General features: G+C 46.3%; 18 non-coding genes across 18 annotated transcripts; all 18 read left to right on the forward strand.

Moving 5' to 3' along the window:
• Nucleotides 1–7853: 7853 nt before the first annotated feature.
• Nucleotides 7854–7925, forward strand: Trnai-aau (transfer RNA isoleucine (anticodon AAU)). Its single transcript has one exon. It is a non-coding gene; the product is annotated as a tRNA-Ile (tRNA).
• A 6040-nt stretch (nt 7926–13965) lies between these two features.
• On the forward strand, nt 13966–14037 carry Trnai-aau (transfer RNA isoleucine (anticodon AAU)). Its single transcript has one exon. It is a non-coding gene; the product is annotated as a tRNA-Ile (tRNA).
• A 2973-nt stretch (nt 14038–17010) lies between these two features.
• On the forward strand, nt 17011–17082 carry Trnai-aau (transfer RNA isoleucine (anticodon AAU)). The gene has a single exon. It is a non-coding gene; the product is annotated as a tRNA-Ile (tRNA).
• A 1447-nt stretch (nt 17083–18529) lies between these two features.
• On the forward strand, nt 18530–18601 carry Trnai-aau (transfer RNA isoleucine (anticodon AAU)). Its single transcript has one exon. It is a non-coding gene; the product is annotated as a tRNA-Ile (tRNA).
• A 1456-nt stretch (nt 18602–20057) lies between these two features.
• Nucleotides 20058–20129, forward strand: Trnai-aau (transfer RNA isoleucine (anticodon AAU)). The gene has a single exon. It is a non-coding gene; the product is annotated as a tRNA-Ile (tRNA).
• A 1456-nt stretch (nt 20130–21585) lies between these two features.
• Nucleotides 21586–21657, forward strand: Trnai-aau (transfer RNA isoleucine (anticodon AAU)). The gene has a single exon. It is a non-coding gene; the product is annotated as a tRNA-Ile (tRNA).
• Nucleotides 21658–23116: 1459 nt separating this feature from the next.
• Nucleotides 23117–23188, forward strand: Trnai-aau (transfer RNA isoleucine (anticodon AAU)). The gene has a single exon. It is a non-coding gene; the product is annotated as a tRNA-Ile (tRNA).
• Nucleotides 23189–24638: 1450 nt separating this feature from the next.
• Nucleotides 24639–24710, forward strand: Trnai-aau (transfer RNA isoleucine (anticodon AAU)). The gene has a single exon. It is a non-coding gene; the product is annotated as a tRNA-Ile (tRNA).
• A 1447-nt stretch (nt 24711–26157) lies between these two features.
• On the forward strand, nt 26158–26229 carry Trnai-aau (transfer RNA isoleucine (anticodon AAU)). Its single transcript has one exon. It is a non-coding gene; the product is annotated as a tRNA-Ile (tRNA).
• A 1450-nt stretch (nt 26230–27679) lies between these two features.
• Trnai-aau (transfer RNA isoleucine (anticodon AAU)) lies at nt 27680–27751 on the forward strand. The gene has a single exon. It is a non-coding gene; the product is annotated as a tRNA-Ile (tRNA).
• Nucleotides 27752–29198: 1447 nt separating this feature from the next.
• On the forward strand, nt 29199–29270 carry Trnai-aau (transfer RNA isoleucine (anticodon AAU)). The gene has a single exon. It is a non-coding gene; the product is annotated as a tRNA-Ile (tRNA).
• Nucleotides 29271–30720: 1450 nt separating this feature from the next.
• Trnai-aau (transfer RNA isoleucine (anticodon AAU)) lies at nt 30721–30792 on the forward strand. Its single transcript has one exon. It is a non-coding gene; the product is annotated as a tRNA-Ile (tRNA).
• Nucleotides 30793–32248: 1456 nt separating this feature from the next.
• On the forward strand, nt 32249–32320 carry Trnai-aau (transfer RNA isoleucine (anticodon AAU)). Its single transcript has one exon. It is a non-coding gene; the product is annotated as a tRNA-Ile (tRNA).
• A 2969-nt stretch (nt 32321–35289) lies between these two features.
• On the forward strand, nt 35290–35361 carry Trnai-aau (transfer RNA isoleucine (anticodon AAU)). Its single transcript has one exon. It is a non-coding gene; the product is annotated as a tRNA-Ile (tRNA).
• Nucleotides 35362–50503: 15142 nt separating this feature from the next.
• Nucleotides 50504–50575, forward strand: Trnai-aau (transfer RNA isoleucine (anticodon AAU)). The gene has a single exon. It is a non-coding gene; the product is annotated as a tRNA-Ile (tRNA).
• Nucleotides 50576–53538: 2963 nt separating this feature from the next.
• Trnai-aau (transfer RNA isoleucine (anticodon AAU)) lies at nt 53539–53610 on the forward strand. Its single transcript has one exon. It is a non-coding gene; the product is annotated as a tRNA-Ile (tRNA).
• Nucleotides 53611–59611: 6001 nt separating this feature from the next.
• Trnai-aau (transfer RNA isoleucine (anticodon AAU)) lies at nt 59612–59683 on the forward strand. The gene has a single exon. It is a non-coding gene; the product is annotated as a tRNA-Ile (tRNA).
• Nucleotides 59684–62667: 2984 nt separating this feature from the next.
• Trnai-aau (transfer RNA isoleucine (anticodon AAU)) lies at nt 62668–62739 on the forward strand. The gene has a single exon. It is a non-coding gene; the product is annotated as a tRNA-Ile (tRNA).
• Nucleotides 62740–70048: the final 7309 nt, after the last annotated feature.

Raw genomic sequence — 70048 nt, forward strand, 5'->3', positions numbered from 1 at the left:
CTGTATTTGAAGGTGAAGGTGATTTTGTAGACATGTGTGAAAGACATGTTCTGAAATGCAAGTGTTGTTGTTTGGAGAGCACATCGGTTACGTGTCAGATGTGTAGCCAAGCAGTAATTTGTCTTCATAGCTGCAAATATTAGCCGGTAATATGAAGTGTTGTCAGCTAAAGTCTGATGATGCAGACGACCGTAAGGACGAAGTACCCAAGAGTACCGCTAGGCCGCGCCTCTTTAGCTCAGTGGTAGAGCACTGGTCTAATAAACCAGGGGTCGTAAGTTCCATCCTCACAGGAGAAAGATGAATTTTGGAAATCAGTTGCGCGTCGTGGCCGTATAGCAAACAGTACCTGTGATGACGAACAATTAGCGACAGGCGTTTTTTTAAGAATTACTCTCAGATGCGATTAAGGCGAATGGCGCAGATAAAGCATTTGCCAAAGCGGTACAGCATAAGGTGGGACGAGGCAGTCTGAATTACATTTTATAGATGTATTTCTCACATATCTCAGAGCCTCTCGCGATATTCGTCGTCGTCGTCGTCGTCGTCGTCGTCGTCGCCGCCGCCGCCGCTTCTGCAGAAGTAGCAAATGGCAATCGTAGCAAATGCGGCGAGGGTCGCCCTGCCTTCGATTCCGAATGCACGAAGTGTGTGGTCTTGTTTCTCAGTCTATATTTGGTCGGTCTCGTCAGAGGTTGAATGTAACGAATGGGTGGGAAAGAGCAAGGGGCAGCGGCTGTGTAGAACGAAAACACAAATCCTCAGGGGTGTGAGCGTTTCGAGATGAGTCGTATACATGTAAATGTTGGTCGTCAGTGACCGTGTGGCCTAATGGATAAGGCGTCGGACTTCGGATCTGACGATTACAGGTTCGAATGCTGTCACGCTTGTGTTTTTCCAGTTCTGAAAAAGAAACATAACGTTTTAATGTAGCAATTGAGCAGTACGAAACCGTCTGAATGTTGCTGTTGACCATTTTTTGCTTGGAGATGCTCTTGAGCTTGAAACACACACAACAAGACCGGTGTTAACTAGCGAAAAAGTCGGCAGAGTGCCGACACAGCGAGTTTTGACTATCACTTGCACATCTAAAACAACATCGGAAAGTAACTCGTTCGGCTTTTGAGTCACATAAAGTATGTGCGTTAGTTTTGACGCCACTTGCTCTGCATGTTGTCATGCAATTTCTTTACCTCTCAGAAATGATTATGACATAAAAGTGAAGTACGTGACGAGTGTGACGTTAGGAAAACATTAGGCATCATGGAGAGATTCTGTATGGGACCACCCAACCCAAACGAGTACTGTGTGACGTGCTACCCGGCAGGTATTCACCGAGGTAGCCGGCTAGCTCAGTCGGTAGAGCGTCAGACTCTTAATCCCAGGGTCGTGGGTTCGAGCCAGACGCTGGGCGGAACGGAATTTTGTTCCGCTGCAGGTGTAAATTACCGTTTTTCTGATTAACGAGATTTAATGGAAATAGCAACTTTAAACTTTGCCTACGTCTCTGTCAGTCGCAAGGAAGCTGTATTTGAAGGTGAAGGTGATTTTGTAGACATGTGTGAAAGACATGTTCTGAAATGCAAGTGTTGTTGTTTGGAGAGCACATCGGTTACGTGTCAGATGTGTATCCAAGCAGTAATTTGTCGCCATAGCTGCAAATATTAGCCGGTAATATGAAGTGTTGTCAGCTAAAGTCTGATGATGCAGACGACCGTAAGGACGAAGTACCCAAGAGTACCGCTAGGCCGCGCCGCTTTAGCTCGGTGGTAGAGCACTGGTCTAATAAACCAGGGGTCGTAAGTTCCATCCTCACAGGAGAAAGATGAATTTTGGAAATCAGTTGCGCGTCGTGGCCGTATAGCAAACAGTACCTGTGATGACGAACAATTAGCGACAGGCGTTTTTTTAAGAATCACTCTCAGATGCGATTAAGGCGAATGGCGCAGATAAAGCATTTGCCAAAGCGGTACAGCATAAGGTGGGACGAGGCAGTCTGAATTACATTTTATAGATGTATTTCTCACATATCTCAGAGCCTCTCGCGATATTCGTCCTCGTCGTCGTCGTCGCCGCCGCCGCCGCTTCTGCAGAAGTAGCAAATGGCAATCGTAGCAAATGCGGCGAGGGACGCCCTGCCTTCGATTCCGAATGCACAAAGTGTGTGGTCTTGTTTCTCAGTCTATATTTGGTCGGTCACGTCAGAGGTTGAATGTAACGAATGGGTGGGAAAAAGCAAGGGGCAGCGGCTTTGTAGAACGAAAACGCAAATCCTCAGGGGGTGTGAGCGTTTCGAGATGAGTCGTATACATGTAAATGTTGGTCGTCAGTGACCGTGTAGCCTAATGGATAAGGCGTAGGACTTCGGATCTGAAGATTACAGGTTCGAATGCTGTCACGCTTGTGTTTTTCCAGTTCTGAAAAAGAAACATAACGTTTTAATGTAGCAATTGAGCAGTACGAAACCGTCTGAATGTTGCTGTTGACCATTTTTTGCTTGGAGATGCTCTTGAGCTTGAAACACACACAACAAGACCGGTGTTAACTAGCGAAAAAGTCGGCAGAGTGCCGACACAGCGAGTTTTGACTATCACTTGCACATCTAAAACAACGTCGGAAAGTAACTCGTTCGGCTTTTGAGTCACATAAAGTATGTGCGTTAGTTTTGACGCCACTAGCTCTGCATGTTGTCATGCAATTTCTTTACCTCTCAGAAATGATTATGACATAAAAGTGAAGTACGTGACGAGTGTGACGTTAGGAAAACATTAGGCATCATGGAGAGATTCTGTATGGGACCACCCAACCCAAACGAGTACTGTGTGACGTGCTACCCGGCAGGTATTCACCGAGGTAGCCGGCTAGCTCAGTCGGTAGAGCGTCAGACTCTTAATCCCAGGGTCGTGGGTTCGAGCCAGACGCTGGGCGGAACGGAATTTTGTTCCGCTGCAGGTGTAAATTACCGTTTTTCTGATTAACGAGATTTAATGGAAATAGCAACTTTAAACTTTGCCTACGTCTCTGTCAGTCGCAAGGAAGCTGTATTTGAAGGTGAAGGTGATTTTGTAGACATGTGTGAAAGACATGTTCTGAAATGCAAGTGTTGTTGTTTGGAGAGCACATCGGTTACGTGTCAGATGTGTAGCCAAGCAGTAATTTGTCGCCATAGCTGCAAATATTAGCCGGTAATATGAAGTGTTGTCAGCTAAAGTCTGATGATGCAGACGACCGTAAGGACGAAGTACCCAAGAATACCGCTAGGCCGCGCCACTTTAGCTCAGTGGTAGAGCACTGGTCTAATACACCAGGGGTCGTAAGTTCCATCCTCACAGGAGAAAGATGAATTTTGGAAATCAGTTGCGCGTCGTGGCCGTATAGCAAACAGTACCTGTGATGACGAACAATTAGCGACAGGCGTTTTTTTAAGAATCACTCTCAGATGCGATTAAGGCGAATGGCGCAGATAAAGCATTTGCCAAGCGGTACAGCATAAAGTGGGACGAGGCAGTCTGAATTACATTTTATAGATGTATTTCTCACATATCTCAGAGCCTCTCGCGATATTCGTCGTCGTCGTCGTCGTCGTCGTCGTCGTCGTCGCCGCCGCCGCTTCTGCAGAAGTAGCAAATGGCAATCGTAGCAAATGCGGCGAGGGACGCCCTGCCTTCGATTCCGAATGCACAATGTGTGTGCTCTTGTTTCACAGTCTATATTTGGTCGGTCTCGTCAGAGGTTGAATGTAACGAATGGGTGGGAAAGAGCAAGGGGCAGCGGCTGTGTAGAACGAAAACACAAATCCTCAGGTTTGTGAGCGTTTCGAGATGAGTCGTATACATGTAAATGTTGGTCGTCAGTGACCGTGTGGCCTAATGGATAAGGCGTCGGACTTCGGATCTGAAGATTACAGGTTCGAATGCTGTCACGCTTGTGTTTTTCCAGTTCTGAAAAAGAAACATAACGTTTTAATGTAGCAATTGAGCAGTACGAAACCGTCTGAATGTTGCTGTTGACCATTTTTTGCTTGGAGATGCTCTTGAGCTTGAAACACACACAACAAGACCGGTGTTAACTAGCGAAATGGTCGGCAGAGTGCCGACACAGCGAGTTTTGACTGTCACTTGCACATCTAAAACAACGACGGAAAGTAACTCGTTCGGCTTTTGAGTCACATAAAGTATGTGCGTTAATTTTGACGCCACTAGCTCTGCATGTTGTCATGCAATTTCTTTATCTCTCAGAAATGATTATGACATAAAAGTGAAGTACGTGACGAGTGTGACGTTAGGAAAACATTAGGCATCATGGAGAGATTCTGTATGGGACCACCCAACCCAAACGAGTACTGTGTGACGTGCTACCCGGCAGGTATTCACCGAGGTAGCCGGCTAGCTCAGTCGGTAGAGCGTCAGTCTCTTAATCCCAGGGTCGTGGGTTCGAGCCAGACGCTGGGCGGAACGGAATTTTGTTCCGCTGCAGGTGTAAATTACCGTTTTTCTGATTAACGAGATTTAATGGAAATAGCAACTTTAAACTTTGCCTATGTCTCTGTCAGTCGCAAGGAAGCTGTATTTGAAGGTGAAGGTGATTTTGTAGACATGTGTGAAAGACATGTTCTGAAATGCAAGTGTTGTTGTTTGGAGAGCACATCGGTTACGTGTCAGATGTGTAGCCAAGCAGTAATTTGTCGCCATAGCTGCAAATATTAGCCGGTAATATGAAGTGTTGTCAGCTAAAGTCTGATGATGCAGACGACCGTAAGGACGAAGTACCCAAGAGTACCGCTAGGCCGCGCCACTTTAGCTCAGTGGTACAGCACTGGTCTAATAAACCAGGGGTCGTAAGTTCCATCCTCACAGGAGAAAGATGAATTTTGGAAATCAGTTGCGCGTCGTGGCCGTATAGCAAACAGTACCTGTGATGACGAACAATTAGCGACAGGCGTTTTTTTAAGAATCACTCTCAGATGCGATTAAGGCGAATGGCGCAGATAAAGCATTTGCCAAAGCGGTACAGCATAAAGTGGGACGAGGCAGTCTGAATTACATTTTATAGATGTATTTCTCACATATCTCAGAGCCTCTCGCGATATTCGTCGTCGTCGTCGTCGTCGTCGTCGTCGTCGTCGTCGTCGTCGCCGCCGCCGCTTCTGCAGAAGTAGCAAATGGCAATCGTAGCAAATGCGGCGATGGACGCCCTGCCTTCGATTCCGAATGCACAATGTGTGTGGTCTTGTTTCACAGTCTATATTTGGTCGGTCTCGTCAGAGGTTGAATGTAACGAATGGGTGGGAAAGAGCAAGGGGCAGCGGCTGTGTAGAACGAAAACACAAATCCTCAGGGGTGTGAGCGTTTCGAGATGAGTCGTATACATGTAAATGTTGGTCGTCAGTGACCGTGTGGCCTAATGGATAAGGCGTCGGACTTCGGATCTGAAGATTACAGGTTCGAATGCTGTCACGCTTGTGTTTTTCCAGTTCTGAAAAAGAAACATAACGTTTTAATGTAGCAATTGAGCAGTACGAAACCGTCTGAATGTTGCTGTTGACCATTTTTTGCTTGGAGATGCTCTTGAGCTTGAAACACACACAACAAGACCGGTGTTAACTAGCGAAATGGTCGGCAGAGTGCCGACACAGCGAGTTTTGACTGTCACTTGCACATCTAAAACAACGTCGGAAAGTAACTCGTTCGGCTTTTGAGTCACATAAAGTATGTGCGTTAATTTTGACGCCACTAGCTCTGCATGTTGTCATGCAATTTCTTTATCTCTCAGAAATGATTATGACATAAAAGTGAAGTACGTGACGAGTGTGACGTTAGGAAAACATTAGGCATCATGGAGAGATTCTGTATGGGACCACCCAACACAAACGAGTACTGTGTGACGTGCTACCCTGCAAGTATTCACCGAGGTAGCCGGCTAGCTCAGTCGGTAGAGCGTCAGACTCTTAATCCCAGGGTCGTGGGTTCGAGCCAGACGCTGGGCGGAACGGAATTTTGTTCCGCTGCAAGTGTAAATTACCGTTTTTCTGATTAACGAGATTTAATGGAAATAGCAACTTTAAACTTTGCCTGCGTCTCTGTCAGTCGCAAGGAAGCTGTATTTAAAGGTGAAGGTGATTTTGTAGACATGTGTGAAAGACATGTTCTGAAATGCAAGTGTTGTTGTTTGGAGAGCACATCGGTTACGTGTCAGATGTGTAGTCAAGCAGTAATTTGTCGCCATAGCTGCAAATATTAGCTGGTAATATGAAGTGTTGTCAGCTAAAGTCTGATGATGCAGACGACCGTAAGGACGAAGTACCCAAGAGTACCGCTAGGCCGCGCCTCTTTAGCTCAGTGGTAGAGCACTGGTCTAATAAACCAGGGGTCGTAAGTTCCATCCTCACAGGAGAAAGATGAATTTTGGAAATCAGTTGCGCGTCGTGGCCGTATAGCAAACAGTACCTGTGATGACGAACAATTAGCGACAGGCGTTTTTTTAAGAATCACTCTCAGATGCGATTAAGGCGAATGGCGCAGATAAAGCATTTGCCAAAGCGGTACAGCATAAGGTGGGACGAGGCAGTCTGAATTACATTTTATAGATGTATTTCTCACATATCTCAGAGCCTCTCGCGATTTTCGTCGTCGTCGTCGTCGTCGTCGTCGTCGTCGTCGTCGTCGTCGTCGCCGCCGCCGCCGCTTCTGCAGAAGTAGCAAATGGCAATCGTAGCAAATGCGGCGAGGGACGCCCTGCCTTCGATTCCGAATGCACAAAGTGTGTGGTCTTGTTTCACAGTCTATATTTGGTCGGTCTCGTCAGAGGTTGAATGTAACGAATGGGTGGGAAAGAGCAAGGGGCAGCGGCTGTGTAGAACGAAAACACAAATCCTCAGGGGTGTGAGCGTTTCGAGATGAGTCGTCAGTGGTCGTCAGTGACCGTGTGGCCTAATGGATAAGGCGTCGGACTTCGGATCTGAAGATTACAGGTTCGAATGCTGTCACGCTTGTGTTTTTCCAGTTCTGAAAAAGAAACATAACGTTTTAATGTAGCAATTGAGCAGTACGAAACCGTCTGAATGTTGCTGTTGACCATTTTTTGCTTGGAGATGCTCTTGAGCTTGAAACACACACAACAAGACCGGTGTTAACTAGCGAAATGGTCGGCAGAGTGCCGACACAGCGAGTTTTGACTATCACTTGCACATCTAAAACAACGTCGGAAAGTAACTCGTTCGGCTTTTGAGTCACATAAAGTATGTGCGTTAATTTTGACGCCACTAGCTCTGCATGTTGTCATGCAATTTCTTTACCTCTCAGAAATGATTATGACATAAAAGTGAAGTACGTGACGAGTGTGACGTTAGGAAAACATTAGGCATCATGGAGAGATTCTGTATGGGACCACCCAACACAAACGAGTACTGTGTGACGTGCTCCCCTGCAGGTATTCACCGAGGTAGCCGGCTAGCTCAGTCGGTAGAGCGTCAGACTCTTAATCCCAGGGTCGTGGGTTCGAGCCAGACGCTGGGCGGAACGGAATTTTGTTCCGCTGCAGGTGTAAATTACCGTTTTTCTGATTAACGAGATTTAATGGAAATAGCAACTTTAAACTTTGCCTACGTCTCTGTCAGTCGCAAGGAAGCTGTATTTGAAGGTGAAGGTGATTTCGTAGACATGTGTGAAAGACATGTTCTGAAATGCAAGTGTTGTTGTTTGGAGAGCACATCGGTTACGTGTCAGATGTGTAGTCAAGCAGTAATTTGTCGCCATAGCTGCAAATATTAGCTGGTAATATGAAGTGTTGTCAGCTAAAGTCTGATGATGCAGACGACCGTAAGGACGAAGTACCCAAGAGTACCGCTAGGCCACGCCTCTTTAGCTCAGTGGTAGAGCACTGGTCTAATAAACCAGCGGTCGTAAGTTCAATCCTCACAGGAGAAAGATGAATTTTGGAAATCAGTTGCGCGTCGTGGCCGTATAGCAAACAGTACCTGTGATGACGAACAATTAGCGACAGGCGTTTTTTTAAGAATCACTCTCAGATGCGATTAAGGCGAATGGCGCAGATAAAGCATTTGCCAAAGCGGTACAGCATAAGGTGGGACGAGGCAGTCTGAATTACATTTTATGGATGTATTTCTCACATATCTCAGAGCCTCTCGCGATATTCGTCGTCGTCGTCGTCGTCGTCGTCGCCGCCGCCGCCGCTTCTGCAGAAGTAGCAAATGGCAATCGTAGCAAATGCGGCGAGGGACGCCCTGCCTTCGATTCCGAATGCACAAAGTGTGTGGTCTTGTTTCTCAGTCTATATTTGGTCGGTCTCGTCAGAGGTTGAATGTAACGAATGGGTGGGAAAGAGCAAGGGGCAGCGGCTGTGTAGAACGAAAACACAAATCCTCAGGGGTGTGAGCGTTTCGAGATGAGTCGTATACATGTAAATGTTGGTCGTCAGTGACTGTGTGGCCTAATGGATAAGGCGTCGGACTTCGGATCTGAAGATTACAGGTTCGAATGCTGTCACGCTTGTGTTTTTCCAGTTCTGAAAAAGAAACATAACGTTTTAATGTAGCAATTGAGCAGTACGAAACCGTCTGAATGTTGCTGTTGACCATTTTTTGCTTGGAGATGCTCTTGAGCTTGAAACACACACAACAAGACCGGTGTTAACTAGCGAAATGGTCGGCAGAGTGCCGACACAGCGAGTTTTGACTATCACTTGCACATCTAAAACAACGTCGGAAAGTAACTCGTTCGGCTTTTGAGTCACATAAAGTATGTGCGTTAATTTTGACGCCACTAGCTCTGCATGTTGTCATGCAATTTCTTTATCTCTCAGAAATGATTATGACATAAAAGTGAAGTACGTGACGAGTGTGACGTTAGGAAAACATTAGGCATCATGGAGAGATTCTGTATGGGACCACCCAACACAAACGAGTACTGTGTGACGTGCTACCCTGCAAGTATTCACCGAGGTAGCCGGCTAGCTCAGTCGGTAGAGCGTCAGACTCTTAATCCCAGGGTCGTGGGTTCGAGCCAGACGCTGGGCGGAACGGAATTTTGTTCCGCTGCAAGTGTAAATTACCGTTTTTCTGATTAACGAGATTTAATGGAAATAGCAACTTTAAACTTTGCCTGCGTCTCTGTCAGTCGCAAGGAAGCTGTATTTAAAGGTGAAGGTGATTTTGTAGACATGTGTGAAAGACATGTTCTGAAATGCAAGTGTTGTTGTTTGGAGAGCACATCGGTTACGTGTCAGATGTGTAGTCAAGCAGTAATTTGTCGCCATAGCTGCAAATATTAGCTGGTAATATGAAGTGTTGTCAGCTAAAGTCTGATGATGCAGACGACCGTAAGGACGAAGTACCCAAGAGTACCGCTAGGCCGCGCCTCTTTAGCTCAGTGGTAGAGCACTGGTCTAATAAACCAGGGGTCGTAAGTTCCATCCTCACAGGAGAAAGATGAATTTTGGAAATCAGTTGCGCGTCGTGGCCGTATAGCAAACAGTACCTGTGATGACGAACAATTAGCGACAGGCGTTTTTTTAAGAATCACTCTCAGATGCGATTAAGGCGAATGGCGCAGATAAAGCATTTGCCAAAGCGGTACAGCATAAGGTGGGACGAGGCAGTCTGAATTACATTTTATAGATGTATTTCTCACATATCTCAGAGCCTCTCGCGATATTCGTCGTCGTCGTCGTCGTCGTCGTCGCCGCCGCCGCCGCTTCTGCAGAAGTAGCAAATGGCAATCGTAGCAAATGCGGCGAGGGACGCCCTGCCTTCGATTCCGAATGCACAAAGTGTGTGGGGTCTTGTTTCACAGTCTATATTTGGTCGGTCTCGTCAGAGGTTGAATGTAACGAATGGGTGGGAAAGAGCAAGGGGCAGCGGCTGTGTAGAACGAAAACACAAATCCTCAGGTTTGTGAGCGTTTCGAGATGAGTCGTATACATGTAAATGTTGGTCGTCAGTGACCGTGTGGCCTAATGGATAAGGCGTCGGACTTCGGATCTGAAGATTACAGGTTCGAATGCTGTCACGCTTGTGTTTTTCCAGTTCTGAAAAAGAAACATAACGTTTTAATGTAGCAATTGAGCAGTACGAAACCGTCTGAATGTTGCTGTTGACCATTTTTTGCTTGGAGATGCTCTTGAGCTTGAAACACACACAACAAGACCGGTGTTAACTAGCGAAATGGTCGGCAGAGTGCCGACACAGCGAGTTTTGACTGTCACTTGCACATCTAAAACAACGACGGAAAGTAACTCGTTCGGCTTTTGAGTCACATAAAGAATGTGCGTTAATTTTGACGCCACTAGCTCTGCATGTTGTCATGCAATTTCTTTATCTCTCAGAAATGATTATGACATAAAAGTGAAGTACGTGACGAGTGTGACGTTAGGAAAACATTAGGCATCATGGAGAGATTCTGTATGGGACCACCCAACCCAAACGAGTACTGTGTGACGTGCTACCCGGCAAGTATTCACCGAGGTAGCCGGCTAGCTCAGTCGGTAGAGCGTCAGTCTCTTAATCCCAGGGTCGTGGGTTCGAGCCAGACGCTGGGCGGAACGGAATTTTGTTCCGCTGCAGGTGTAAATTACCGTTTTTCTGATTAACGAGATTTAATGGAAATAGCAACTTTAAACTTTGCCTATGTCTCTGTCAGTCGCAAGGAAGCTGTATTTGAAGGTGAAGGTGATTTTGTAGACATGTGTGAAAGACATGTTCTGAAATGCAAGTGTTGTTGTTTGGAGAGCACATCGGTTACGTGTCAGATGTGTAGCCAAGCAGTAATTTGTCGCCATAGCTGCAAATATTAGCCGGTAATATGAAGTGTTGTCAGCTAAAGTCTGATGATGCAGACGACCGTAAGGACGAAGTACCCAAGAGTACCGCTAGGCCGCGCCACTTTAGCTCAGTGGTACAGCACTGGTCTAATAAACCAGGGGTCGTAAGTTCCATCCTCACAGGAGAAAGATGAATTTTGGAAATCAGTTGCGCGTCGTGGCCGTATAGCAAACAGTACCTGTGATGACGAACAATTAGCGACAGGCGTTTTTTTAAGAATCACTCTCAGATGCGATTAAGGCGAATGGCGCAGATAAAGCATTTGCCAAAGCGGTACAGCATAAAATGGGACGAGGCAGTCTGAATTACATTTTATAGATGTATTTCTCACATATCTCAGAGCCTCTCGCGATATTCGTCGTCGTCGTCGTCGTCGTCGTCGTCGTCGTCGTCGTCATCGCCGCCGCCGCCGCTTCTGCAGAAGTAGCAAATGGCAATCGTAGCAAATGCGGCGATGGACGCCCTGCCTTCGATTCCGAATGCACAATGTGTGTGGTCTTGTTTCACAGTCTATATTTGGTCGGTCTCGTCAGAGGTTGAATGTAACGAATGGGTGGGAAAGAGCAAGGGGCAGCGGCTGTGTAGAACGAAAACACAAATCCTCAGGGGTGTGAGCGTTTCGAGATGAGTCGTATACATGTAAATGTTGGTCGTCAGTGACCGTGTGGCCTAATGGATAAGGCGTCGGACTTCGGATCTGAAGATTACAGGTTCGAATGCTGTCACGCTTGTGTTTTTCCAGTTCTGAAAAAGAAACATAACGTTTTAATGTAGCAATTGAGCAGTACGAAACCGTCTGAATGTTGCTGTTGACCATTTTTTGCTTGGAGATGCTCTTGAGCTTGAAACACACACAACAAGACCGGTGTTAACTAGCGAAATGGTCGGCAGAGTGCCGACACAGCGAGTTTTGACTGTCACTTGCACATCTAAAACAACGTCGGAAAGTAACTCGTTCGGCTTTTGAGTCACATAAAGTATGTGCGTTAATTTTGACGCCACTAGCTCTGCATGTTGTCATGCAATTTCTTTATCTCTCAGAAATGATTATGACATAAAAGTGAAGTACGTGACGAGTGTGACGTTAGGAAAACATTAGGCATCATGGAGAGATTCTGTATGGGACCACCCAACACAAACGAGTACTGTGTGACGTGCTACCCTGCAAGTATTCACCGAGGTAGCCGGCTAGCTCAGTCGGTAGAGCGTCAGACTCTTAATCCCAGGGTCGTGGGTTCGAGCCAGACGCTGGGCGGAACGGAATTTTGTTCCGCTGCAAGTGTAAATTACCGTTTTTCTGATTAACGAGATTTAATGGAAATAGCAACTTTAAACTTTGCCTGCGTCTCTGTCAGTCGCAAGGAAGCTGTATTTAAAGGTGAAGGTGATTTTGTAGACATGTGTGAAAGACATGTTCTGAAATGCAAGTGTTGTTGTTTGGAGAGCACATCGGTTACGTGTCAGATGTGTAGTCAAGCAGTAATTTGTCGCCATAGCTGCAAATATTAGCTGGTAATATGAAGTGTTGTCAGCTAAAGTCTGATGATGCAGACGACCGTAAGGACGAAGTACCCAAGAGTACCGCTAGGCCGCGCCTCTTTAGCTCAGTGGTAGAGCACTGGTCTAATAAACCAGGGGTCGTAAGTTCCATCCTCACAGGAGAAAGATGAATTTTGGAAATCAGTTGCGCGTCGTGGCCGTATAGCAAACAGTACCTGTGATGACGAACAATTAGCGACAGGCGTTTTTTTAAGAATCACTCTCAGATGCGATTAAGGCGAATGGCGCAGATAAAGCATTTGCCAAAGCGGTACAGCATAAGGTGGGACGAGGCAGTCTGAATTACATTTTATAGATGTATTTCTCACATATCTCAGAGCCTCTCGCGATTTTCGTCGTCGTCGTCGTCGTCGTCGTCGTCGTCGTCGTCGTCGTCGTCGTCGTCGCCGCCGCCGCCGCTTCTGCAGAAGTAGCAAATGGCAATCGTAGCAAATGCGGCGAGGGACGCCCTGCCTTCGATTCCGAATGCACAAAGTGTGTGGTCTTGTTTCACAGTCTATATTTGGTCGGTCTCGTCAGAGGTTGAATGTAACGAATGGGTGGGAAAGAGCAAGGGGCAGCGGCTGTGTAGAACGAAAACACAAATCCTCAGGGGTGTGAGCGTTTCGAGATGAGTCGTCAGTGGTCGTCAGTGACCGTGTGGCCTAATGGATAAGGCGTCGGACTTCGGATCTGAAGATTACAGGTTCGAATGCTGTCACGCTTGTGTTTTTCCAGTTCTGAAAAAGAAACATAACGTTTTAATGTAGCAATTGACCAGTACGAAACCGTCTGAATGTTGCTGTTGACCATTTTTTGCTTGGAGATGCTCTTGAGCTTGAAACACACACAACAAGACCGGTGTTAACTAGCGAAATGGTCGGCAGAGTGCCGACACAGCGAGTTTTGACTATCACTTGCACATCTAAAACAACGTCGGAAAGTAACTCGTTCGGCTTTTGAGTCACATAAAGTATGTGCGTTAATTTTGACGCCACTAGCTCTGCATGTTGTCATGCAATTTCTTTACCTCTCAGAAATGATTATGACATAAAAGTGAAGTACGTGACGAGTGTGACGTTAGGAAAACATTAGGCATCATGGAGAGATTCTGTATGGGACCACCCAACACAAACGAGTACTGTGTGACGTGCTCCCCTGCAGGTATTCACCGAGGTAGCCGGCTAGCTCAGTCGGTAGAGCGTCAGACTCTTAATCCCAGGGTCGTGGGTTCGAGCCAGACGCTGGGCGGAACGGAATTTTGTTCCGCTGCAGGTGTAAATTACCGTTTTTCTGATTAACGAGATTTAATGGAAATAGCAACTTTAAACTTTGCCTACGTCTCTGTCAGTCGCAAGGAAGCTGTATTTGAAGGTGAAGGTGATTTCGTAGACATGTGTGAAAGACATGTTCTGAAATGCAAGTGTTGTTGTTTGGAGAGCACATCGGTTACGTGTCAGATGTGTAGTCAAGCAGTAATTTGTCGCCATAGCTGCAAATATTAGCTGGTAATATGAAGTGTTGTCAGCTAAAGTCTGATGATGCAGACGACCGTAAGGACGAAGTACCCAAGAGTACCGCTAGGCCACGCCTCTTTAGCTCAGTGGTAGAGCACTGGTCTAATAAACCAGCGGTCGTAAGTTCAATCCTCACAGGAGAAAGATGAATTTTGGAAATCAGTTGCGCGTCGTGGCCGTATAGCAAACAGTACCTGTGATGACGAACAATTAGCGACAGGCGTTTTTTTAAGAATCACTCTCAGATGCGATTAAGGCGAATGGCGCAGATAAAGCATTTGCCAAAGCGGTACAGCATAAGGTGGGACGAGGCAGTCTGAATTACATTTTATGGATGTATTTCTCACATATCTCAGAGCCTCTCGCGATATTCGTCGTCGTCGTCGTCGTCGTCGTCGCCGCCGCCGCCGCTTCTGCAGAAGTAGCAAATGGCAATCGTAGCAAATGCGGCGAGGGACGCCCTGCCTTCGATTCCGAATGCACAAAGTGTGTGGTCTTGTTTCTCAGTCTATATTTGGTCGGTCTCGTCAGAGGTTGAATGTAACGAATGGGTGGGAAAGAGCAAGGGGCAGCGGCTGTGTAGAACGAAAACACAAATCCTCAGGGGTGTGAGCGTTTCGAGATGAGTCGTATACATGTAAATGTTGGTCGTCAGTGACCGTGTGGCCTAATGGATAAGGCGTCGGACTTCGGATCTGAAGATTACAGGTTCGAATGCTGTCACGCTTGTGTTTTTCCAGTTCTGAAAAAGAAACATAACGTTTTAATGTAGCAATTGAGCAGTACGAAACCGTCTGAATGTTGCTGTTGACCATTTTTTGCTTGGAGATGCTCTTGAGCTTGAAACACACACAACAAGACCGGTGTTAACTAGCGAAATGGTCGGCAGAGTGCCGACACAGCGAGTTTTGACTATCACTTGCACATCTAAAACAACGTCGGAAAGTAACTCGTTCGGCTTTTGAGTCACATAAAGTATGTGCGTTAATTTTGACGCCACTAGCTCTGCATGTTGTCATGCAATTTCTTTATCTCTCAGAAATGATTATGACATAAAAGTGAAGTACGTGACGAGTGTGACGTTAGGAAAACATTAGGCATCATGGAGAGATTCTGTATGGGACCACCCAACACAAACGAGTACTGTGTGACGTGCTACCCTGCAAGTATTCACCGAGGTAGCCGGCTAGCTCAGTCGGTAGAGCGTCAGACTCTTAATCCCAGGGTCGTGGGTTCGAGCCAGACGCTGGGCGGAACGGAATTTTGTTCCGCTGCAAGTGTAAATTACCGTTTTTCTGATTAACGAGATTTAATGGAAATAGCAACTTTAAACTTTGCCTGCGTCTCTGTCAGTCGCAAGGAAGCTGTATTTAAAGGTGAAGGTGATTTTGTAGACATGTGTGAAAGACATGTTCTGAAATGCAAGTGTTGTTGTTTGGAGAGCACATCGGTTACGTGTCAGATGTGTAGTCAAGCAGTAATTTGTCGCCATAGCTGCAAATATTAGCTGGTAATATGAAGTGTTGTCAGCTAAAGTCTGATGATGCAGACGACCGTAAGGACGAAGTACCCAAGAGTACCGCTAGGCCGCGCCTCTTTAGCTCAGTGGTAGAGCACTGGTCTAATAAACCAGGGGTCGTAAGTTCCATCCTCACAGGAGAAAGATGAATTTTGGAAATCAGTTGCGCGTCGTGGCCGTATAGCAAACAGTACCTGTGATGACGAACAATTAGCGACAGGCGTTTTTTTAAGAATCACTCTCAGATGCGATTAAGGCGAATGGCGCAGATAAAGCATTTGCCAAAGCGGTACAGCATAAGGTGGGACGAGGCAGTCTGAATTACATTTTATAGATGTATTTCTCACATATCTCAGAGCCTCTCGCGATATTCGTCGTCGTCGTCGTCGTCGTCGTCGTCGTCGTCGTCGTCGTCGCCGCCGCCGCCGCTTCTGCAGAAGTAGCAAATGGCAATCGTAGCAAATGCGGCGAGGGACGCCCTGCCTTCGATTCCGAATGCACAAAGTGTGTGGTCTTGTTTCACAGTTTATATATGGTCGGTCTCGTCAGAGGTTGAATGTAACGAATGGGTGGGAAAGAGCAAGGGGCAGCGGCTGTGTAGAACGAAAACACAAATCCTCAGGGGTGTGAGCGTTTCGAGATGAGTCGTCAGTGGTCGTCAGTGACCGTGTGGCCTAATGGATAAGGCGTCGGACTTCGGATCTGAAGATTACAGGTTCGAATGCTGTCACGCTTGTGTTTTTCCAGTTCTGAAAAAGAAACATAACGTTTTAATGTAGCAATTGAGCAGTACGAAACCGTCTGAATGTTGCTGTTGACCATTTTTTGCTTGGAGATGCTCTTGAGCTTGAAACACACACAACAAGACCGGTGTTAACTAGCGAAATGGTCGGCAGAGTGCCGACACAGCGAGTTTTGACTATCACTTGCACATCTAAAACAACGTCGGAAAGTAACTCGTTCGGCTTTTGAGTCACATAAAGTATGTGCGTTAATTTTGACGCCACTAGCTCTGCATGTTGTCATGCAATTTCTTTACCTCTCAGAAATGATTATGACATAAAAGTGAAGTACGTGACGAGTGTGACGTTAGGAAAACATTAGGCATCATGGAGAGATTCTGTATGGGACCACCCAACACAAACGAGTACTGTGTGACGTGCTACCCGGCAGGTATTCACCGAGGTAGCCGGCTAGCTCAGTCGGTAGAGCGTCAGACTCTTAATCCCAGGGTCGTGGGTTCGAGCCAGACGCTGGGCGGAACGGAATTTTGTTCCGCTGCAGGTGTAAATTACCGTTTTTCTGATTAAAGAGATTTAATGGAAATAGCAACTTTAAACTTTGCCTACGTCTCTGTCAGTCGCAAGGAAGCTGTATTTGAAGGTGAAGGTGATTTTGTAGACATGTGTGAAAGACATGTTCTGAAATGCAAGTGTTGTTGTTTGGAGAGCACATCGGTTACGTGTCAGATGTGTAGTCAAGCAGTAATTTGTCGCCATAGCTGCAAATATTAGCCGGTAATATGAAGTGTTGTCAGCTAAAGTCTGATGATGCAGACGACCGTAAGGACGAAGTACCCAAGAGTACCGCTAGGCCGCGCCTCTTTAGCTCAGTGGTAGAGCACTGGTCTAATAAACCAGCGGTCGTAAGTTCAATCCTCACAGGAGAAAGATGAATTTTGGAAATCAGTTGCGCGTCGTGGCCGTATAGCAAACAGTACCTGTGATGACGAACAATTAGCGACAGGCGTTTTTTTAAGAATCACTCTCAGATGCGATTAAGGCGAATGGCGCAGATAAAGCATATGCCAAAGCGGTACAGCATAAGGTGGGACGAGGCAGTCTGAATTACATTTTATAGATGTATTTCTCACATATCTCAGAGCCTCTCGCGATATTCGTCGTCGTCGTCGTCGTCGTCGTCGCCGCCGCCGCCGCTTCTGCAGAAGTAGCAAATGGCAATCGTAGCAAATGCGGCGAGGGACGCCCTGCCTTCGATTCCGAATGCACAAAGTGTGTGGTCTTGTTTCACAGTCTATATTTGGTCGGGTTCGTCAGAGGTTGAATGTAACGAATGGGTGGGAAAGAGCAAGGGGCAGCGGCTGTGTAGAACGAAAACACAAATCCTCAGGGGTGTGAGCGTTTCGAGATGAGTCGTATACATGTAAATGTTGGTCGTCAGTGACTGTGTGGCCTAATGGATAAGGCGTCGGACTTCGGATCTGAAGATTACAGGTTCGAATGCTGTCACGCTTGTGTTTTTCCAGTTCTGAAAAAGAAACATAACGTTTTAATGTAGCAATTGAGCAGTACGAAACCGTCTGAATGTTGCTGTTGACCATTTTTTGCTTGGAGATGCTCTTGAGCTTGAAACACACACAACAAGACCGGTGTTAACTAGCGAAATGGTCGGCAGAGTGCCGACACAGCGAGTTTTGACTATCACTTGCACATCTAAAACAACGTCGGAAAGTAACTCGTTCGGCTTTTGAGTCACATAAAGTATGTGCGTTAATTTTGACGCCACTAGCTCTGCATGTTGTAATGCAATTTCTTTACCTCTCAGAAATGATTATGACATAAAAGTGAAGTACGTGACGAGTGTGACGTTAGGAAAACATTAGGCATCATGGAGAGATTCTGTATGGGACCACCCAACACAAACGAGTACTGTGTGACGTGCTACCCGGCAGGTATTCACCGAGGTAGCCGGCTAGCTCAGTCGGTAGAGCGTCAGACTCTTAATCCCAGGGTCGTGGGTTCGAGCCAGACGCTGGGCGGAACGGAATTTTGTTCCGCTGCAGGTGTAAATTACCGTTTTTCTGATTAACGAGATTTAATGGAAATAGCAACTTTAAACTTTGCCTACGTCTCTGTCAGTCGCAAGGAAGCTGTATTTGAAGGTGAAGGTGATTTTGTAGACATGTGTGAAAGACATGTTCTGAAATGCAAGTGTTGTTGTTTGGAGAGCACATCGGTTACGTGTCAGATGTGTAGTCAAGCAGTAATTTGTCGCCATAGCTGCAAATATTAGCCGGTAATATGAAGTGTTGTCAGCTAAAGTCTGATGATGCAGACGACCGTAAGGACGAAGTACCCAAGAGTACCGCTAGGCCGCGCCTCTTTAGCTCAGTGGTAGAGCACTGGTCTAATAAACCAGCGGTCGTAAGTTCAATCCTCACAGGAGAAAGATGAATTTTGGAAATCAGTTGCGCGTCGTGGCCGTATAGCAAACAGTACCTGTGATGACGAACAATTAGCGACAGGCGTTTTTTTAAGAATCACTCTCAGATGCGATTAAGGCGAATGGCGCAGATAAAGCATATGCCAAAGCGGTACAGCATAAGGTGGGACGAGGCAGTCTGAATTACATTTTATAGATGTATTTCTCACATATCTCAGAGCCTCTCGCGATATTCGTCGTCGTCGTCGTCGTCGTCGTCGTCGTCGTCGCCGCCGCCGCCGCTTCTGCAGAAGTAGCAAATGGCAATCGTAGCAAATGCGGCGAGGGACGCCCTGCCTTCGATTCCGAATGCACAAAGTGTGTGGTCTTGTTTCACAGTCTATATTTGGTCGGGTTCGTCAGAGGTTGAATGTAACGAATGGGTGGGAAAGAGCAAGGGGCAGCGGCTGTGTAGAACGAAAACACAAATCCTCAGGGGTGTGAGCGTTTCGAGATGAGTCGTATACATGTAAATGTTGGTCGTCAGTGACTGTGTGGCCTAATGGATAAGGCGTCGGACTTCGGATCTGAAGATTACAGGTTCGAATGCTGTCACGCTTGTGTTTTTCCAGTTCTGAAAAAGAAACATAACGTTTTAATGTAGCAATTGAGCAGTACGAAACCGTCTGAATGTTGCTGTTGACCATTTTTTGCTTGGAGATGCTCTTGAGCTTGAAACACACACAACAAGACCGGTGTTAACTAGCGAAATGGTCGGCAGAGTGCCGACACAGCGAGTTTTGACTATCACTTGCACATCTAAAACAACGTCGGAAAGTAACTCGTTCGGCTTTTGAGTCACATAAAGTATGTGCGTTAATTTTGACGCCACTAGCTCTGCATGTTGTCATGCAATTTCTTTACCTCTCAGAAATGATTATGACATAAAAGTGAAGTACGTGACGAGTGTGACGTTAGGAAAACATTAGGCATCATGGAGAGATTCTGTATGGGACCACCCAACACAAACGAGTACTGTGTGACGTGCTACCCGGCAGGTATTCACCGAGGTAGCCGGCTAGCTCAGTCGGTAGAGCGTCAGACTCTTAATCCCAGGGTCGTGGGTTCGAGCCAGACGCTGGGCGGAACGGAATTTTGTTCCGCTGCAGGTGTAAATTACCGTTTTTCTGATTAACGAGATTTAATGGAAATAGCAACTTTAAACTTTGCCTACGTCTCTGTCAGTCGCAAGGAAGCTGTATTTGAAGGTGAAGGTGATTTGGTAGACATGTGTGAAAGACATGTTCTGAAATGCAAGTGTTGTTGTTTGGAGAGCACATCGGTTACGTGTCAGATGTGTAGTCAAGCAGTAATTTGTCGCCATAGCTGCAAATATTAGCCGGTAATATGAAGTGTTGTCAGCTAAAGTCTGATGATGCAGACGACCGTAAGGACGAAGTACCCAAGAGTACCGCTAGGCCGCGCCTCTTTAGCTCAGTGGTAGAGCACTGGTCTAATAAACCAGCGGTCGTAAGTTCAATCCTCACAGGAGAAAGATGAATTTTGGAAATCAGTTGCGCGTCGTGGCCGTATAGCAAACAGTACCTGTGATGACGAACAATTAGCGACAGGCGTTTTTTTAAGAATCACTCTCAGATGCGATTAAGGCGAATGGCGCAGATAAAGCATATGCCAAAGCGGTACAGCATAAGGTGGGACGAGGCAGTCTGAATTACATTTTATAGATGTATTTCTCACATATCTCAGAGCCTCTCGCGATATTCGTCGTCGTCGTCGTCGTCGTCGTCGTCGTCGTCGCCGCCGCCGCCGCTTCTGCAGAAGTAGCAAATGGCAATCGTAGCAAATGCGGCGAGGGACGCCCTGCCTTCGATTCCGAATGCACAAAGTGTGTGGTCTTGTTTCACAGTCTATATTTGGTCGGGTTCGTCAGAGGTTGAATGTAACGAATGGGTGGGAAAGAGCAAGGGGCAGCGGCTGTGTAGAACGAAAACACAAATCCTCAGGGGTGTGAGCGTTTCGAGATGAGTCGTATACATGTAAATGTTGGTCGTCAGTGACTGTGTGGCCTAATGGATAAGGCGTCGGACTTCGGATCTGAAGATTACAGGTTCGAATGCTGTCACGCTTGTGTTTTTCCAGTTCTGAAAAAGAAACATAACGTTTTAATGTAGCAATTGAGCAGTACGAAACCGTCTGAATGTTGCTGTTGACCATTTTTTGCTTGGAGATGCTCTTGAGCTTGAAACACACACAACAAGACCGGTGTTAACTAGCGAAATGGTCGGCAGAGTGCCGACACAGCGAGTTTTGACTATCACTTGCACATCTAAAACAACGTCGGAAAGTAACTCGTTCGGCTTTTGAGTCACATAAAGTATGTGCGTTAATTTTGACGCCACTAGCTCTGCATGTTGTCATGCAATTTCTTTACCTCTCAGAAATGATTATGACATAAAAGTGAAGTACGTGACGAGTGTGACGTTAGGAAAACATTAGGCATCATGGAGAGATTCTGTATGGGACCACCCAACACAAACGAGTACTGTGTGACGTGCTACCCGGCAGGTATTCACCGAGGTAGCCGGCTAGCTCAGTCGGTAGAGCGTCAGACTCTTAATCCCAGGGTCGTGGGTTCGAGCCAGACGCTGGGCGGAACGGAATTTTGTTCCGCTGCAGGTGTAAATTACCGTTTTTCTGATTAACGAGATTTAATGGAAATAGCAACTTTAAACTTTGCCTACGTCTCTGTCAGTCGCAAGGAAGCTGTATTTGAAGGTGAAGGTGATTTGGTAGACATGTGTGAAAGACATGTTCTGAAATGCAAGTGTTGTTGTTTGGAGAGCACATCGGTTACGTGTCAGATGTGTAGTCAAGCAGTAATTTGTCGCCATAGCTGCAAATATTAGCCGGTAATATGAAGTGTTGTCAGCTAAAGTCTGATGATGCAGACGACCGTAAGGACGAAGTACCCAAGAGTACCGCTAGGCCGCGCCTCTTTAGCTCAGTGGTAGAGCACTGGTCTAATAAACCAGCGGTCGTAAGTTCAATCCTCACAGGAGAAAGATGAATTTTGGAAATCAGTTGCGCGTCGTGGCCGTATAGCAAACAGTATCTGTGATGACGAACAATTAGCGACAGGCGTTTTTTTAAGAATCACTCTCAGATGCGATTAAGGCGAATGGCGCAGATAAAGCATTTGCCAAAGCGGTACAGCATAAGGTGGGACGAGGCAGTCTGAATTACATTTTATAGATGTATTTCTCACATATCTCAGAGCCTCTCGCGATATTCGTCGTCGTCGTCGTCGTCGTCGTCGTCGTCGTCGTCGCCGCCGCCGCCGCTTCTGCAGAAGTAGCAAATGGCAATCGTAGCAAATGCGGCGAGGGACGCCCTGCCTTCGATTCCGAATGCACAAAGTGTGTGGTCTTGTTTCACAGTCTATATTTGGTCGGTCTCGTCAGAGGTTGAATGTAACGAATGGGTGGGAAAGAGCAAGGGGCAGCGGCTGTGTAGAACGAAAACACAAATCCTCAGGGGTGTGAGCGTTTCGAGATGAGTCGTATACATGTAAATGTTGGTCGTCAGTGACCGTGTGGCCTAATGGATAAGGCGTCGCACTTCGGATCTGAAGATTACAGGTTCGAATGCTGTCACGCTTGTGTTTTTCCAGTTCTGAAAAAGAAACATAACGTTTTAATGTAGCAATTGAGCAGTACGAAACCGTCTGAATGTTGCTGTTGACCATTTTTTGCTTGGAGATGCTCTTGAGCTTGAAACACACACAACAAGACCGGTGTTAACTAGCGAAATGGTCGGCAGAGTGCCGACACAGCGAGTTTTGACTATCACTTGCACATCTAAAACAACGTCGGAAAGTAACTCGTTCGGCTTTTGAGTCACATAAAGTATGTGCGTTAATTTTGACGCCACTAGCTCTGCATGTTGTCATGCAATTTCTTTACCTCTCAGAAATGATTATGACATAAAAGTGAAGTACGTGACGAGTGTGACGTTAGGAAAACATTAGGCATCATGGAGAGATTCTGTATGGGACCACCCAACACAAACGAGTACTGTGTGACGTGCTACCCGGCAGGTATTCACCGAGGTAGCTGGCTAGCTCAGTAGGTAGAGCGTCAGACTCTTAATCCCAGGGTCGTGGGTTCGAGCCAGACGCTGGGCGGAACGGAATTTTGTTCCGCTGCAGGTGTAAATTACCGTTTTTCTGATTAACGAGATTTAATGGAAATAGCAACTTTAAACTTTGCCTACGTCTCTGTCAGTCGCAAGGAAGCTGTATTTGAAGGTGAAGGTGATTTTGTAGACATGAGTGAAAGACATGTTCTGAAATGCAAGTGTTGTTGTTTGGAGAGCACATCGGTTACGTGTCAGATGTGTAGTCAAGCAGTAATTTGTCGCCATAGCTGCAAATATTAGCCGGTAATATGAAGTGTTGTCAGCTAAAGTCTGATGATGCAGACGACCGTAAGGACGAAGTACCCAAGAGTACCGCTAGGCCGCGCCTCTTTAGCTCAGTGGTAGAGCACTGGTCTAATAAACCAGCGGTCGTAAGTTCAATCCTCACAGGAGAAAGATGAATTTTGGAAATCAGTTGCGCGTCGTGGCCGTATAGCAAACAGTACCTGTGATGACGAACAATTAGCGACAGGCGTTTTTTTAAGAATCACTCTCAGATGCGATTAAGGCGAATGGCGCAGATAAAGCATTTGCCAAAGCGGTACAGCATAAGGTGGGACGAGGCAGTCTGAATTACACTTTATAGATGTATTTCTCACATATCTCAGAGCCTCTCGCGATATTCGTCGTCGTCGTCGTCGTCGTCGTTACACACGCGAGACAGATTCCTGCAGAAGTAGCAAATGGCAATCGTAGCAAATGCGGCGAGGGACGCCCTGCCTTCGATTCCGAATGCACAAAGTGTGTGGTCTTGTTTCACAGTCTATATTTGGTCGGGTTCGTCAGAGGTTGAATGTAACGAATGGGTGGGAAAGAGCAAGGGGCAGCGGCTGTGTAGAACGAAAACACAAATCCTCAGGGGTGTGAGCGTTTCGAGATGAGTCGTATACATGTAAATGTTGGTCGTCAGTGACCGTGTGGCCTAGTGGATAAGGCGTCGCACTTCGGATCTGAAGATTACAGGTTCGAATGCTGTCACGCTTGTGTTTTTCCAGTTCTGAAAAAGAAACATAACGTTTTAATGTAGCAATTGAGCAGTACGAAACCGTCTGAATGTTGCTGTTGACCATTTTTTGCTTGGAGATACTCTTGAGCTTGAAACACACACAACAAGACCGGTGTTAACTAGCGAAATGGTCGGCAGAGTGCCGACACAGCGAGTTTTGACTATCACTTGCACATCTAAAACAACGTCGGAAAGTAACTCGTTCGGCTTTTGAGTCACATAAAGTATGTGCGTTAATTTTGACGCCACTAGCTCTGCATGTTGTCATGCAATTTCTTTACCTCTCAGAAATGATTATGACATAAAAGTGAAGTACGTGACGAGTGTGACGTTAGGAAAACATTAGGCATCATGGAGAGATTCTGTATGGGACCACTCAACACAAACGAGTACTGTGTGACGTGCTACCCGGCAGGTATTCACCGAGGTAGCCGGCTAGCTCAGTCGGTAGAGCGTCAGACTCTTAATCCCAGGGTCGTGGGTTCGAGCCAGACGCTGGGCGGAACGGAATTTTGTTCCGCTGCAGGTGTAAATTACCGTTTTTCTGATTAACGAGATTTAATGGAAATAGCAACTTTAAACTTTGCCTACGTCTCTGTCAGTCGCAAGGAAGCTGTATTTGAAGGTGAAGGTGATTTTGTAGACATGTGTGAAAGACATGTTCTGAAATGCAAGTGTTGTTGTTTGGAGAGCACATCGGTTACGTGTCAGATGTGTAGTCAAGCAGTAATTTGTCGCCATAGCTGCAAATATTAGCCGGTAATATGAAGTGTTGTCAGCTAAAGTCTGATGATGCAGACGACCGTAAGGACGAAGTATCTAAGAGTACCGCTAGGCCGCGCCTCTTTAGCTCAGTGGTAGAGCACTGGTCTAATAAACCAGCGGTCGTAAGTTCAATCCTCACAGGAGAAAGATGAATTTTGGAAATCAGTTGCGCGTCGTGGCCGTATAGCAAACAGTACCTGTGATGACGAAACAATTAGCGACAGGCGTTTTTTTAAGAATCACTCTCATATGCGATTAAGGCGAATGGCGCAGATAAAGCATTTGCCAAAGCGGTACAGCATAAGGTGGGACGAGGCAGTCTGAATTACATTTTATAGATGTATTTCTCACATATCTCAGAGCCTCTCGCGATATTCGTCGTCGTCGTCGTCGTCGTCGTCGCCGCCGCCGCCGCTTCTGCAGAAGTAGCAAATGGCAATCGTAGCAAATGCGGCGAGGGACGCCCTGCCTTCGATTCCGAATGCACAAAGTGTGTGGTCTTGTTTCACAGTCTATATTTGGTCGGGTTCGTCAGAGGTTGAATGTAACGAATGGGTGGGAAAGAGCAAGGGGCAGCGGCTGTGTAGAACGAAAACACAAATCCTCAGGGTGTGAGCGTTTCGAGATGAGTCGTATACATGTAAATGTTGGTCGTCAGTGACCGTGTGGCCTAATGGATAAGGCGTCGCACTTCGGATCTGAAGATTACAGGTTCGAATGCTGTCACGCTTGTGTTTTTCCAGTTCTGAAAAAGAAACATAACGTTTTAATGTAGCAATTGAGCAGTACGAAACCGTCTGAATGTTGCTGTTGACCATTTTTTGCTTGGAGATGCTCTTGAGCTTGAAACACACACAACAAGACCGGTGTTAACTAGCGAAATGGTCGGCAGAGTGCCGACACAGCGAGTTTTGACTATCACTTGCACATCTAAAACAACGTCGGAAAGTAACTCGTTCGGCTTTTGAGTCACATAAAGTATGTGCGTTAATTTTGACGCCACTAGCTCTGCATGTTGTCATGCAATTTCTTTACCTCTCAGAAATGATTATGACATAAAAGTGAAGTACGTGACGAGTGTGACGTTAGGAAAACATTAGGCATCATGGAGAGATTCTGTATGGGACCACCCAACACAAACGAGTACTGTGTGACGTGCTACCCGGCAGGTATTCACCGAGGTAGCCGGCTAGCTCAGTCGGTAGAGCGTCAGACTCTTAATCCCAGGGTCGTGGGTTCGAGCCAGACGCTGGGCGGAACGGAATTTTGTTCCGCTGCAGGTGTAAATTACCGTTTTTCTGATTAACGAGATTTAATGGAAATAGCAACTTTAAACTTTGCCTACGTCTCTGTCAGTCGCAAGGAAGCTGTATTTGAAGGTGAAGGTGATTTTGTAGACATGTGTGAAAGACATGTTCTGAAATGCAAGTGTTGTTGTTTGGAGAGCACATCGGTTACGTGTCAGATGTGTAGTCAAGCAGTAATTTGTCGCCATAGCTGCAAATATTAGCCGGTAATATGAAGTGTTGTCAGCTAAAGTCTGATGATGCAGACGACCGTAAGGACGAAGTACCCAAGAGTACCGCTAGGCCGCGCCTCTTTAGCTCAGTGGTAGAGCACTGGTCTAATAAACCAGCGGTCGTAAGTTCAATCCTCACAGGAGAAAGATGAATTTTGGAAATCAGCTGCGCGTCGTGGCCGTATAGCAAACAGTATCTGTGATGACGAACAATTAGCGACAGGCGTTTTTTTAAGAATCACTCTCAGATGCGATTAAGGCGAATGGCGCAGATAAAGCATTTGCCAAAGCGGTACAGCATAAGGTGGGACGAGGCAGTCTGAATTACATTTTATAGATGTATTTCTGACATATCTCAGAGCCTCTCGCGATATTCGTCGTCGTCGTCGTCGTCGTCGTCGTCGTCGTCGCCGCCGCTTCTGCAGAAGTAGCAAATGGCAATCGTAGCAAATGCGGCGAGGGACGCCCTGCCTTCGATTCCGAATGCACAAAGTGTGTGGTCTTGTTTCACAGTCTATATTTGGTCGGGTTCGTCAGAGGTTGAATGTAACGAATGGGTGGGAAAGAGCAAGGGGCAGCGGCTGTGTAGAACGAAAACACAAATCCTCAGGGGTGTGAGCGTTTCGAGATGAGTCGTATACATGTAAATGTTGGTCGTCAGTGACCGTGTGGCCTAATGGATAAGGCGTCGCACTACGGATCTGAAGATTACAGGTTCGAATGCTGTCACGCTTGTGTTTTTCCAGTTCTGAAAAAGAAACATAACGTTTTAATGTAGCAATTGAGCAGTACGAAACCGTCTGAATGTTGCTGTTGACCATTTTTTGCTTGGAGATGCTCTTGAGCTTGAAACACACACAACAAGACCGGTGTTAACTAGCGAAATGGTCGGCAGAGTGCCGACACAGCGAGTTTTGACTATCACTTGCACATCTAAAACAACATCGGAAAGTAACTCGTTCGGCTTTTGAGTCACATAAAGTATGTGCGTTAATTTTGACGCCACTAGCTCTGCATGTTGTCATGCAATTTCTTTACCTCTCAGAAATGATTATGACATAAAAGTGAAGTACGTGACGAGTGTGACGTTAGGAAAACATTAGGCATCATGGAGAGATTCTGTATGGGACCACCCAACACAAACGAGTACTGTGTGACGTGCTACCCGGCAGGTATTCACCGAGGTAGCCGGCTAGCTCAGTCGGTAGAGCGTCAGACTCTTAATCCCAGGGTCGTGGGTTCGAGCCAGACGCTGGGCGGAACGGAATTTTGTTCCGCTGCAGGTGTAAATTACCGTTTTTCTGATTAACGAGATTTAATGGAAATAGCAACTTTAAACTTTGCCTACGTCTCTGTCAGTCGCAAGGAAGCTGTATTTGAAGGTGAAGGTGATTTTGTAGACATGTGTGAAAGACATGTTCTGAAATGCAAGTGTTGTTGTTTGGAGAGCACATCGGTTACGTGTCAGATGTGTAGTCAAGCAGTAATTTGTCGCCATAGCTGCAAATATTAGCCGGTAATATGAAGTGTTGTCAGCTAAAGTCTGATGATGCAGACGACCGTAAGGACGAAGTACCCAAGAGTACCGCTAGGCCGCGCCTCTTTAGCTCAGTGGTAGAGCACTGGTCTAATAAACCAGCGGTCGTAAGTTCAATCCTCACAGGAGAAAGATGAATTTTGGAAATCAGTTGCGCGTCGTGGCCGTATAGCAAACAGTACCTGTGATGACGAACAATTAGCGACAGGCGTTTTTTTAAGAATCACTCTCATATGCGATTAAGGCGAATGGCGCAGATAAAGCATTTGCCAAAGCGGTACAGCATAAGGTGGGACGAGGCAGTCTGAATTACATTTTATAGATGTATTTCTCACATATCTCAGAGCCTCTCGCGATATTCGTCGTCGTCGTCGTCGTCGTCGTCGCCGCCGCCGCCGCTTCTGCAGAAGTAGCAAATGGCAATCGTAGCAAATGCGGCGAGGGACGCCCTGCCTTCGATTCCGAATGCACAAAGTGTGTGGTCTTGTTTCACAGTCTATATTTGGTCGGGTTCGTCAGAGGTTGAATGTAACGAATGGGTGGGAAAGAGCAAGGGGCAGCGGCTGTGTAGAACGAAAACACAAATCCTCAGGGGTGTGAGCGTTTCGAGATGAGTCGTATACATGTAAATGTTGGTCGTCAGTGACCGTGTGGCCTAATGGATAAGGCGTCGCACTTCGGATCTGAAGATTACAGGTTCGAATGCTGTCACGCTTGTGTTTTTCCAGTTCTGAAAAAGAAACATAACGTTTTAATGTAGCAATTGAGCAGTACGAAACCGTCTGAATGTTGCTGTTGACCATTTTTTGCTTGGAGATGCTCTTGAGCTTGAAACACACACAACAAGACCGGTGTTAACTAGCGAAATGGTCGGCAGAGTGCCGACACAGCGAGTTTTGACTATCACTTGCACATCTAAAACAACGTCGGAAAGTAACTCGTTCGGCTTTTGAGTCACATAAAGTATGTGCGTTAATTTTGACGCCACTAGCTCTGCATGTTGTCATGCAATTTCTTTACCTCTCAGAAATGATTATGACATAAAAGTGAAGTACGTGACGAGTGTGACGTTAGGAAAACATTAGGCATCATGGAGAGATTCTGTATGGGACCACCCAACACAAACGAGTACTGTGTGACGTGCTACGCGGCAGGTATTCACCGAGGTAGCCGGCTAGCTCAGTCGGTAGAGCGTCAGACTCTTAATCCCAGGGTCGTGGGTTCGAGCCAGACGCTGGGCGGAACGGAATTTTGTTCCGCTGCAGGTGTAAATTACCGTTTTTCTGATTAACGAGATTTAATGGAAATAGCAACTTTAAACTTTGCCTACGTCTCTGTCAGTCGCAAGGAAGCTGTATTTGAAGGTGAAGGTGATTTTGTAGACATGTGTGAAAGACATGTTCTGAAATGCAAGTGTTGTTGTTTGGAGAGCACATCGGTTACGTGTCAGATGTGTAGTCAAGCAGTAATTTGTCGCCATAGCTGCAAATATTAGCCGGTAATATGAAGTGTTGTCAGCTAAAGTCTGATGATGCAGACGACCGTAAGGACGAAGTACCCAAGAGTACCGCTAGGCCGCGCCTCTTTAGCTCAGTGGTAGAGCACTGGTCTAATAAACCAGCGGTCGTAAGTTCAATCCTCACAGGAGAAAGATGAATTTTGGAAATCAGTTGCGCGTCGTGGCCGTATAGCAAACAGTACCTGTGATGACGAACAATTAGCGACAGGCGTTTTTTTAAGAATCACTCTCATATGCGATTAAGGCGAATGGCGCAGATAAAGCATTTGCCAAAGCGGTACAGCATAAGGTGGGACGAGGCAGTCTGAATTACATTTTATAGATGTATTTCTCACATATCTCAGAGCCTCTCGCGATATTCGTCGTCGTCGTCGTCGTCGTCGTCGTCGCCGCCGCCGCCGCTTCTGCAGAAGTAGCAAATGGCAATCGTAGGAAATGCGGCGAGGGACGCCCTGCCTTCGATTCCGAATGCACAAAGTGTGTGGTCTTGTTTCACAGTCTATATTTGGTCGGGTTCGTCAGAGGTTGAATGTAACGAATGGGTGGGAAAGAGCAAGGGGCAGCGGCTGTGTAGAACGAAAACACAAATCCTCAGGGGTGTGAGCGTTTCGAGATGAGTCGTATACATGTAAATGTTGGTCGTCAGTGACCGTGTGGCCTAATGGATAAGGCGTCGCACTTCGGATCTGAAGATTACAGGTTCGAATGCTGTCACGCTTGTGTTTTTCCAGTTCTGAAAAAGAAACATAACGTTTTAATGTAGCAATTGAGCAGTACGAAACCGTCTGAATGTTGCTGTTGACCATTTTTTGCTTGGAGATGCTCTTGAGCTTGAAACACACACAACAAGACCGGTGTTAACTAGCGAAATGGTCGGCAGAGTGCCGACACAGCGAGTTTTGACTATCACTTGCACATCTAAAACAACGTCGGAAAGTAACTCGTTCGGCTTTTGAGTCACATAAAGTATGTGCGTTAATTTTGACGCCACTAGCTCTGCATGTTGTCATGCAATTTCTTTACCTCTCAGAAATGATTATGACATAAAAGTGAAGTACGTGACGAGTGTGACGTTAGGAAAACATTAGGCATCATGGAGAGATTCTGTATGGGACCACCCAACACAAACGAGTACTGTGTGACGTGCTACCCGGCAGGTATTCACCGAGGTAGCCGGCTAGCTCAGTCGGTAGAGCGTTAGACTCTTAATCCCAGGGTCGTGGGTTCGAGCCAGACGCTGGGCGGAACGGAATTTTGTTCCGCTGCAGGTGTAAATTACCGTTTTTCTGATTAACGAGATTTAATGGAAATAGCAACTTTAAACTTTGCCTACGTCTCTGTCAGTCGCAAGGAAGCTGTATTTGAAGGTGAAGGTGATTTGGTAGACATGTGTGAAAGACATGTTCTGAAATGCAAGTGTTGTTGTTTGGAGAGCACATCGGTTACGTGTCAGATGTGTAGTCAAGCAGTAATTTGTCGCCATAGCTGCAAATATTAGCCGGTAATATGAAGTGTTGTCAGCTAAAGTCTGATGATGCAGACGACCGTAAGGACGAAGTACCCAAGAGTACCGCTGGGCCGCGCCTCTTTAGCTCAGTGGTAGAGCACTGGTCTAATAAACCAGCGGTCGTAAGTTCAATCCTCACAGGAGAAAGATGAATTTTGGAAATCAGTTGCGCGTCGTGGCCGTATAGCAAACAGTATCTGTGATGACGAACAATTAGCGACAGGCGTTTTTTTAAGAATCACTCTCAGATGCGATTAAGGCGAATGGCGCAGATAAAGCATTTGCCAAAGCGGTACAGCATAAGGTGGGACGAGGCAGTCTGAATTACATTTTATAGATGTATTTCTCACATATCTCAGAGCCTCTCGCGATATTCGTCGTCGTCGTCGTCGTCGTCGTCGTCGTCGTCGTCGTCGTCGCCGCTTCTGCAGAAGTAGCAAATGGCAATCGTAGCAAATGCGGCGAGGGACGCCCTGCCTTCGATTCCGAATGCACAAAGTGTGTGGTCTTGTTTCACAGTCTATATTTGGTCGGGTTCGTCAGAGGTTGAATGTAACGAATGGGTGGGAAAGAGCAAGGGGCAGCGGCTGTGTAGAACGAAAACACAAATCCTCAGGGGTGTGAGCGTTTCGAGATGAGTCGTATACATGTAAATGTTGGTCGTCAGTGACCGTGTGGCCTAATGGATAAGGCGTCGCACTTCGGATCTGAAGATTACAGGTTCGAATGCTGTCACGCTTGTGTTTTTCCAGTTCTGAAAAAGAAACATAACGTTTTAATGTAGCAATTGAGCAGTACGAAACCGTCTGAATGTTGCTGTTGACCATTTTTTGCTTGGAGATGCTCTTGAGCTTGAAACACACACAACAAGACCGGTGTTAACTAGCGAAATGGTCGGCAGAGTGCCGACACAGCGAGTTTTGACTATCACTTGCACATCTAAAACAACGTCGGAAAGTAACTCGTTCGGCTTTTGAGTCACATAAAGTATGTGCGTTAATTTTGACGCCACTAGCTCTGCATGTTGTCATGCAATTTCTTTACCTCTCAGAAATGATTATGACATAAAAGTGAAGTACGTGACGAGTGTGACGTTAGGAAAACATTAGGCATCATGGAGAGATTCTGTATGGGACCACCCAACACAAACGAGTACTGTGTGACGTGCTACGCGGCAGGTATTCACCGAGGTAGCCGGCTAGCTCAGTCGGTAGAGCGTCAGACTCTTAATCCCAGGGTCGTGGGTTCGAGCCAGACGCTGGGCGGAACGGAATTTTGTTCCGCTGCAGGTGTAAATTACCGTTTTTCTGATTAACGAGATTTAATGGAAATAGCAACTTTAAACTTTGCCTACGTCTCTGTCAGTCGCAAGGAAGCTGTATTTGAAGGTGAAGGTGATTTTGTAGACATGTGTGAAAGACATGTTCTGAAATGCAAGTGTTGTTGTTTGGAGAGCACATCGGTTACGTGTCAGATGTGTAGTCAAGCAGTAATTTGTCGCCATAGCTGCAAATATTAGCCGGTAATATGAAGTGTTGTCAGCTAAAGTCTGATGATGCAGACGACCGTAAGGACGAAGTACCCAAGAGTACCGCTAGGCCGCGCCTCTTTAGCTCAGTGGTAGAGCACTGGTCTAATAAACCAGCGGTCGTAAGTTCAATCCTCACAGGAGAAAGATGAATTTTGGAAATCAGTTGCGCGTCGTGGCCGTATAGCAAACAGTATCTGTGATGACGAACAATTAGCGACAGGCGTTTTTTTAAGAATCACTCTCAGATGCGATTAAGGCGAATGGCGCAGATAAAGCATTTGCCAAAGCGGTACAGCATAAGGTGGGACGAGGCAGTCTGAATTACATTTTATAGATGTATTTCTCACATATCTCAGAGCCTCTCGCGATATTCGTCGTCGTCGTCGTCGTCGTCGTCGTCGTCGTCGCCGCCGCTTCTGCAGAAGTAGCAAATGGCAATCGTAGCAAATGCGGCGAGGGACGCCCTGCCTTCGATTCCGAATGCACAAAGTGTGTGGTCTTGTTTCACAGTCTATATTTGGTCGGGTTCGTCAGAGGTTGAATGTAACGAATGGGTGGGAAAGAGCAAGGGGCAGCGGCTGTGTAGAACGAAAACACAAATCCTCAGGGGTGTGAGCGTTTCGAGATGAGTCGTATACATGTAAATGTTGGTCGTCAGTGACCGTGTGGCCTAATGGATAAGGCGTCGCACTTCGGATCTGAAGATTACAGGTTCGAATGCTGTCACGCTTGTGTTTTTCCAGTTCTGAAAAAGAAACATAACGTTTTAATGTAGCAATTGAGCAGTACGAAACCGTCTGAATGTTGCTGTTGACCATTTTTTGCTTGGAGATGCTCTTGAGCTTGAAACACACACAACAAGACCGGTGTTAACTAGCGAAATGGTCGGCAGAGTGCCGACACAGCGAGTTTTGACTATCACTTGCACATCTAAAACAACGTCGGAAAGTAACTCGTTCGGCTTTTGAGTCACATGAAGTATGTGCGTTAATTTTGACGCCACTAGCTCTGCATGTTGTCATGCAATTTCTTTACCTCTCAGAAATGATTATGACATAAAAGTGAAGTACGTGACGAGTGTGACGTTAGGAAAACATTAGGCATCATGGAGAGATTCTGTATGGGACCACCCAACACAAACGAGTACTGTGTGACGTGCTACCCGGCAGGTATTCACCGAGGTAGCCGGCTAGCTCAGTCGGTAGAGCGTCAGACTCTTAATCCCAGGGTCGTGGGTTCGAGCCAGACGCTGGGCGGAACGGAATTTTGTTCCGCTGCAGGTGTAAATTACCGTTTTTCTGATTAACGAGATTTAATGGAAATAGCAACTTTAAACTTTGCCTACGTCTCTGTCAGTCGCAAGGAAGCTGTATTTGAAGGTGAAGGTGATTTTGTAGACATGTGTGAAAGACATGTTCTGAAATACAAGTGTTGTTGTTTGGAGAGCACATCGGTTACGTGTCAGATGTGTAGTCAAGCAGTAATTTGTCGCCATAGCTGCAAATATTAGCCGGTAATATGAAGTGTTGTCAGCTAAAGTCTGATGATGCAGACGACCGTAAGGACGAAGTACCCAAGAGTACCGCTAGGCCGCGCCTCTTTAGCTCAGTGGTAGAGCACTGGTCTAATAAACCAGCGGTCGTAAGTTCAATCCTCACAGAAGAAAGATGAATTTTGGAAATCAGTTGCGCGTCGTGGCCGTATAGCAAACAGTACCTGTGATGACGAACAATTAGCGACAGGCGTTTTTTTAAGAATCACTCTCAGATGCGATTAAGGCGAATGGCGCAGATAAAGCATTTGCCAAAGCGGTACAGCATAAGGTGGGACGAGGCAGTCTGAATTACATTTTATAGATGTATTTCTCACATATCTCAGAGCCTCTCGCGATATTCGTCGTCGTCGTCGTCGTCGTCGTCGTCGCCGCCGCCGCTTCTGCAGAAGTAGCAAATGGCAATCGTAGTAAATGCGGCGAGAGACGCCCTGCCTTCGATTCCGAATGCACAAAGTGTGTGGTCTTGTTTCACAGTCTATATTTGGTCGGGTTCGTCAGAGGTTGAATGTAACGAATGGGTGGGAAAGAGCAAGGGGCAGCGGCTGTGTAGAACGAAAACACAAATCCTCAGGGGTGTGAGCGTTTCGAGATGAGTCGTATACATGTAAATGTTGGTCGTCAGTGACCGTGTGGCCTAATGGATAAGGCGTCGGACTTCGGATCTGAAGATTACAGGTTCGAATGCTGTCACGCTTGTGTTTTTCCAGTTCTGAAAAAGAAACATAACGTTTTAATGTAGCAATTGAGCAGTACGAAACCGTCTGAATGTTGCTGTTGACCATTTTTTGCTTGGAGATGCTCTTGAGCTTGAAACACACACAACAAGACCGGTGTTAACTAGCGAAATGGTCGGCAGAGTGCCGACACAGCGAGTTTTGACTATCACTTGCACATCTAAAACAACGTCGGAAAGTAACTCGTTCGGCTTTTGAGTCACATAAAGTATGTGCGTTAATTTTGACACCACTAGCTCTGCATGTTGTCATGCAATTTCTTTACCTCTCAGAAATGATTATGACATAAAAGTGAAGTACGTGACGAGTGTGACGTTAGGAAAACATTAGGCATCATGGAGAGATTCTGTATGGGACCACCCAACACAAACGAGTACTGTGTGACGTGCTACCCGGCAGGTATTCACCGAGGTAGCCGGCTAGCTCAGTCGGTAGAGCGTCAGACTCTTAATCCCAGGGTCGTGGGTTCGAGCCAGACGCTGGGCGGAACGGAATTTTGTTCCGCTGCAGGTGTAAATTACCGTTTTTCTGATTAACGAGATTTAATGGAAATAGCAACTTTAAACTTTGCCTACGTCTCTGTCAGTCGCAAGGAAGCTGTATTTGAAGGTGAAGGTGATTTTGTAGACATGTGTGAAAGACATGTTCTGAAATGCAAGTGTTGTTGTTTGGAGAGCACATCGGTTACGTGTCAGATGTGTAGTCAAGCAGTAATTTGTCGCCATAGCTGCAAATATTAGCCGGTAATATGAAGTGTTGTCAGCTAAAGTCTGATGATGCAGACGACCGTAAGGACGAAGTACCCAAGAGTACCGCTAGGCCGCGCCTCTTTAGCTCAGTGGTAGAGCACTGGTCTAATAAACCAGCGGTCGTAAGTTCAATCCTCACAGGAGAAAGATGAATTTTGGAAATCAGTTGCGCGTCGTGGCCGTATAGCAAACAGTACCTGTGATGACGAACAATTAGCGACAGGCGTTTTTTTAAGAATCACTCTCAGATGCGATTAAGGCGAATGGCGCAGATAAAGCATTTGCCAAAGCGGTACAGCATAAGGTGGGACGAGGCAGTCTGAATTACATTTTATAGATGTATTTCTCACATATCTCAGAGCCTCTCGCGATATTCGTCGTCGTCGTCGTCGTCGTCGTCGTCGTCGCCGCCGCCGCCGCTTCTGCAGAAGTAGCAAATGGCAATCGTAGCAAATGCGGCGAGGGACGCCCTGCCTTCGATTCCGAATGCACAAAGTGTGTGGTCTTGTTTCACAGTCTATATTTGGTCGGTCTCGTCAGAGGTTGAATGTAACGAATGGGTGGGAAAGAGCAAGGGGCAGCGGCTGTGTAGAACGAAAACACAAATCCTCAGGGGTGTGAGCGTTTCGAGATGAGTCGTATACATGTAAATGTTGGTCGTCAGTGACCGTGTGGCCTAATGGATAAGGCATCGGACTTCGGATCTGAAGATTACAGGTTCGAATGCTGTCACGCTTGTGTTTTTCCAGTTCTGAAAAAGAAACATAACGTTTTAATGTAGCAATTGAGCAGTACGAAACCGTCTGAATGTTGCTGTTGACCATTTTTTGCTTGGAGATGCCCTTGAGCTTGAAACACACACAACAAGACCGGTGTTAACTAGCGAAATGGTCGGCAGAGTGCCGACACAGCGAGTTTTGACTATCACTTGCACATCTAAAACAACGTCGGAAAGTAACTCGTTCGGCTTTTGAGTCACATTAAGTATGTGCGTTAATTTTGACGCCACTAGCTCTGCATGTTGTCATGCAATTTCTTTACCTCTCAGAAATGATTATGACATAAAAGTGAAGTACGTGACGAGTGTGACGTTAGGAAAACATTAGGCATCATGGAGAATTTCTGTATGGGACCACCCAACACAAACGAGTACTGTGTGACGTGCTACCCGGCAGGTATTCACCGAGGTAGCCGGCTAGCTCAGTCGGTAGAGCGTCAGACTCTTAATCCCAGGGTCGTGGGTTCGAGCCAGACGCTGGGCGGAACGGAATTTTGTTCCGCTGCAGGTGTAAATTACCGTTTTTCTGATTAACGAGATTTAATGGAAATAGCAACTTTAAACTTTGCCTACGTCTCTGTCAGTCGCAAGGAAGCTGTATTTGAAGGTGAAGGTGATTTTGTAGACATGTGTGAAAGACATGTTCTGAAATACAAGTGTTGTTGTTTGGAGAGCACATCGGTTACGTGTCAGATGTGTAGTCAAGCAGTAATTTGTCGCCATAGCTGCAAATATTAGCTGGGAATATGAAGTGTTGTCAGCTAAAGTCTGATGATGCAGACGACCGTAAGGACGAAGTACCCAAGAGTACCGCTAGGCCGCGCCTCTTTAGCTCAGTGGTAGAGCACTGGTCTAATAAACCAGCGGTCATAAGTTCAATCCTCACAGAAGAAAGATGAATTTTGGAAATCAGTTGCGCGTCGTGGCCGTATAGCAAACAGTACCTGTGATGACGAACAATTAGCGACAGGCGTTTTTTTACGAATCACTCTCACATGCGATTAAGGCGAATGGCGCAGATAAAGCATTTGCCAAAGCGTTACAGCATAAGGTGGTACGAGGCAGTCTGAATTACATTTTATAGATGTATTTCTCACATATCTCAGAGCCTCTCGCGATATTCGTCGTCGTCGTCGTCGTCGTCGTCGTCGTCGTCGTCGCCGCTTCTGCAGAAGTAGCAAATGGCAATCGTAGCAAATGCGGCGAGGGACGCCCTGCCTTCGATTCCGAATGCACAAAGTGTGTGGTCTTGTTTCACAGTCTATATTTGGTCGGTCTCGTCAGAGGTTGAATGTAACGAATGGGTGGGAAAGAGCAAGGGGCAGCGGCTGTGTAGAACGAAAACACAAATCCTCAGGGGTGTGAGCGTTTCGAGATGAGTCGTATACATGTAAATGTTGGTCGTCAGTGACCGTGTGGCCTAATGGATAAGGCATCGGACTTCGGATCTGAAGATTACAGGTTCGAATGCTGTCACGCTTGTGTTTTTCCAGTTCTGAAAAAGAAACATAACGTTTTAATGTAGCAATTGAGCAGTACGAAACCGTCTGAATGTTGCTGTTGACCATTTTTTGCTTGGAGATGCCCTTGAGCTTGAAACACACACAACAAGACCGGTGTTAACTAGCGAAATGGTCGGCAGAGTGCCGACACAGCGAGTTTTGACTATCACTTGCACATCTAAAACAACGTCGGAAAGTAACTCGTTCGGCTTTTGAGTCACATTAAGTATGTGCGTTAATTTTGACGCCACTAGCTCTGCATGTTGTCATGCAATTTCTTTACCTCTCAGAAATGATTATGACATAAAAGTGAAGTACGTGACGAGTGTGACGTTAGGAAAACATTAGGCATCATGGAGAATTTCTGTATGGGACCACCCAACACAAACGAGTACTGTGTGACGTGCTACCCGGCAGGTATTCACCGAGGTAGCCGGCTAGCTCAGTCGGTAGAGCGTCAGACTCTTAATCCCAGGGTCGTGGGTTCGAGCCAGACGCTGGGCGGAACGGAATTTTGTTCCGCTGCAGGTGTAAATTACCGTTTTTCTGATTAACGAGATTTAATGGAAATAGCAACTTTAAACTTTGCCTACGTCTCTGTCAGTCGCAAGGAAGCTGTATTTGAAGGTGAAGGTGATTTTGTAGACATGTGTGAAAGACATGTTCTGAAATACAAGTGTTGTTGTTTGGAGAGCACATCGGTTACGTGTCAGATGTGTAGTCAAGCAGTAATTTGTCGCCATAGCTGCAAATATTAGCTGGGAATATGAAGTGTTGTCAGCTAAAGTCTGATGATGCAGACGACCGTAAGGACGAAGTACCCAAGAGTACCGCTAGGCCGCGCCTCTTTAGCTCAGTGGTAGAGCACTGGTCTAATAAACCAGCGGTCATAAGTTCAATCCTCACAGAAGAAAGATGAATTTTGGAAATCAGTTGCGCGTCGTGGCCGTATAGCGAACAGTACCTGTGATGACGAACAATTAGCGACAGGCGTTTTTTTACGAATCACTCTCACATGCGATTAAGGCGAATGGCGCAGATAAAGCATTTGCCAAAGCGTTACAGCATAAGGTGGGACGAGGCAGTCTGAATTACATTTTATAGATGTATTTCTCACATATCTCAGAGCCTCTCGCGATATTCGTCGTCGTCGTCGTCGTCGTCGTCGTCGTCGTCGTCGCCGCTTCTGCAGAAGTAGCAAATGGCAATCGTAGCAAATGCGGCGAGGGACGCCCTGCCTTCGATTCCGAATGCACAAAGTGTGTGGTCTTGTTTCACAGTCTATATTTGGTCGGGTTCGTCAGAGGTTGAATGTAACGAATGGGTGGGAAAGAGCAAGGGGCAGCGGCTGTGTAGAACGAAAACACAAATCCTCAGGGGTGTGAGCGTTTCGAGATGAGTCGTATACATGTAAATATTGGTCGTCAGTGACCGTGTGGCCTAATGGATAAGGCATCGGACTTCGGATCTGAAGATTACAGGTTCGAATGCTGTCACGCTTGTGTTTTTCCAGTTCTGAAAAAGAAACATAACGTTTTAATGTAGCAATTGAGCAGTACGAAACCGTCTGAATGTTGCTGTTGACCATTTTTTGCTTGGAGATGCCCTTGAGCTTGAAACACACACAACAAGACCGGTGTTAACTAGCGAAATGGTCGGCAGAGTGCCGACACAGCGAGTTTTGACTATCACTTGCACATCTAAAACAACGTCGGAAAGTAACTCGTTCGGCTTTTGAGTCACATTAAGTATGTGCGTTAATTTTGACGCCACTAGCTCTGCATGTTGTCATGCAATTTCTTTACCTCTCAGAAATGATTATGACATAAAAGTGAAGTACGTGACGAGTGTGACGTTAGGAAAACATTAGGCATCATGGAGAGATTCTGTATGGGACCACCCAACACAAACGAGTACTGTGTGACGTGCTACCCGGCAGGTATTCACGGAGGTAGCCGGCTAGCTCAGTCGGTAGAGCGTCAGACTCTTAATCCCAGGGTCGTGGGTTCGAGCCAGACGCTGGGCGGAACGGAATTTTGTTCCGCTGCAGGTGTAAATTACCGTTTTTCTGATTAACGAGATTTAATGGAAATAGCAACTTTAAACTTTGCCTACGTCTCTGTCAGTCGCAAGGAAGCTGTATTTGAAGGTGAAGGTGATTTTGTAGACATGTGTGAAAGACATGTTCTGAAATACAAGTGTTGTTGTTTGGAGAGCACATCGGTTACGTGTCAGATGTGTAGTCAAGCAGTAATTTGTCGCCATAGCTGCAAATATTAGCTGGGAATATGAAGTGTTGTCAGCTAAAGTCTGATGATGCAGACGACCGTAAGGACGAAGTACCCAAGAGTACCACTAGGCCGCGCCTCTTTAGCTCAGTGGTAGAGCACTGGTCTAATAAACCAGCGGTCATAAGTTCAATCCTCACAGAAGAAAGATGAATTTTGGAAATCAGTTGCGCGTCGTGGCCGTATAGCAAACAGTACCTGTGATGACGAACAATTAGCGACAGGCGTTTTTTTACGAATCACTCTCAGATGCGATTAAGGCGAATGGCGCAGATAAAGCATTTGCCAAAGCGTTACAGCATAAGGTGGGACGAGGCAGTCTGAATTACATTTTATAGATGTATTTCTCACATATCTCAGAGCCTCTCGCGATATTCGTCGTCGTCGTCGTCGTCGTCGTCGTCGTCGCCGCTTCTGCAGAAGTAGCAAATGGCAATCGTAGCAAATGCGGCGAGGGACGCCCTGCCTTCGATTCCGAATGCACAAAGTGTGTGGTCTTGTTTCTCAGTCTATATTTGGTCGTTCTCGTCAGAGGTTGAATGTAACGAATGGGTGGGAAAGAGCAAGGGGCAGCGGCTGTGTAGAACGAAAACACAAATCCTCAGGGGTGTGAGCGTTTCGAGATGAGTCGTATACATGTAAATGTTGGTCGTCAGTGACCGTGTGGCCTAATGGATAAGGCATCGGACTTCGGATCTGAAGATTACAGGTTCGAATGCTGTCACGCTTGTGTTTTTCCAGTTCTGAAAAAGAAACATAACGTTTTAATGTAGCAATTGAGCAGTACGAAACCGTCTGAATGTTGCTGTTGACCATTTTTTGCTTGGAGATGCCCTTGAGCTTGAAACACACACAACAAGACCGGTGTTAACTAGCGAAATGGTCGGCAGAGTGCCGACACAGCGAGTTTTGACTATCACTTGCACATCTAAAACAACGTCGGAAAGTAACTCGTTCGGCTTTTGAGTCACATTAAGTATGTGCGTTAATTTTGACGCCACTAGCTCTGCATGTTGTCATGCAATTTCTTTACCTCTCAGAAATGATTATGACATAAAAGTGAAGTACGTGACGAGTGTGACGTTAGGAAAACATTAGGCATCATGGAGAATTTCTGTATGGGACCACCCAACACAAACGAGTACTGTGTGACGTGCTACCCGGCAGGTATTCACCGAGGTAGCCGGCTAGCTCAGTCGGTAGAGCGTCAGACTCTTAATCCCAGGGTCGTGGGTTCGAGCCAGACGCTGGGCGGAACGGAATTTTGTTCCGCTGCAGGTGTAAATTACCGTTTTTCTGATTAACGAGATTTAATGGAAATAGCAACTTTAAACTTTGCCTACGTCTCTGTCAGTCGCAAGGAAGCTGTATTTGAAGGTGAAGGTGATTTTGTAGACATGTGTGAAAGACATGTTCTGAAATACAAGTGTTGTTGTTTGGAGAGCACATCGGTTACGTGTCAGATGTGTAGTCAAGCAGTAATTTGTCGCCATAGCTGCAAATATTAGCTGGGAATATGAAGTGTTGTCAGCTAAAGTCTGATGATGCAGACGACCGTAAGGACGAAGTACCCAAGAGTACCGATAGGCCGCGCCTCTTTAGCTCAGTGGTAGAGCACTGGTCTAATAAACCAGCGGTCATAAGTTCAATCCTCACAGAAGAAAGATGAATTTTGGAAATCAGTTGCGCGTCGTGGCCGTATAGCAAACAGTACCTGTGATGACGAACAATTAGCGACAGGCGTTTTTTTACGAATCACTCTCACATGCGATTAAGGCGAATGGCGCAGATAAAGCATTTGCCAAAGCGTTACAGCATAAGGTGGGACGAGGCAGTCTGAATTACATTTTATAGATGTATTTCTCACATATCTCAGAGCCTCTCGCGATATTCGTCGTCGTCGTCGTCGTCGTCGTCGTCGTCGTCGTCGCCGCTTCTGCAGAAGTAGCAAATGGCAATCGTAGCAAATGCGGCGAGGGACGCCCTGCCTTCGATTCCGAATGCACAAAGTGTGTGGTCTTGTTTCACAGTCTATATTTGGTCGGGTTCGTCAGTGGTTGAATGTAACGAATGGGTGGGAAAGAGCAAGGGGCAGCGGCTGTGTAGAACGAAAACACAAATCCTCAGGGGTGTGAGCGTTTCGAGATGAGTCGTATACATGTAAATGTTGGTCGTCAGTGACCGTGTGGCCTAATGGATAAGGCATCGGACTTCGGATCTGAAGATTACAGGTTCGAATGCTGTCACGCTTGTGTTTTTCCAGTTCTGAAAAAGAAACATAACGTTTTAATGTAGCAATTGAGCAGTACGAAACCGTCTGAATGTTGCTGTTGACCATTTTTTGCTTGGAGATGCCCTTGAGCTTGAAACACACACAACAAGACCGGTGTTAACTAGCGAAATGGTCGGCAGAGTGCCGACACAGCGAGTTTTGACTATCACTTGCACATCTAAAACAACGTCGGAAAGTAACTCGTTCGGCTTTTGAGTCACATTAAGTATGTGCGTTAATTTTGACGCCACTAGCTCTGCATGTTGTCATGCAATTTCTTTACCTCTCAGAAATGATTATGACATAAAAGTGAAGTACGTGACGAGTGTGACATTAGGAAAACATTAGGCATCATGGAGAATTTCTGTATGGGACCACCCAACACAAACGAGTACTGTGTGACGTGCTACCCGGCAGGTATTCACCGAGGTAGCCGGCTAGCTCAGTCGGTAGAGCGTCAGACTCTTAATCCCAGGGTCGTGGGTTCGAGCCAGACGCTGGGCGGAACGGAATTTTGTTCCGCTGCAGGTGTAAATTACCGTTTTTCTGATTAACGAGATTTAATGGAAATAGCAACTTTAAACTTTGCCTACGTCTCTGTCAGTCGCAAGGAAGCTGTATTTGAAGGTGAAGGTGATTTTGTAGACATGTGTGAAAGACATGTTCTGAAATACAAGTGTTGTTGTTTGGAGAGCACATCGGTTACGTGTCAGATGTGTAGTCAAGCAGTAATCTGTCGCCATAGCTGCAAATATTAGCTGGGAATATGAAGTGTTGTCAGCTAAAGTCTGATGATGCAGACGACCGTAAGGACGAAGTACCCAAGAGTACCGCTAGGCCGCGCCTCTTTAGCTCAGTGGTAGAGCACTGGTCTAATAAACCAGCGGTCATAAGTTCAATCCTCACAGAAGAAAGATGAATTTTGGAAATCAGTTGCGCGTCGTGGCCGTATAGCAAACAGTACCTGTGATGACGAACAATTAGCGACAGGCGTTTTTTTACGAATCACTCTCACATGCGATTAAGGCGAATGGCGCAGATAAAGCATTTGCCAAAGCGTTACAGCATAAGGTGGGACGAGGCAGTCTGAATTACATTTTATAGATGTATTTCTCACATATCTCAGAGCCTCTCGCGATATTCGTCGTCGTCGTCGTCGTCGTCGTCGCCGCTTCTGCAGAAGTAGCAAATGGCAATCGTAGCAAATGCGGCGAGGGACGCCCTGCCTTCGATTCCGAATGCACAAAGTGTGTGGTCTTGTTTCACAGTCTATATTTGGTCGGGTTCGTCAGAGGTTGAATGTAACGAATGGGTGGGAAAGAGCAAGGGGCAGCGGCTGTGTAGAACGAAAACACAAATCCTCAGGGGTGTGAGCGTTTCGAGATGAGTCGTATACATGTAAATGTTGGTCGTCAGTGACCGTGTGGCCTAATGGATAAGGCATCGGACTTCGGATCTGAAGATTACAGGTTCGAATGCTGTCACGCTTGTGTTTTTCCAGTTCTGAAAAAGAAACATAACGTTTTAATGTAGCAATTGAGCAGTACGAAACCGTCTGAATGTTGCTGTTGACCATTTTTTGCTTGGAGATGCCCTTGAGCTTGAAACACACACAACAAGACCGGTGTTAACTAGCGAAATGGTCGGCAGAGTGCCGACACAGCGAGTTTTGACTATCACTTGCACATCTAAAACAACGTCGGAAAGTAACTCGTTCGGCTTTTGAGTCACATTAAGTATGTGCGTTAATTTTGACGCCACTAGCTCTGCATGTTTTCATGCAATTTCTTTACCTCTCAGAAATGATTATGACATAAAAGTGAAGTACGTGACGAGTGTGACGTTAGGAAAACATTAGGCATCATGGAGAATTTCTGTATGGGACCACCCAACACAAACGAGTACTGTGTGACGTGCTACCCGGCAGGTATTCACCGAGGTAGCCGGCTAGCTCAGTCGGTAGAGCGTCAGACTCTTAATCCCAGGGTCGTGGGTTCGAGCCAGACGCTGGGCGGAACGGAATTTTGTTCCGCTGCAGGTGTAAATTACCGTTTTTCTGATTAACGAGATTTAATGGAAATAGCAACTTTAAACTTTGCCTACGTCTCTGTCAGTCGCAAGGAAGCTGTATTTGAAGGTGAAGGTGATTTTGTAGACATGTGTGAAAGACATGTTCTGAAATACAAGTGTTGTTGTTTGGAGAGCACATCGGTTACGTGTCAGATGTGTAGTCAAGCAGTAATTTGTCGCCATAGCTGCAAATATTAGCTGGGAATATGAAGTGTTGTCAGCTAAAGTCTGATGATGCAGACGACCGTAAGGACGAAGTACCCAAGAGTACCGCTAGGCCGCGCCTCTTTAGCTCAGTGGTAGAGCACTGGTCTAATAAACCAGCGGTCATAAGTTCAATCCTCACAGAAGAAAGATGAATTTTGGAAATCAGTTGCGCGTCGTGGCCGTATAGCAAACAGTACCTGTGATGACGAACAATTAGCGACAGGCGTTTTTTTACGAATCACTCTCACATGCGATTAAGGCGAATGGCGCAGATAAAGCATTTGCCAAAGCGTTACAGCATAAGGTGGGACGAGGCAGTCTGAATTACATTTTATAGATGTATTTCTCACATATCTCAGAGCCTCTCGCGATATTCGTCGTCGTCGTCGTCGTCGTCGTCGCCGCTTCTGCAGAAGTAGCAAATGGCAATCGTAGCAAATGCGGCGAGGGACGCCCTGCCTTCGATTCCGAATGCACAAAGTGTGTGGTCTTGTTTCACAGTCTATATTTGGTCGGGTTCGTCAGAGGTTGAATGTAACGAATGGGTGGGAAAGAGCAAGGGGCAGCGGCTGTGTAGAACGAAAACACAAATCCTCAGGGGTGTGAGCGTTTCGAGATGAGTCGTATACATGTAAATGTTGGTCGTCAGTGACCGTGTGGCCTAATGGATAAGGCATCGGACTTCGGATCTGAAGATTACAGGTTCGAATGCTGTCACGCTTGTGTTTTTCCAGTTCTGAAAAAGAAACATAACGTTTTAATGTAGCAATTGAGCAGTACGAAACCGTCTGAATGTTGCTGTTGACCATTTTTTGCTTGGAGATGCCCTTGAGCTTGAAACACACACAACAAGACCGGTGTTAACTAGCGAAATGGTCGGCAGAGTGCCGACACAGCGAGTTTTGACTATCACTTGCACATCTAAAACAACGTCGGAAAGTAACTCGTTCGGCTTTTGAGTCACATTAAGTATGTGCGTTAATTTTGACGCCACTAGCTCTGCATGTTGTCATGCAATTTCTTTACCTCTCAGAAATGATTATGACATAAAAGTGAAGTACGTGACGAGTGTGACGTTAGGAAAACATTAGGCATCATGGAGAGATTCTGTATGGGACCACCCAACACAAACGAGTACTGTGTGACGTGCTACCCGGCAGGTATTCACGGAGGTAGCCGGCTAGCTCAGTCGGTAGAGCGTCAGACTCTTAATCCCAGGGTCGTGGGTTCGAGCCAGACGCTGGGCGGAACGGAATTTTGTTCCGCTGCAGGTGTAAATTACCGTTTTTCTGATTAACGAGATTTAATGGAAATAGCAACTTTAAACTTTGCCTACGTCTCTGTCAGTCGCAAGGAAGCTGTATTTGAAGGTGAAGGTGATTTTGTAGACATGTGTGAAAGACATGTTCTGAAATACAAGTGTTGTTGTTTGGAGAGCACATCGGTTACGTGTCAGATGTGTAGTCAAGCAGTAATTTGTCGCCATAGCTGCAAATATTAGCCGGTAATATGAAGTGTTGTCAGCTAAAGTCTGATGATGCAGACGACCGTAAGGACGAAGTACCCAAGAGTACCGCTAGGCCGCGCCTCTTTAGCTCAGTGGTAGAGCACTGGTCTAATAAACCAGCGGTCGTAAGTTCAATCCTCACAGAAGAAAGATGAATTTTGGAAATCAGTTGCGCGTCGTGGCCGTATAGCAAACAGTACCTGTGATGACGAACAATTAGCGACAGGCGTTTTTTTAAGAATCACTCTCAGATGCGATTAAGGCGAATGGCGCAGATAAAGCATTTGCCAAAGCGGTACAGCATAAGGTGGGACGAGGCAGTCTGAATTACATTTTATAGATGTATTTCTCACATATCTCAGAGCCTCTCGCGATATTCGTCGTCGTCGTCGTCGTCGTCGTCGTCGTCGTCGCCGCTTCTGCAGAAGTAGCAAATGGCAATCGTAGCAAATGCGGCGAGGGACGCCCTGCCTTCGATTCCGAATGCACAAAGTGTGTGGTCTTGTTTCACAGTCTATATTTGGTCGGGTTCGTCAGAGGTTGAATGTAACGAATGGGTGGGAAAGAGCAAGGGGCAGCGGCTGTGTAGAACGAAAACACAAATCCTCAGGGGTGTGAGCGTTTCGAGATGAGTCGTATACATGTAAATGTTGGTCGTCAGAGACCGTGTGGCCTAATGGATAAGGCGTCGCACTTCGGATCTGAAGATTACAGGTTCGAATGCTGTCACGCTTGTGTTTTTCCAGTTCTGAAAAAGAAACATAACGTTTTAATGTAGCAATTGAGCAGTACGAAACCGTCTGAATGTTGCTGTTGACCATTTTTTGCTTGGAGATGCTCTTGAGCTTGAAACACACACAACAAGACCGGTGTTAACTAGCGAAATGGTCGGCAGAGTGCCGACACAGCGAGTTTTGACTATCACTTGCACATCTAAAACAACGTCGGAAAGTAACTCGTTCGGCTTTTGAGTCACATAAAGTATGTGCGTTAATTTTGACGCCACTAGCTCTGCATGTTGTCATGCAATTTCTTTACCTCTCAGAAATGATTATGACATAAAAGTGAAGTACGTGACGAGTGTGACGTTAGGAAAACATTAGGCATCATGGAGAGATTCTGTATGGGACCACCCAACCCAAACGAGTACTGTGTGACGTGCTACCCGGCAGGTATTCACCGAGGTAGCCGGCTAGCTCAGTCGGTAGAGCGTCAGACTCTTAATCCCAGGGTCGTGGGTTCGAGCCAGACGCTGGGCGGAACGGAATTTTGTTCCGCTGCAGGTGTAAATTACCGTTTTTCTGATTAACGAGATTTAATGGAAATAGCAACTTTAAACTTTGCCTACGTCTCTGTCAGTCGCAAGGAAGCTGTATTTGAAGGTGAAGGTGATTTTGTAGACATGTGTGAAAGACATGTTCTGAAATGCAAGTGTTGTTGTTTGGAGAGCACATCGGTTACGTGTCAGATGTGTAGTCAAGCAGTAATTTGTCGCCATAGCTGCAAATATTAGCCGGTAATACGAAGTGTTGTCAGCTAAAGTCTGATGATGCAGACGACCGTAAGGACGAAGTACCCAAGAGTACCGCTAGGCCGCGCCTCTTTAGCTCAGTGGTAGAGCACTGGTCTAATAAACCAGCGGTCGTAAGTTCAATCCTCACAGAAGAAAGATGAATTTTGGAAATCAGTTGCGCGTCGTGGCCGTATAGCAAACAGTACCTGTGATGACGAACAATTAGCGACAGGCGTTTTTTTAAGAATCACTCTCAGATGCGATTAAGGCGAATGGCGCAGATAAAGCATTTGCCAAAGCGGTACAGCATAAGGTGGGACGAGGCAGTCTGAATTACATTTTATAGATGTATTTCTCACATATCTCAGAGCCTCTCGCGATATTCGTCGTCGTCGTCGTCGTCGTCGTCGTCGTCGCCGCCGCCGCTTCTGCAGAAGTAGCAAATGGCAATCGTAGCAAATGCGGCGAGGGACGCCCTGCCTTCGATTCCGAATGCACAAAGTGTGTGGTCTTGTTTCACAGTCTATATTTGGTCGGGTTCGTCAGAGGTTGAATGTAACGAATGGGTGGGAAAGAGCAAGGGGCAGCGGCTGTGTAGAACGAAAACACAAATCCTCAGGGGTGTGAGCGTTTCGAGATGAGTCGTATACATGTAAATGTTGGTCGTCAGTGACCGTGTGGCCTAATGGATAAGGCGTCGCACTTCGGATCTGACGATTACAGGTTCGAATGCTGTCACGCTTGTGTTTTTCCAGTTCTGAAAAAGAAACATAACGTTTTAATGTAGCAATTGAGCAGTACGAAACCGTCTGAATGTTGCTGTTGACCATTTTTTGCTTGGAGATGCTCTTGAGCTTGAAACACACACAACAAGACCGGTGTTAACTAGCGAAATGGTCGGCAGAGTGCCGACACAGCGAGTTTTGACTATCACTTGCACATCTAAAACAACGTCGGAAAGTAACTCGTTCGGCTTTTGAGTCACATAAAGTATGTGCGTTAATTTTGACACCACTAGCTCTGCATGTTGTCATGCAATTTCTTTACCTCTCAGAAATGATTATGACATAAAAGTGAAGTACGTGACGAGTGTGACGTTAGGAAAACATTAGGCATCATGGAGAGATTCTGTATGGGACCACCCAACACAAACGAGTACTGTGTGACGTGCTACCCGGCAGGTATTCACCGAGGTAGCCGGCTAGCTCAGTCGGTAGAGCGTCAGACTCTTAATCCCAGGGTCGTGGGTTCCAGCCAGACGCTGGGCGGAACGGAATTTTGTTCCGCTGCAGGTGTAAATTACCGTTTTTCTGATTAACGAGATTTAATGGAAATAGCAACTTTAAACTTTGCCTACGTCTCTGTCAGTCGCAAGGAAGCTGTATTTGAAGGTGAAGGTGATTTTGTAGACATGTGTGAAAGACATGTTCTGAAATACAAGTGTTGTTGTTTGGAGAGCACATCGGTTACGTGTCAGATGTGTAGTCAAGCAGTAATTTGTCGCCATAGCTGCAAATATTAGCCGGTAATATGAAGTGTTGTCAGCTAAAGTCTGATGATGCAGACGACCGTAAGGACGAAGTACCCAAGAGTACCGCTAGGCCGCGCCTCTTTAGCTCAGTGGTAGAGCACTGGTCTAATAAACCAGCGGTCGTAAGTTCAATCCTCACAGAAGAAAGATGAATTTTGGAAATCAGTTGCGCGTCGTGGCCGTATAGCAAACAGTACCTGTGATGACGAACAATTAGCGACAGGCGTTTTTTTAAGAATCACTCTCAGATGCGATTAAGGCGAATGGCGCAGATAAAGCATTTGCCAAAGCGGTACAGCATAAGGTGCGACGAGGCAGTCTGAATTACATTTTATAGATGTATTTCTCACATATCTCAGAGCCTCTCGCGATATTCGTCGTCGTCGTCGTCGTCGTCGTCGTCGTCGTCGTCGTCGTCGTCGTCGTCGCCGCCGCCGCCGCTTCTGCAGAAGTAGCAAATGGCAATCGTAGCAAATGCGGCGAGGGACGCCCTGCCTTCGATTCCGAATGCACAAAGTGTGTGGTCTTGTTTCACAGTCTATATTTGGTCGGGTTCGTCAGAGGTTGAATGTAACGAATGGGTGGGAAAGAGCAAGGGGCAGCGGCTGTGTAGAACGAAAACACAAATCCTCAGGGGTGTGAGCGTTTCGAGATGAGTCGTATACATGTAAATGTTGGTCGTCAGTGACCGTGTGGCCTAATGGATAAGGCGTCGCACTTCGGATCTGAAGATTACAGGTTCGAATGCTGTCACGCTTGTGTTTTTCCAGTTCTGAAAAAGAAACATAACGTTTTAATGTAGCAATTGAGCAGTACGAAACCGTCTGAATGTTGCTGTTGACCATTTTTTGCTTGGAGATGCTCTTGAGCTTGAAACACACACAACAAGACCGGTGTTAACTAGCGAAATGGTCGGCAGAGTGCCGACACAGCGAGTTTTGACTATCACTTGCACATCTAAAACAACGTCGGAAAGTAACTCGTTCGGCTTTTGAGTCACATAAAGTATGTGCGTTAATTTTGACACCACTAGCTCTGCATGTTGTCATGCAATTTCTTTACCTCTCAGAAATGATTATGACATAAAAGTGAAGTACGTGACGAGTGTGACGTTAGGAAAACATTAGGCATCATGGAGAGATTCTGTATGGGACCACCCAACACAAACGAGTACTGTGTGACGTGCTACCCGGCAGGTATTCACCGAGGTAGCCGGCTAGCTCAGTCGGTAGAGCGTCAGACTCTTAATCCCAGGGTCGTGGGTTCGAGCCAGACGCTGGGCGGAACGGAATTTTGTTCCGCTGCAGGTGTAAATTACCGTTTTTCTGATTAACGAGATTTAATGGAAATAGCAACTTTAAACTTTGCCTACGTCTCTGTCAGTCGCAAGGAAGCTGTATTTGAAGGTGAAGGTGATTTTGTAGACATGTGTGAAAGACATGTTCTGAAATGCAAGTGTTGTTGTTTGGAGAGCACATCGGTTACGTGTCAGATGTGTAGTCAAGCAGTAATTTGTCGCCATAGCTGCAAATATTAGCCGGTAATATGAAGTGTTGTCAGCTAAAGTCTGATGATGCAGACGACCGTAAGGACGAAGTACCCAAGAGTACCGCTAGGCCGCGCCTCTTTAGCTCAGTGGTAGAGCACTGGTCTAATAAACCAGCGGTCGTAAGTTCAATCCTCACAGGAGAAAGATGAATTTTGGAAATCAGTTGCGCGTCGTGGCCGTATAGCAAACAGTACCTGTGATGACGAACAATTAGCGACAGGCGTTTTTTTAAGAATCACTCTCAGATGCGATTAAGGCGAATGGCGCAGATAAAGCATTTGCCAAAGCGGTACAGCATAAGGTAGGACGAGGCAGTCTGAATTACATTTTATAGATGTATTTCTCACATATCTCAGAGCCTCTCGTCGTCGTCGCCGCCGCCGCCGCTTCTGCAGAAGTAGCAAATGGCAATCGTAGCAAATGCGGCGAGGGACGCCCTGCCTTCGATTCCGAATGCACAAAGTGTGTGGTCTTGTTTCACAGTCTATATTTGGTCGGGTTCGTCAGAGGTTGAATGTAACGAATGGGTGGGAAAGAGCAAGGGGCAGCGGCTGTGTAGAACGAAAACACAAATCCTCAGGGGTGTGAGCGTTTCGAGATGAGTCGTATACATGTAAATGTTGGTCGTCAGTGACCGTGTGGCCTAATGGATAAGGCGTCGCACTTCGGATCTGACGATTACAGGTTCGAATGCTGTCACGCTTGTGTTTTTCCAGTTCTGAAAAAGAAACATAACGTTTTAATGTAGCAATTGAGCAGTACGAAGCCGTCTGAATGTTGCTGTTGACCATTTTTTGCTTGGAGATGCTCTTGAGCTTGAAACACACACAACAAGACCGGTGTTAACTAGCGAAATGGTCGGCAGAGTGCCGACACAGCGAGTTTTGACTATCACTTGCACATCTAAAACAACGTCGGAAAGTAACTCGTTCGGCTTTTGAGTCACATAAAGTATGTGCGTTAATTTTGACACCACTAGCTCTGCATGTTGTCATGCAATTTCTTTACCTCTCAGAAATGATTATGACATAAAAGTGAAGTACGTGACGAGTGTGACGTTAGGAAAACATTAGGCATCATGGAGAGATTCTGTATGGGACCACCCAACACAAACGAGTACTGTGTGACGTGCTACCCGGCAGGTATTCACCGAGGTAGCCGGCTAGCTCAGTCGGTAGAGCGTCAGACTCTTAATCCCAGGGTCGTGGGTTCCAGCCAGACGCTGGGCGGAACGGAATTTTGTTCCGCTGCAGGTGTAAATTACCGTTTTTCTGATTAACGAGATTTAATGGAAATAGCAACTTTAAACTTTGCCTACGTCTCTGTCAGTCGCAAGGAAGCTGTATTTGAAGGTGAAGGTGATTTTGTAGACATGTGTGAAAGACATGTTCTGAAATACAAGTGTTGTTGTTTGGAGAGCACATCGGTTACGTGTCAGATGTGTAGTCAAGCAGTAATTTGTCGCCATAGCTGCAAATATTAGCCGGTAATATGAAGTGTTGTCAGCTAAAGTCTGATGATGCAGACGACCGTAAGGACGAAGTACCCAAGAGTACCGCTAGGCCGCGCCTCTTTAGCTCAGTGGTAGAGCACTGGTCTAATAAACCAGCGGTCGTAAGTTCAATCCTCACAGAAGAAAGATGAATTTTGGAAATCAGTTGCGCGTCGTGGCCGTATAGCAAACAGTACCTGTGATGACGAACAATTAGCGACAGGCGTTTTTTTAAGAATCACTCTCAGATGCGATTAAGGCGAATGGCGCAGATAAAGCATTTGCCAAAGCGGTACAGCATAAGGTGCGACGAGGCAGTCTGAATTACATTTTATAGATGTATTTCTCACATATCTCAGAGCCTCTCGCGATATTCGTCGTCGTCGTCGTCGTCGTCGTCGTCGTCGTCGTCGTCGTCGTCGCCGCCGCCGCCGCTTCTGCAGAAGTAGCAAATGGCAATCGTAGCAAATGCGGCGAGGGACGCCCTGCCTTCGATTCCGAATGCACAAAGTGTGTGGTCTTGTTTCACAGTCTATATTTGGTCGGGTTCGTCAGAGGTTGAATGTAACGAATGGGTGGGAAAGAGCAAGGGGCAGCGGCTGTGTAGAACGAAAACACAAATCCTCAGGGGTGTGAGCGTTTCGAGATGAGTCGTATACATGTAAATGTTGGTCGTCAGTGACCGTGTGGCCTAATGGATAAGGCGTCGCACTTCGGATCTGAAGATTACAGGTTCGAATGCTGTCACGCTTGTGTTTTTCCAGTTCTGAAAAAGAAACATAACGTTTTAATGTAGCAATTGAGCAGTACGAAACCGTCTGAATGTTGCTGTTGACCATTTTTTGCTTGGAGATGCTCTTGAGCTTGAAACACACACAACAAGACCGGTGTTAACTAGCGAAATGGTCGGCAGAGTGCCGACACAGCGAGTTTTGACTATCACTTGCACATCTAAAACAACGTCGGAAAGTAACTCGTTCGGCTTTTGAGTCACATAAAGTATGTGCGTTAATTTTGACACCACTAGCTCTGCATGTTGTCATGCAATTTCTTTACCTCTCAGAAATGATTATGACATAAAAGTGAAGTACGTGACGAGTGTGACGTTAGGAAAACATTAGGCATCATGGAGAGATTCTGTATGGGACCACCCAACACAAACGAGTACTGTGTGACGTGCTACCCGGCAGGTATTCACCGAGGTAGCCGGCTAGCTCAGTCGGTAGAGCGTCAGACTCTTAATCCCAGGGTCGTGGGTTCGAGCCAGACGCTGGGCGGAACGGAATTTTGTTCCGCTGCAGGTGTAAATTACCGTTTTTCTGATTAACGAGATTTAATGGAAATAGCAACTTTAAACTTTGCCTACGTCTCTGTCAGTCGCAAGGAAGCTGTATTTGAAGGTGAAGGTGATTTTGTAGACATGTGTGAAAGACATGTTCTGAAATGCAAGTGTTGTTGTTTGGAGAGCACATCGGTTACGTGTCAGATGTGTAGTCAAGCAGTAATTTGTCGCCATAGCTGCAAATATTAGCCGGTAATATGAAGTGTTGTCAGCTAAAGTCTGATGATGCAGACGACCGTAAGGACGAAGTACCCAAGAGTACCGCTAGGCCGCGCCTCTTTAGCTCAGTGGTAGAGCACTGGTCTAATAAACCAGCGGTCGTAAGTTCAATCCTCACAGGAGAAAGATGAATTTTGGAAATCAGTTGCGCGTCGTGGCCGTATAGCAAACAGTACCTGTGATGACGAACAATTAGCGACAGGCGTTTTTTTAAGAATCACTCTCAGATGCGATTAAGGCGAATGGCGCAGATAAAGCATTTGCCAAAGCGGTACAGCATAAGGTAGGACGAGGCAGTCTGAATTACATTTTATAGATGTATTTCTCACATATCTCAGAGCCTCTCGTCGTCGTCGCCGCCGCCGCCGCTTCTGCAGAAGTAGCAAATGGCAATCGTAGCAAATGCGGCGAGGGACGCCCTGCCTTCGATTCCGAATGCACAAAGTGTGTGGTCTTGTTTCACAGTCTATATTTCGTCGGTCTCGTCAGAGGTTGAATGTAACGAATGGGTGGGAAAGAGCAAGGGGCAGCGGCTGTGTAGAACGAAAACACAAATCCTCAGGGGTGTGAGCGTTTCGAGATGAGTCGTATACATGTAAGTGTTGGTCGTCAGTGACCGTGTGGCCTAATGGATAAGGCATCGGACTTCGGATCTGAAGATTACAGGTTCGAATGCTGTCACGCTTGTGTTTTTCCAGTTCTGAAAAAGAAACATAACGTTTTAATGTAGCAATTGAGCAGTACGAAACCGTCTGAATGTTGCTGTTGACCATTTTTTGCTTGGAGATGCCCTTGAGCTTGAAACACACACAACAAGACCGGTGTTAACTAGCGAAATGGTCGGCAGAGTGCCGACACAGCGAGTTTTGACTATCACTTGCACATCTAAAACAACGTCGGAAAGTAACTCGTTCGGCTTTTGAGTCACATTAAGTATGTGCGTTAATTTTGACGCCACTAGCTCTGCATGTTGTCATGCAATTTCTTTACCTCTCAGAAATGATTATGACATAAAAGTGAAGTACGTGACGAGTGTGACGTTAGGAAAACATTAGGCATCATGGAGAGATTCTGTATGGGACCACCCAACACAAACGAGTACTGTGTGACGTGCTACCCGGCAGGTATTCACCGAGGTAGCCGGCTAGCTCAGTCGGTAGAGCGTCAGACTCTTAATCCCAGGGTCGTGGGTTCGAGCCAGACGCTGGGCGGAACGGAATTTTGTTCCGCTGCAGGTGTAAATTACCGTTTTTCTGATTAACGAGATTTAATGGAAATAGCAACTTTAAACTTTGCCTACGTCTCTGTCAGTCGCAAGGAAGCTGTATTTGAAGGTGAAGGTGATTTTGTAGACATGTGTGAAAGACATGTTCTGAAATACAAGTGTTGTTGTTTGGAGAGCACATCGGTTACGTGTCAGATGTGTAGTCAAGCAGTAATTTGTCGCCATAGCTGCAAATATTAGCCGGTAATATGAAGTGTTGTCAGCTAAAGTCTGATGATGCAGACGACCGTAAGGACGAAGTACCCAAGAGTACCGCTAGGCCGCGCCTCTTTAGTTCAGTGGTAGAGCACTGGTCTAATAAACCAGCGGTCATAAGTTCAATCCTCACAGAAGAAAGATGAATTTTGGAAATCAGTTGCGCGTCGTGGCCGTATAGCAAACAGTACCTGTGATGACGAACAATTAGCGACAGGCGTTTTTTTAAGAATCACTCTCACATGCGATTAAGGCGAATGGCGCAGATAAAGCATTTGCCAAAGCGTTACAGCATAAGGTGGGACGAGGCAGTCTGAATTACATTTTATAGATGTATTTCTCACATATCTCAGAGCCTCTCGCGATATTCGTCGTCGTCGTCGTCGTCGTCGTCGTCGTCGTCGCCGCCGCCGCCGCTTCTGCAGAAGTAGCAAATGGCAATCGTAGCAAATGCGGCGAGGGACGCCCTGCCTTCGATTCCGAATGCACAAAGTGTGTGGTCTTGTTTCACAGTCTATATTTGGTCGGTCTCGTCAGAGGTTGAATGTAACGAATGGGTGGGAAAGAGCAAGGGGCAGCGGCTGTGTAGAACGAAAACACAAATCCTCAGGGGTGTGAGCGTTTCGAGATGAGTCGTATACATGTAAATGTTGGTCGTCAGTGACCGTGTGGCCTAATGGATAAGGCGTCGCACTTCGGATCTGAAGATTACAGGTTCGAATGCTGTCACGCTTGTGTTTTTCCAGTTCTGAAAAAGAAACATAACGTTTTAATGTAGCAATTGAGCAGTACGAAACCGTCTGAATGTTGCTGTTGACCATTTTTTGCTTGGAGATGCTCTTGAGCTTGAAACACACACAACAAGACCGGTGTTAACTAGCGAAATGGTCGGCAGAGTGCCGACACAGCGAGTTTTGACTATCACTTGCACATCTAAAACAACGTCGGAAAGTAACTCGTTCGGCTTTTGAGTCACATAAAGTATGTGCGTTAATTTTGACACCACTACCTCTGCATGTTGTCATGCAATTTCTTTACCTCTCAGAAATGATTATGACATAAAAGTGAAGTACGTGACGAGTGTGACGTTAGGAAAACATTAGGCATCATGGAGAGATTCTGTATGGGACCACCCAACACAAACGAGTACTGTGTGACGTGCTACCCGGCAGGTATTCACCGAGGTAGCCGGCTAGCTCAGTCGGTAGAGCGTCAGACTCTTAATCCCAGGGTCGTGGGTTCGAGCCAGACGCTGGGCGGAACGGAATTTTGTTCCGCTGCAGGTGTAAATTACCGTTTTTCTGATTAACGAGATTTAATGGAAATAGCAACTTTAAACTTTGCCTACGTCTCTGTCAGTCGCAAGGAAGCTGTATTTGAAGGTGAAGGTGATTTTGTAGACATGTGTGAAAGACATGTTCTGAAATGCAAGTGTTGTTGTTTGGAGAGCACATCGGTTACGTGTCAGATGTGTAGTCAAGCAGTAATTTGTCGCCATAGCTGCAAATATTAGCCGGTAATATGAAGTGTTGTCAGCTAAAGTCTGATGATGCAGACGACCGTAAGGACGGAGTACCCAAGAGTACCGCTAGGCCGCGCCTCTTTAGCTCAGTGGTAGAGCACTGGTCTAATAAACCAGCAGTCGTAAGTTCAATCCTCACAGGAGAAAGATGAATTTTGGAAATCAGTTGCGCGTCGTGGCCGTATAGCAAACAGTACCTGTGATGACGAACAAATAGCGACAGGCGTTTTTTTAAGAATCACTCTCAGATGCGATTAAGGCGAATGGCGCAGATAAAGCATTTGCCAAAGCGGTACAGCATAAGGTGGGACGAGGCAGTCTGAATTACATTTTATAGATGTATTTCTCACATATCTCAGAGCCTCTCGCGATATTCGTCGTCGTCGTCGTCGTCGTCGTCGTCGTCGTCGTCGCCGCCGCCGCCGCTTCTGCAGAAGTAGCAAATGGCAATCGTAGCAAATGCGGCGAGGGACGCCCTGCCTTCGATTCCGAATGCACAAAGTGTGTGGTCTTGTTTCACAGTCTATATTTGGTCGGTCTCGTCAGAGGTTGAATGTAACGAATGGGTGGGAAAGAGCAAGGGGCAGCGGCTGTGTAGAACGAAAACACAAATCCTCAGGGGTGTGAGCGTTTCGAGATGAGTCGTATACATGTAAATGTTGGTCGTCAGTGACCGTGTGGCCTAATGGATAAGGCATCGGACTTCGGATCTGAAGATTACAGGTTCGAATGCTGTCACGCTTGTGTTTTTCCAGTTCTGAAAAAGAAACATAACGTTTTAATGTAGCAATTGAGCAGTACGAAACCGTCTGAATGTTGCTGTTGACCATTTTTTGCTTGGAGATGCCCTTGAGCTTGAAACACACACAACAAGACCGGTGTTAACTAGCGAAATGGTCGGCAGAGTGCCGACACAGCGAGTTTTGACTATCACTTGCACATCTAAAACAACGTCGGAAAGTAACTCGTTCGGCTTTTGAGTCACATTAAGTATGTGCGTTAATTTTGACGCCACTAGCTCTGCATGTTGTCATGCAATTTCTTTACCTCTCAGAAATGATTATGACATAAAAGTGAAGTACGTGACGAGTGTGACGTTAGGAAAACATTAGGCATCATGGAGAGATTCTGTATGGGACCACCCAACACAAACGAGTACTGTGTGACGTGCTACCCGGCAGGTATTCACCGAGGTAGCCGGCTAGCTCAGTCGGTAGAGCGTCAGACTCTTAATCCCAGGGTCGTGGGTTCGAGCCAGACGCTGGGCGGAACGGAATTTTGTTCCGCTGCAGGTGTAAATTACCGTTTTTCTGATTAACGAGATTTAATGGAAATAGCAACTTTAAACTTTGCCTACGTCTCTGTCAGTCGCAAGGAAGCTGTATTTGAAGGTGAAGGTGATTTTGTAGACATGTGTGAAAGACATGTTCTGAAATACAAGTGTTGTTGTTTGGAGAGCACATCGGTTACGTGTCAGATGTGTAGTCAAGCAGTAATTTGTCGCCATAGCTGCAAATATTAGCCGGTAATATGAAGTGTTGTCAGCTAAAGTCTGATGATGCAGACGACCGTAAGGACGAAGTACCCAAGAGTACCGCTAGGCCGCGCCTCTTTAGCTCAGTGGTAGAGCACTGGTCTAATAAACCAGCGGTCATAAGTTCAATCCTCACAGAAGAAAGATGAATTTTGGAAATCAGTTGCGCGTCGTGGCCGTATAGCAAACAGTACCTGTGATGACGAACAATTAGCGACAGGCGTTTTTTTAAGAATCACTCTCACATGCGATTAAGGCGAATGGCGCAGATAAAGCATTTGCCAAAGCGTTACAGCATAAGGTGGGACGAGGCAGTCTGAATTACATTTTATAGATGTATTTCTCACATATCTCAGAGCCTCTCGCGATATTCGTCGTCGTCGTCGTCGTCGTCGTCGTCGTCGTCGCCGCTTCTGCAGAAGTAGCAAATGGCAATCGTAGCAAATGCGGCGAGGGACGCCCTGCCTTCGATTCCGAATGCACAAAGTGTGTGGTCTTGTTTCACAGTCTATATTTGGTCGGGTTCGTCAGAGGTTGAATGTAACGAATGGGTGGGAAAGAGCAAGGGGCAGCGGCTGTGTAGAACGAAAACACAAATCCTCAGGGGTGTGAGCGTTTCGAGATGAGTCGTATACATGTAAATGTTGGTCGTCAGTGACCGTGTGGCCTAATGGATAAGGTGTCGCACTTCGGATCTGAAGATTACAGGTTCGAATGCTGTCACGCTTGTGTTTTTCCAGTTCTGAAAAAGAAACATAACGTTTTAATGTAGCAATTGAGCAGTACGAAACCGTCTGAATGTTGCTGTTGACCATTTTTTGCTTGGAGATGCTCTTGAGCTTGAAACACACACAACAAGACCGGTGTTAACTAGCGAAATGGTCGGCAGAGTGCCGACACAGCGAGTTTTGACTATCACTTGCACATCTAAAACAACGTCGGAAAGTAACTCGTTCGGCTTTTGAGTCACATAAAGTATGTGCGTTAATTTTGACACCACTAGCTCTGCATGTTGTCATGCAATTTCTTTACCTATCAGAAATGATTATGACATAAAAGTGAAGTACGTGACGAGTGTGACGTTAGGAAAACATTAGGCATCATGGAGAGATTCTGTATGGGACCACCCAACACAAACGAGTACTGTGTGACGTGCTACCCGGCAGGTATTCACCGAGGTAGCCGGCTAGCTCAGTCGGTAGAGCGTCAGACTCTTAATCCCAGGGTCGTGGGTTCGAGCCAGACGCTGGGCGGAACGGAATTTTGTTCCGCTGCAGGTGTAAATTACCGTTTTTCTGATTAACGAGATTTAATGGAAATAGCAACTTTAAACTTTGCCTACGTCTCTGTCAGTCGCAAGGAAGCTGTATTTGAAGGTGAAGGTGATTTTGTAGACATGTGTGAAAGACATGTTCTGAAATGCAAGTGTTGTTGTTTGGAGAGCACATCGGTTACGTGTCAGATGTGTAGTCAAGCAGTAATTTGTCGCCATAGCTGCAAATATTAGCCGGTAATATGAAGTGTTGTCAGCTAAAGTCTGATGATGCAGACGACCGTAAGGACGAAGTACCCAAGAGTACCGCTAGGCCGCGCCTCTTTAGCTCAGTGGTAGAGCACTGGTCTAATAAACCAGCGGTCGTAAGTTCAATCCTCACAGGAGAAAGATGAATTTTGGAAATCAGTTGCGCGTCGTGGCCGTATAGCAAACAGTACCTGTGATGACGAACAATTAGCGACAGGCGTTTTTTTAAGAATCACTCTCAGATGCGATTAAGGCGAATGGCGCAGATAAAGCATTTGCCAAAGCGGTACAGCATAAGGTGGGACGAGGCAGTCTGAATTACATTTTATAGATGTATTTCTCACATATCTCAGAGCCTCTCGCGATATTCGTCGTCGTCGTCGTCGTCGTCGTCGTCGTCGTCGTCGTCGTCGCCGCCGCCGCCGCTTCTGCAGAAGTAGCAAATGGCAATCGTAGCAAATGCGGCGAGGGACGCCCTGCCTTCGATTCCGAATGCACAAAGTGTGTGGTCTTGTTTCACAGTCTATATTTGGTCGGTCTCGTCAGAGGTTGAATGTAACGAATGGGTGGGAAAGAGCAAGGGGCAGCGGCTGTGTAGAACGAAAACACAAATCCTCAGGGGTGTGAGCGTTTCGAGATGAGTCGTATACATGTAAATGTTGGTCGTCAGTGACCGTGTGGCCTAATGGATAAGGCATCGGACTTCGGATCTGAAGATTACAGGTTCGAATGCTGTCACGCTTGTGTTTTTCCAGTTCTGAAAAAGAAACATAACGTTTTAATGTAGCAATTGAGCAGTACGAAACCGTCTGAATGTTGCTGTTGACCATTTTTTGCTTGGAGATGCCCTTGAGCTTGAAACACACACAACAAGACCGGTGTTAACTAGCGAAATGGTCGGCAGAGTGCCGACACAGCGAGTTTTGACTATCACTTGCACATCTAAAACAACGTCGGAAAGTAACTCGTTCGGCTTTTGAGTCACATTAAGTATGTGCGTTAATTTTGACGCCACTAGCTCTGCATGTTGTCATGCAATTTCTTTACCTCTCAGAAATGATTATGACATAAAAGTGAAGTACGTGACGAGTGTGACGTTAGGAAAACATTAGGCATCATGGAGAGATTCTGTATGGGACCACCCAACACAAACGAGTACTGTGTGACGTGCTACCCGGCAGGTATTCACCGAGGTAGCCGGCTAGCTCAGTCGGTAGAGCGTCAGACTCTTAATCCCAGGGTCGTGGGTTCGAGCCAGACGCTGGGCGGAACGGAATTTTGTTCCGCTGCAGGTGTAAATTACCGTTTTTCTGATTAACGAGATTTAATGGAAATAGCAACTTTAAACTTTGCCTACGTCTCTGTCAGTCGCAAGGAAGCTGTATTTGAAGGTGAAGGTGATTTTGTAGACATGTGTGAAAGACATGTTCTGAAATACAAGTGTTGTTGTTTGGAGAGCACATCGGTTACGTGTCAGATGTGTAGTCAAGCAGTAATTTGTCGCCATAGCTGCAAATATTAGCCGGTAATATGAAGTGTTGTCAGCTAAAGTCTGATGATGCAGACGACCGTAAGGACGAAGTACCCAAGAGTACCGCTAGGCCGCGCGTCTTTAGCTCAGTGGTAGAGCACTGGTCTAATAAACCAGCGGTCATAAGTTCAATCCTCACAGAAGAAAGATGAATTTTGGAAATCAGTTGCGCGTCGTGGCCGTATAGCAAACAGTACCTGTGATGACGAACAATTAGCGACAGGCGTTTTTTTAAGAATCACTCTCACATGCGATTAAGGCGAATGGCGCAGATAAAGCATTTGCCAAAGCGTTACAGCATAAGGTGGGACGAGGCAGTCTGAATTACATTTTATAGATGTATTTCTCACATATCTCAGAGCCTCTCGCGATATTCGTCGTCGTCGTCGTCGTCGTCGTCGTCGTCGTCGCCGCTTCTGCAGAAGTAGCAAATGGCAATCGTAGCAAATGCGGCGAGGGACGCCCTGCCTTCGATTCCGAATGCACAAAGTGTGTGGTCTTGTTTCACAGTCTATATTTGGTCGGGTTCGTCAGAGGTTGAATGTAACGAATGGGTGGGAAAGAGCAAGGGGCAGCGGCTGTGTAGAACGAAAACACAAATCCTCAGGGGTGTGAGCGTTTCGAGATGAGTCGTATACATGTAAATGTTGGTCGTCAGTGACCGTGTGGCCTAATGGATAAGGTGTCGCACTTCGGATCTGAAGATTACAGGTTCGAATGCTGTCACGCTTGTGTTTTTCCAGTTCTGAAAAAGAAACATAACGTTTTAATGTAGCAATTGAGCAGTACGAAACCGTCTGAATGTTGCTGTTGACCATTTTTTGCTTGGAGATGCTCTTGAGCTTGAAACACACACAACAAGACCGGTGTTAACTAGCGAAATGGTCGGCAGAGTGCCGACACAGCGAGTTTTGACTATCACTTGCACATCTAAAACAACGTCGGAAAGTAACTCGTTCGGCTTTTGAGTCACATAAAGTATGTGCGTTAATTTTGACACCACTAGCTCTGCATGTTGTCATGCAATTTCTTTACCTATCAGAAATGATTATGACATAAAAGTGAAGTACGTGACGAGTGTGACGTTAGGAAAACATTAGGCATCATGGAGAGATTCTGTATGGGACCACCCAACACAAACGAGTACTGTGTGACGTGCTACCCGGCAGGTATTCACCGAGGTAGCCGGCTAGCTCAGTCGGTAGAGCGTCAGACTCTTAATCCCAGGGTCGTGGGTTCGAGCCAGACGCTGGGCGGAACGGAATTTTGTTCCGCTGCAGGTGTAAATTACCGTTTTTCTGATTAACGAGATTTAATGGAAATAGCAACTTTAAACTTTGCCTACGTCTCTGTCAGTCGCAAGGAAGCTGTATTTGAAGGTGAAGGTGATTTTGTAGACATGTGTGAAAGACATGTTCTGAAATGCAAGTGTTGTTGTTTGGAGAGCACATCGGTTACGTGTCAGATGTGTAGTCAAGCAGTAATTTGTCGCCATAGCTGCAAATATTAGCCGGTAATATGAAGTGTTGTCAGCTAAAGTCTGATGATGCAGACGACCGTAAGGACGAAGTACCCAAGAGTACCGCTAGGCCGCGCCTCTTTAGCTCAGTGGTAGAGCACTGGTCTAATAAACCAGCGGTCGTAAGTTCAATCCTCACAGGAGAAAGTTGAATTTTGGAAATCAGTTGCGCGTCGTGGCCGTATAGCAAACAGTACCTGTGATGACGAACAATTAGCGACAGGCGTTTTTTTAAGAATCACTCTCAGATGCGATTAAGGCGAATGGCGCAGATAAAGCATTTGCCAAAGCGGTACAGCATAAGGTGGGACGAGGCAGTCTGAATTACATTTTATAGATGTATTTCTCACATATCTCAGAGCCTCTCGCGATATTCGTCGTCGTCGTCGTCGTCGTCGTCGTCGCCGCCGCCGCCGCTTCTGCAGAAGTAGCAAATGGCAATCGTAGCAAATGCGGCGAGGGACGCCCTGCCTTCGATTCCGAATGCACAAAGTGTGTGGTCTTGTTTCACAGTCTATATTTCGTCGGTCTCGTCAGAGGTTGAATGTAACGAATGGGTGGGAAAGAGCAAGGGGCAGCGGCTGTGTAGAACGAAAACACAAATCCTCAGGGGTGTGAGCGTTTCGAGATGAGTCGTATACATGTAAGTGTTGGTCGTCAGTAACCGTGTGGCCTAATGGATAAGGCATCGGACTTCGGATCTGAAGATTACAGGTTCGAATGCTGTCACGCTTGTGTTTTTCCAGTTCTGAAAAAGAAACATAACGTTTTAATGTAGCAATTGAGCAGTACGAAACCGTCTGAATGTTGCTGTTGACCATTTTTTGCTTGGAGATGCCCTTGAGCTTGAAACACACACAACAAGACCGGTGTTAACTAGCGAAATGGTCGGCAGAGTGCCGACACAGCGAGTTTTGACTATCACTTGCACATCTAAAACAACGTCGGAAAGTAACTCGTTCGGCTTTTGAGTCACATAAAGTATGTGCGTTAATTTTGACGCCACTAGCTCTGCATGTTGTCATGCAATTTCTTTACCTCTCAGAAATGATTATGACATAAAAGTGAAGTACGTGACGAGTGTGACGTTAGGAAAACATTAGGCATCATGGAGAGATTCTGTATGGGACCACCCAACACAAACGAGTACTGTGTGACGTGCTACCCGGCAGGTATTCACCGAGGTAGCCGGCTAGCTCAGTCGGTAGAGCGTCAGACTCTTAATCCCAGGGTCGTGGGTTCGAGCCAGACGCTGGGCGGAACGGAATTTTGTTCCGCTGCAGGTGTAAATTACCGTTTTTCTGATTAACGAGATTTAATGGAAATAGCAACTTTAAACTTTGCCTACGTCTCTGTCAGTCGCAAGGAAGCTGTATTTGAAGGTGAAGGTGATTTTGTAGACATGTGTGAAAGACATGTTCTGAAATACAAGTGTTGTTGTTTGGAGAGCACATCGGTTACGTGTCAGATGTGTAGTCAAGCAGTAATTTGTCGCCATAGCTGCAAATATTAGCCGGTAATATGAAGTGTTGTCAGCTAAAGTCTGATGATGCAGACGACCGTAAGGACGAAGTACCCAAGAGTACCGCTAGGCCGCGCCTCTTTAGTTCAGTGGTAGAGCACTGGTCTAATAAACCAGCGGTCATAAGTTCAATCCTCACAGAAGAAAGATGAATTTTGGAAATCAGTTGCGCGTCGTGGCCGTATAGCAAACAGTACCTGTGATGACGAACAATTAGCGACAGGCGTTTTTTTAAGAATCACTCTCACATGCGATTAAGGCGAATGGCGCAGATAAAGCATTTGCCAAAGCGTTACAGCATAAGGTGGGACGAGGCAGTCTGAATTACATTTTATAGATGTATTTCTCACATATCTCAGAGCCTCTCGCGATATTCGTCGTCGTCGTCGTCGTCGTCGTCGTCGTCGCCGCTTCTGCAGAAGTAGCAAATGGCAATCGTAGCAAATGCGGCGAGGGACGCCCTGCCTTCGATTCCGAATGCACAAAGTGTGTGGTCTTGTTTCACAGTCTATATTTGGTCGGGTTCGTCAGAGGTTGAATGTAACGAATGGGTGGGAAAGAGCAAGGGGCAGCGGCTGTGTAGAACGAAAACACAAATCCTCAGGGGTGTGAGCGTTTCGAGATGAGTCGTATACATGTAAATGTTGGTCGTCAGTGACCGTGTGGCCTAATGGATAAGGCGTCGCACTTCGGATCTGAAGATTACAGGTTCGAATGCTGTCACGCTTGTGTTTTTCCAGTTCTGAAAAAGAAACATAACGTTTTAATGTAGCAATTGAGCAGTACGAAACCGTCTGAATGTTGCTGTTGACCATTTTTTGCTTGGAGATGCTCTTGAGCTTGAAACACACACAACAAGACCGGTGTTAACTAGCGAAATGGTCGGCAGAGTGCCGACACAGCGAGTTTTGACTATCACTTGCACATCTAAAACAACGTCGGAAAGTAACTCGTTCGGCTTTTGAGTCACATAAAGTATGTGCGTTAATTTTGACGCCACTAGCTCTGCATGTTGTCATGCAATTTCTTTACCTCTCAGAAATGATTATGACATAAAAGTGAAGTACGTGACGAGTGTGACGTTAGGAAAACATTAGGCATCATGGAGAGATTCTGTATGGGACCACCCAACACAAACGAGTACTGTGTGACGTGCTACCCGGCAGGTATTCACCGAGGTAGCCGGCTAGCTCAGTCGGTAGAGCGTCAGACTCTTAATCCCAGGGTCGTGGGTTCGAGCCAGACGCTGGGCGGAACGGAATTTTGTTCCGCTGCAGGTGTAAATTACCGTCTTTCTGATTAACGAGATTTAATGGAAATAGCAACTTTAAACTTTGCCTACGTCTCTGTCAGTCGCAAGGAAGCTGTATTTGAAGGTGAAGGTGATTTTGTAGACATGTGTGAAAGACATGTTCTGAAATGCAAGTGTTGTTGTTTGGAGAGCACATCGGTTACGTGTCAGATGTGTAGTCAAGCAGTAATTTGTCGCCATAGCTGCAAATATTAGCCGGTAATATGAAGTGTTGTCAGCTAAAGTCTGATGATGCAGACGACCGTAAGGACGAAGTACCCAAGAGTACCGCTAGGCCGCGCCTCTTCAGCTCAGTGGTAGAGCACTGGTCTAATAAACCAGCGGTCGCAAGTTCAATCCTCACAGAAGAAAGATGAATTTTGGAAATCAGTTGCGCGTCGTGGCCGTATAGCAAACAGTACCTGTGATGACGAACAATTAGCGACAGGCGTTTTTTTAAGAATCACTCTCAGATGCGATTAAGGCGAATGGCGCAGATAAAGCATTTGCCAAAGCGGTACAGCATAAGGTGGGACGAGGCAGTCTGAATTACATTTTATAGATGTATTTCTCACATATCTCAGAGCCTCTCGCGATATTCGTCGTCGTCGTCGTCGTCGTCGTCGTCGTCGTCGCCGCCGCCGCCGCCGCTTCTGCAGAAGTAGCAAATGGCAATCGTAGCAAATGCGGCGAGGGACGCCCTGCCTTCGATTCCGAATGCACAAAGTGTGTGGTCTTGTTTCACAGTCTATATTTGGTCGGTCTCGTCAGAGGTTGAATGTAACGAATGGGTGGGAAAGAGCAAGGGGCAGCGGCTGTGTAGAACGAAAACACAAATCCTCAGGGGTGTGAGCGTTTCGAGATGAGTCGTATACATGTAAATGTTGGTCGTCAGTGACCGTGTGGCCTAATGGATAAGGCGTCGCACTTCGGATCTGAAGATTACAGGTTCGAATGCTGTCACGCTTGTGTTTTTCCAGTTCTGAAAAAGAAACATAACGTTTTAATGTAGCAATTGAGCAGTACGAAACCGTCTGAATGTTGCTGTTGACCATTTTTTGCTTGGAGATGCTCTTGAGCTTGAAACACACACAACAAGACCGGTGTTAACTAGCGAAATGGTCGGCAGAGTGCCGACACAGCGAGTTTTGACTATCACTTGCACATCTAAAACAACGTCGGAAAGTAACTCGTTCGGCTTTTGAGTCAAATAAAGTATGTGCGTTAATTTTGACGCCACTAGCTCTGCATGTTGTCATGCAATTTCTTTACCTCTCAGAAATGATTATGACATAAAAGTGAAGTACGTGACGAGTGTGACGTTAGGAAAACATTAGGCATCATGGAGAGATTCTGTATGGGACCACCCAACACAAACGAGTACTGTGTGACGTGCTACCCGGCAGGTATTCACCGAGGTAGCCGGCTAGCTCAGTCGGTAGAGCGTCAGACTCTTAATCCCAGGGTCGTGGTTTCGAGCCAGACGCTGGGCGGAACGGAATTTTGTTCCGCTGCAGGTGTAAATTACCGTTTTTCTGATTAACGAGATTTAATGGAAATAGCAACTTTAAACTTTGCCTACGTCTCTGTTAGTCGCAAGGAAGCTGTATTTGAAGGTGAAGGTGATTTTGTAGACATGTGTGAAAGACATGTTCTGAAATGCAAGTGTTGTTGTTTGGAGAGCACATCGGTTACGTGTCAGATGTGTAGTCAAGCAGTAATTTGTCGCCATAGCTGCAAATATTAGCCGGTAATATGAAGTGTTGTCAGCTAAAGTCTGATGATGCAGACGACCGTAAGGACGAAGTACCCAAGAGTACCGCTAGGCCGCGCCTCTTTAGCTCAGTGGTAGAGCACTGGTGTAATAAACCAGCGGTCGTAAGTTCAATCCTCACAGAAGAAAGGTGAATTTTGGAAATCAGTTGCGCGTCGTGGCCGTATAGCAAACAGTACCTGTGATGACGAACAATTAGCGACAGGCGTTTTTTTAAGAATCACTCTCAGATGCGATTAAGGCGAATGGCGCAGATAAAACATTTGCCAAAGCGGTACAGCATAAGGTGGGACGAGGCAGTCTGAATTACATTTTATAGATGTATTTCTCACATATCTCAGAGCCTCTCGCGATATTCGTCGTCGTCGTCGTCGTCGTCGTCGTCGCCGCCGCCGCCGCTTCTGCAGAAGTAGCAAATGGCAATCGTAGCAAATGCGGCGAGGGACGCCCTGCCTTCGATTCCGAATGCACAAAGTGTGTGGTCTTGTTTCACAGTCTATATTTGGTCGGGTTCGTCAGAGGTTGAATGTAACGAATGGGTGGGAAAGAGCAAGGGGCAGCGGCTGTGTAGAACGAAAACACAAATCCTCAGGGGTGTGAGCGTTTCGAGATGAGTCGTATACATGTAAATGTTGGTCGTCAGTGACCGTGTGGCCTAATGGATAAGGCGTCGCACTTCGGATCTGAAGATTACAGGTTCGAATGCTGTCACGCTTGTGTTTTTCCAGTTCTGAAAAAGAAACATAACGTTTTAATGTAGCAATTGAGCAGTACGAAACCGTCTGAATGTTGCTGTTGACCATTTTTTGCTTGGAGATGCTCTTGAGCTTGAAACACACACAACAAGACCGGTGTTAACTAGCGAAATGGTCGGCAGAGTGCCGACACAGCGAGTTTTGACTATCACTTGCACATCTAAAACAACGTCGGAAAGTAACTCGTTCGGCTTTTGAGTCACATAAAGTATGTGCGTTAATTTTGACACCACTAGCTCTGCATGTTGTCATGCAATTTCTTTACCTATCAGAAATGATTATGACATAAAAGTGAAGTACGTGACGAGTGTGACGTTAGGAAAACATTAGGCATCATGGAGAGATTCTGTATGGGACCACCCAACACAAACGAGTACTGTGTGACGTGCTACCCGGCAGGTATTCACCGAGGTAGCCGGCTAGCTCAGTCGGTAGAGCGTCAGACTCTTAATCCCAGGGTCGTGGGTTCGAGCCAGACGCTGGGCGGAACGGAATTTTGTTCCGCTGCAGGTGTAAATTACCGTTTTTCTGATTAACGAGATTTAATGGAAATATCAACTTTAAACTTTGCCTACGTCTCTGTCAGTCGCAAGGAAGCTGTATTTGAAGGTGAAGGTGATTTTGTAGACATGTGTGAAAGACATGTTCTGAAATGCAAGTGTTGTTGTTTGGAGAGCACATCGGTTACGTGTCAGATGTGTAGTCAAGCAGTAATTTGTCGCCATAGCTGCAAATATTAGCCGGTAATATGAAGTGTTGTCAGCTAAAGTCTGATGATGCAGACGACCGTAAGGACGAAGTACCCAAGAGTACCGCTAGGCCGCGCCTCTTTAGCTCAGTGGTAGAGCACTGGTCTAATAAACCAGCGGTCGTAAGTTCAATCCTCACAGAAGAAAGATGAATTTTGGAAATCAGTTGCGCGTCGTGGCCGTATAGCAAACAGTACCTGTGATGACGAACAATTAGCGACAGGCGTTTTTTTAAGAATCACTCTCAGATGCGATTAAGGCGAATGGCGCAGATAAAGCATTTGCCAAAGCGGTACAGCATAAGGTGGGACGAGGCAGTCTGAATTACATTTTATAGATGTATTTCTCACATATCTCAGAGCCTCTCGCGATATTCGTCGTCGTCGCCGTCGCCGCCGCTTCTGCAGAGGTAGCAAATGGCAATCGTAGCAAATGCGGCGAGGGACGCCCTGCCTTCGATTCCGAATGCACAAAGTGTGTGGTCTTGTTTCACAGTCTATATTTGGTCGGTCTCGTCAGAGGTTGAATGTAACGAATGGGTGGGAAAGAGCAAGGGGCAGCGGCTGTGTAGAACGAAAACACAAATCCTCAGGGGTGTGAGCGTTTCGAGATGAGTCGTATACAAGTAAATGTTGGTCGTCAGTGACCGTGTGGCCTAATGGATAAGGCGTCGGACTTCGGATCTGAAGATTACAGGTTCGAATGCTGTCACGCTTGTGTTTTTCCAGTTCTGAAAAAGAAACATAACGTTTTAATGTAGCAATTGAGCAGTACGAAACCGTCTGAATGTTGCTGTTGACCATTTTTTGCTTGGAGATGCTCTTGAGCTTGAAACACACACAACAAGACCGGTGTTAACTAGCGAAATGGTCGGCAGAGTGCCGACACAGCGAGTTTTGACTATCACTTGCACATCTAAAACAACGTCGGAAAGTAACTCGTTCGGCTTTTGAGTCACATAAAGTATGTGCGTTAATTTTGACGCCACTATCTCTGCATGTTGTCATGCAATTTCTTTACCTCTCAGAAATGATTATGACATAAAAGTGAAGTACGTGACGAGTGTGACGTTAGGAAAACATTAGGCATCATGGAGAGATACTGTATGGGACCACCCAACACAAACGAGTACTGTGTGACGTGCTACCCGGGAGGTATTCACCGAGGTAGCCGGCTAGCTCAGTCGGTAGAGCGTCTGACTCTTAATCCCAGGGTCGTGGTTTCGAGCCAGACGCTGGGCGGAACGGAATTTTGTTCCGCTGCAGGTGTAAATTACCGTTTTTCTGATTAACGAGATTTAATGGAAACAGCAACTTTAAACTTTGCCTACGTCTCTGTCAGTCGCAAGGAAGCTGTATTTGAAGG

The sequence above is a fragment of the Schistocerca gregaria genome, unplaced genomic scaffold (assembly GCF_023897955.1).
Source record: "Schistocerca gregaria isolate iqSchGreg1 unplaced genomic scaffold, iqSchGreg1.2 ptg000169l, whole genome shotgun sequence".
NCBI lineage: Eukaryota > Metazoa > Arthropoda > Insecta > Orthoptera > Acrididae > Schistocerca > Schistocerca gregaria.